This window comes from Aegilops tauschii, chromosome 3, assembly GCF_002575655.3.
Source record: "Aegilops tauschii subsp. strangulata cultivar AL8/78 chromosome 3, Aet v6.0, whole genome shotgun sequence".
In the NCBI taxonomy this organism is placed as follows: domain Eukaryota; kingdom Viridiplantae; phylum Streptophyta; class Magnoliopsida; order Poales; family Poaceae; genus Aegilops; species Aegilops tauschii.
In genome coordinates this window covers 105,908,459-105,980,547 of record NC_053037.3, presented here as the reverse complement: position 1 = coordinate 105,980,547, position 72,089 = coordinate 105,908,459, and positions in this window count along the sequence as shown.

The following is a 72,089-nucleotide window of genomic DNA, read 5'->3' as shown; positions in this document are numbered from 1 at the left end:
GCTGATGGAAATTAAACTAATAGATACCCACACCCCTCTCCACATTTGATGACAAGTCCTTCCCTCGTTCATCCTTATCTCCAACAACCTCATTGTTGAGCAATTAAGAAAGGAAGCCTCTGGAACAAACTGGCCTGGTGGCCGCTGCCGGCGTCGTCAATCCCCATGCCTCTGCTCTGTCCGACGACCAATCACCACCACGCCCCACTCCTCTTCACCTTATCTCCTATTTCTCGAGATATAATTAGTTTTTACACATGTGATTACTCCCGCATGGGTCAATCACAACGAGTGTTTTTATAAAAAAATACATCTTGATGTTTCGTGTAATGCACAGATCTTGCTAGTACTCCTACAGAAGACTAAGTTGGTGATGATGGTGTGTCTGCCATCCGTCATTTGTGACCATTAGATCTACATCTAACGACTGTGAGGTAAGTTGTTGCCTTTTCTCACCAACATCCCACTTGTCTACCAATTTGCAGAAAAACCCTTAATTAGTATCTTAAAACCAACCACATCCCTCCCTGACCTCACCAAAACAGCCCAAGGAATATATTCTAATTGAAACATAATATATCTCTAGTGATATATGTATATCAAAATTAGAGTGTTTTGTATCAAGTTTGTGAATAAGTATTATTCAAATTGTGATTCGTTGCAACACACATGAACATTGCTAGTATTTCCAACCATGCAATTTTTTCCCTAGTATTCCATAGTTTCGAGTTTTCCATCAAGATATTAGTCACTCATGGTTGATATTTACTTTCAATCATGTACACATATGCACTATGTAACTAGCCTTGCTTATTGGGTTCCAAAGCTTAACTTTCACTCCTACTTACAATATGTAGAGTATTTAACAAAAAACTACCACTTTCAACCAGCCCTAGGAAGAATCTATTGTACAAAAAATAGCAAAAACATACCCAAAATTTCTTAATCCACGCCAAAAACTACTACCTATCGATTAGGTTAGTTTAAACCCATTTATGACAGGGTTGGCCCACACCTCCGTGCTGACGAGGCAGCTTAAACCAACACATATTGTTTGACCGTTGACACGAGGGACCCACATCTGACCTTCTATCCTGTTATTCCCCCTCAAATCATTATTTTTCCTGAACATTACTTCAAACAGTACTGATGCATGTTCGTCGGTGGCGCCGGTGATGAGCGAGTCGGCCGCCGCTCCGCCGGACGGGCCGGACGCAGCGCTAGCCTCCGCATGGTGTCGTGGAATTGTCACGGCAGATGTCCTAGCGAAAGGACTTAGTCGTGGAGCCATCGCAACGGGTTAGCTTAAAGGGGTTAAACCGGACAAGGGACACGAGAGTTTTATACTAGTTCGGCCCCTTACGATGAAGGTAAAAGCCTACGTCTAGTTGTGATGGAATTGCTGGGGTTTCGATGATCAGGGAGCAAATATGCTTTGCCTGAGTCTCGAGTTGTTATCTGTTTTCCCTGAACCGCCGCCGGGTCGTGCCTTTATATACACAGGTCGACGCCCGCCGGCTTACAGAGTCCTGATGCCGGTTTACACACATACCGGCTCGGTCTCTACTTTGTCATATCTTACAATACAAGCTAGGTACTATATGGCGGTTTATAACTACAGGCCTTAATCTACCTTTGGGCCTCGAGCCTTCGAGTCTCTGTAGTAAGCCGCTTTATTCCCTGTCTTCATGGGCTTTTAAGTATAAACAATCCATTATGGGGATAACCCGGCTTCCTTTGCCGGTTTACACCTAGTAGTAATATCCGCAACATTAGGCCCCAGATTGATTTGAACTGGTTCATGTCAATCTCCGAAACCTGGAGAAAATCTCTTCCATATCCTCACATAAATCTTGTAAACCGCCATGACGTCATCATCCAGAATCATCATAAACCGCCATGACGTCATTTGCCATCTTAAATGGTATATTCCTCACCTTCATTAATGAGCCTCCGGCAATCGAGGCAACAAATCTGTCACATATCCATTTGTTAGGCTCCTCAATTCTTGCTTGACCCTTATCCTTTCGTCTTTATAAATACGGCCGAGGGTCCTTCACATTTTCTCCCCTTCTCTTCGTCTCCTTCTTCTTCCTCGCGACGTCTCAAAACCCGAGCTCTGCCGCCGCCGTCGACCTTCGCGTCTACACCAACCCAGGCCGCTGCATCAACCTGTTTTGACCAGAGAACTGTGACGCACCTCCGCTGTTCAGCAACACCAGTAAGTATTCCTCTCCTCGAACGTCAGATCTGCATTACGGTTTCCACTGTCACGGCTTTAGGTTAGATTTATTTCCTCTTTTTAGAACTGTGGCTGATCTAGATTTATATCACCGATCTGTGAAATCTGTTTGCACCATACTTAGAAATTTTTGCAAATGTGTAGCCTCTTTACCATTGTGGGTGGTTTAGCCTTGAACCTGTGATAACTCATCATATACCATTACCCCTCTATTAAACCGCCAACCTGTTTTAAACCGGATACTGTACTTCCATCATTGCACCGGTTTATAAGTTATAACCATGAACTTTAAACCGGATATTGTGCTTTTTTCCAGCTTGTCACCAAAAATGTCCAAACAATTATTTTCCTGTAATTGGGTTCCTTCCCGGTTTACGGAAACGCAGCTGGCTGGTTGTGTTGCAACGGGCGCTTTAGCAAGTAAGAACACTATCCATTGGCGAGTCCCCGGCCTAGAATCTCCTCCTGAACCCCAAGACGGAGAAGTTATCGTATTTGTTGATCACCTAAGCCGAGGCTTCACTCCTCCCGGATCAAAATTCTTCCGTGACGTGCTTGCCGCCTTTCAAATCCATCCCCAAGATATCGGCCCAAACTCCATATCCAATATTTGTGACTGGCAAGTATTCTGTGAAGCATACCTACAAGAGGAACCTACTGTTGATCTGTTCTGGGATTTCTTTTATCTAAACCGCCGTACTGAGTTTACGGACGGCCCCAATACTGAACTAGGCGGGGTTTCAATTCAGAAGAGGAGAGATGTTGATTTCCCTCATGCCACGGTCCATAGTCATCCTAAGGACTGGAATCAGACTTGGTTCTACTGCCGCAACACAGCTCCAGTCAATGAAAATCCTTTGCCGGGTTACCGTCCACACCGGCTTACCCAAACTCATCCCTTTCCTCAATGGTTGACGGCCCAAGAGCGAGCAAAATATGCCCCTCAACTAGCCAAGCTCAGAGCGTTTATTGCAAATGGGCTGACAGGCGTGGATTTTGTTCGATGCTCAGTTTCATGGAGCATTTTACCTTTAAGCCGGCGGCCCTGTTTAATGTGTGAATACACAGGGGATTTGAAAGACCCGCAACGCCATATTGACATCCAGCTGACTGATGATGAAGTCACTGAAGCTATTAAAAAGATGCTTAATGAACCAATAGATGCACGCAGCAAAACCGGGATCAGTCCATTCTATGCTGCCAAGAAACCGCCAAAGGTATAATCTTCCGTATTTCTGCCTTTAACCATCCTTTGTTAAAATTTTCCTTTGATGACTTATTATTAGTCTATATAGGCCGATGATCCATTCTGGAAGAGAAAATCACAAGATAAACCGATAAAGAATCCTCGGATTAAGATCAAGGCTTCAAAAAAGCCTGCAAAAAGAAGGAACGTTGAACCGTCCGAGCCTATTATTGATGATGATCCGGATTCAGAGGTATAACTTGACTCTCTCAGTTCACTTTTTATACACCTTATTGACAATGGTCATTCTCAGGATGAAGCGGAAGCCAGCCATGCTGATGAGGTAACTATTCTTTCTTCTGATTCTGATCCTGTGCCAGTACCAAGAATCCGTCGAGCCATTCGGAAAGTAAAATTTTCATGCCCTCTTTCTTATGTGGACCCGCACTTTCTTTTAAAGACACAGCAGCATGAAGCTTGCCGCACAACTCGACATAGCGGCCAAGTGGTGTCCTCCTCCGGTTTACCAAATTTGTCGGTTTGCAAACGCCGCCAAGAGGTTGCTTATACTCCTGACACCCTTTACCCTAAGGCGGGTTACATCCGATATCCTCTTAATCCGTCTGACTCAAATTACCAGGGAACTTCCCATACATCATCCGGCGAGTCGTCAGCGACACAACTTCCTCCTCTGAAAACCGTCCCTGGGTAAGCATAACATACTTTTAACTTTTTGGTCTTGCATCATATTGTCATATCGATCTCCGTGTCTGCTCTTTTTCAGTGCTAAAGCCAGACCAAGCAAGAAGGCTAAATTGAACAAGCCAACCGACCATGAACCGGCTACCGAGCCGGAGAAAACCCCAGCGGCTATTGACCCGGAGGCTGACACTGTGACTAATAATCCGGAACCTCAAGCAACCGACACGCTTGTTGAACCGGTGGATAATAATCTGACAAGCCAGTCAGCTGATCCATTAATTCCAATTGTTGATCCGCCGAGTCCGGCTAAAGCATCCGATAAACTGCCAAGCCCTACCAAAACTACGGACGACGATGTTGTCATAACTGGCCTTGGTTTCAGCTCCCCTGGTCGTCCTGTCGCGTTATCAAAGCATAGCGCCAAAGAAGACATTTCTGCTATGAATAAGGAGAAATGGAAGTCCGAGTTATCCAATTATACCAACCTCAGCGCTGAGGACCTTCAATCTGGTTTTTTAAACCGCCTGCATACAAGCCGCGACTTTGAAGCCGGTTTAGTAGGCCTGATGAAGGAGCGGTGTGAGGTAAATGTCACTTTCCCTTTGCATAAATATTCCAAAAGTCCCTTTGTTAGAACTGGTCTAACGTATCAACTCTAGCAGCCCCCAAGGGCCGGTGCATAACATTGGTTTGAACCGAGTCTTGAATCGATATTTGCATTTTGCTGGTGTAGCCCCCATGAACCGGCTTATATCCTTTTAGAATGAACCGGTACATCCTACTAATCTCACCACTTAGAATAATGACAACCCATCTGAATCTGAATGTATACGCATTAGCCCCCAAGTGTCAAGCAGATGACTTGTTATGTGTGTGAGACTTTAAAGTAATAGCTGATAAGAAGCAATCCGCATTAGCCCCCAAGTGTCAAGTAGATAACTTATTATGTGGTTGAGACTTCAATGTTGTAATGCTAACTTATTATCTGTATGCTTGCAAGCTGAGTTGTCCAAAAAACACTCCCAAATCACTGATCTCCAAGGAGGCATCAAGTCTCAGGTGGACGAAACTTGCAAAGTTAAGAGCGAGCTGACCACCGCTTTAACAACCATGGAGCAACTAAAGGAATTCTTCAAAGGTGAACGGGCAGATTGGGCAACTGAAAAGACCACCTTATTAAAGCGGGCAGAAGATGCGGAGAACGACCTTAAACCGGCCACAGAAGAGCTGAGCAGCCTGAAGCGGCAAATTGATGCTATGACCTCTGCCATCTTTGGTAACAACCTCTTCACCAATCTGTAACAACACCAGCTTTAAAAACTTCTGGTTTAATAAAAATTGGATCCTTTTGCAGGTAGCCGTGTTACTCATCTTGGCACAGATATGCGCAAAAGATTGAAGGCCGTCTATACTTTGGTAGAGAAGCTTTATACCGGCGCGCAACGGGCCATCTGCACAGCTTCCAAGAACCATCCGCCACCGTCGCTAATCAAGGAAACACTGGAAAAATTGTCTATGATGCCTGCCCGGATTGTGGAATTGAAGAAATCCGCTGCTAGGTCCGGTGCCCTTACTACACTGACACGCGCCAAGGCCTGGATCTCTGACCTTGATCCGGTAGACATTGGTAACGGTTACCCGAGTCAAAAAGAGGACGGTTCAGAATTCAGCAATGATGATCTCCGGGCTATCACGAGAGAGATGCGACCACTGGCGAGTAAATTGGCTAAAGATACTAACTTGTCAATTTATCAGAATGTATATGATGCCAGCGACAAGCGAATAAGTGCTCCAACTTATGATGTGGAAAATTTGATCCCGCCGATCCGTATGTACACGTACGCTCCTGATGTTGAACCGTCTGATCTGATACACGACAAAGCTGTCTTTCAAGCCTTAACAGGGATTGATTGGACAACTATTAACTTCCAGCCATTGGGTGGAGAGAAGGAGGATGAACCGGCGCAGGAAGATCCGCAACCTTCACATCAACCTGAAGCAGAATCATAATCCGGAACCCGGTTTAACTTGTTCCTTTTGTTATCCTTGAAAAACAATCATTCTTTTGGGCAGTCGAAACGCCTTGTAATAGGCTAGCTTGAACAGCTGATCTGATATGCCATCGTGCATACTTGTTGCACACAATATTATTAATCCATCATGCTATATTTGCTTATGATCTTTATCGGTTTTATACAGCCTTGTTTCTGCATAAAACAAAGTGAAAACTGTCCTGGCGGTTTACCGCTGGACGGGTCATAATGCCCAATATATAGCCAAGGTTGATAACCGTAGCTTTAAATAATGAAACATGAAACATATCATACCTGTGATATTGAATCACCTTGTTGCTTTACCAACATTTTTGTAATAAGGGTGATAACCCAAATATTGAGTATTGATAACTCAAACCATGTTATGCTGGTAAAAAACAAGCAATGCCGGGTTACGATAAACACCGGATGATCATCCTTGCAACTTATAGTTAACTCCAGGCCGGGTTAAATAACACCGGTTTATACAGATGACTTACAATCAGGCCGGGCCATTGGACGCCGGTTTAGCTCAAAACTTTAACAAGGGAGAAAAACAAAATTGACCAATAAAAAACCAGAGAATAAAAAAAACTTGTAGTCGAGGCTTTTCAAGGGCTGCCAGGCCACTGAGTTAAACCGTTTTACTTTTAAGATGGTCCTCAGTCTTTAACCAATCGTCGATCTATCATTGACAAGTTCAGGGTCATATGCGATTGACTTGTCAAGTTGGCGGGTCATACCAGGCTTACCTGGGCGGAGTGACTTACTTAATGAAGGCAGGTTAACCCGCGGTTTTAGGTATATATACCAGGCTTCCAAGCCACGGCTTGATAGCCTATTGCAAGTGTAGATTTCTTTGTTCATTGCGATAGCAAAGAATCCCCAAGCAACATTTTGAGCTGTGCTCAACGGGTGCCTATGTTTGAGTTGTTCTTGACAACACTCTTTGGCGCCTAAGTAATGGCATTGCGCCAGCCAAAAGGTGTAGCTATGGTTGAACACAACCAAGCCCCCAAGTGACTTAATGTCGTGGCTTTTGAGCCAGCCAAGAGGTGTAGCTATGGTTCGAATACGACCAAGCCCCCAAGTGACTTACTGTCGTGGCCTTTGAGCCAGCCAAGAGGTGTAGCTATGGTTTGAATACGACCAAGCCCCCAAGTGACTTACCGTCGTGGCTTTTGAGCAAGCCAAGAGGTGTAGCTATGGTTCGAATATGACCAAGCCCCCAAGTGACTTATATTGAATAGATAGCTGTAAAGCTGAATCAAAGGGAAAACCGGATGTCGCTTCACAAACACAATCCTCCGTGTAACCACTCATGATATGAGAAAAACAACAGATACCCCGCTTTAGCTGGGGCTCCGGATTATTGCATTGATCATAATATATACATCGTCAAAATATGTACATGATAGGAGCCTATGGCTCAGGTGTAGTACGGCCGTAGATGAGCTATGTTCCACGGCCGGATCGTCTCCTCCTCTGACTTGCGTGAGTCTTTATGCTCTCGAACATCAATGAGGTAATATGATCCGTTGTTCAGATTCTTGCTGACCACAAAGGGCCCTTCCCAAGGCGGGGATAACTGGTGCATATCGGTCTGATCTTGGATAAGTCGGAGCACTAGATCGCCTTCTTGAAAAGTTCTGGTTTTAACCGGGCGACTGTGATAACGCCGCAGGTCTTGCTGATAAATCGCCGAGCGAGCCACCGCTACGTCCCGTTTCTCATCCAACAGGTCCAACACATCCTGGCGTGCTCTTTCATTATCTGCTTCAACATAAGCTGCCACTCGAGGTGAGTCATGACGAATACCACTTCGAAGGACAGCTTCTGCTCCATAAACCATGAAGAAGGGTGTATAACCCATAGATCTATTGGGGGGGTGTTAATGCTCCATAAAACGGAAGGCAGCTCCTCAACCCAACAATCCGGTGTCCTCTGCAAAGGAACCATAAGCCGGGGCTTGATCCCCTTCAATATTTCCTAATTAGCTCTCTCCGCTTGACCATTAGACTGGGGGTGGGCCACTGAAGACATATCAAGACGGATGTGCTCTCTTTGTCAGAACTCCTCCATAGCACCCTTGGAAAGATTCGTGCCATTGTCTGTTATAATGCTGTGTGGATAACCAAAACGGAATATCACCTTCTTCATAAATTGAACCGATGTGGCTGCATCACATTTGCTAACTGGCTCTGCCTCCACCCACTTGGTAAATTTATCAACCGCCACCAAGAGGTGGGTCTTCTTATCCTTAGATCTCTTAAAGGGTCCAACCATATCAAGCCCCCAGGTTGCAAACGGCCAGGTAATTGGAATCATCCTCAGCTCCTGAGCCGGAACATGAGCCCAGCGTGCAAACTTCTGACAACCATCGCACCTTTTGACCAAGTCCTTAGCATCAACATGAGCCATCAGCCAATAGAAACCATGACGAAAAGCCTTAGCCACCAAGGACTTTGAACCGGCATGATGACCACAATCACCTTCATGAATCTCGCTTAAAATTTCACGACCTTCTTCAGGAGAAACACAACATTGGAAAGCCCCCGAGATACTGCAATGATGTAGCTCGCCGTTGACAATAGTCATGGACTTGGAACGTCGGTTTATCTGTCTGGCCAGGACATCATCCTCTGGTAATTCACCCCGGTTCATATATGCCAAATATGGGATCGTCCAATCCGGGGTGACATGAAGCGCCGCCACCAACTGAGCCTCCGGATCAGGAACAGCTAAGTCTTCCTCTGTGGTAGCTTGACCGATGGGTTATGAAAAACATCAAGAAAAACATTGGGCGGCACCGGTTTACGCTGGGAGCCCAACCGGCTTAAAGCGTCCGCCGCTTCATTCTTTCGCCGGTCTACATGATCAACCTGATAACCCTTGAAATGACCTACAACAATATCCACCTCTCGACGATATGCTGCCATGAGGGGGTCCTTGGAATCCCAAGTACCAGAAACTTGTTGAGCCACTAGGTCCGAGTCACCAAAACATTTAACCCGGCTCAGATTCATCTCCTTAGCCATCCGAAGACCATGGAGTAGGGCCTCGTACTCAGCTGCATTATTAGTACAAGGAAACATCAAGCGGAGAACATAACAAAATTTGTCACCTCGAGGGGAAGTAAGAACCACTCCAGCCCCTGAGCCCTCCAATTGCCTAGATCCGTCGAAATGAATTGTCCAGTATGTGTTATCCGGTCTATCCTCCGGCACCTGCAACTTTGTCCAGTCATTGATGAAGTCCACGAGTGCTTGAGACTTGACGGCCATGCGAGGCATATATTTTAATCCGTGAGGCCCAAGCTCAATAGCCCACTTAACAACCCGGCCGGTCGCTTCTCTGTTCTGGATGATATCTCCCAAAGGAGCAGAACTGACCACAGTAATGGGATGGCCCTGAAAGTATTGCTTCAGCTTCCGGCTCGCCATAAAAACCCCATATACAAGCTTCTGCCAATGTGGATATCTCTGTTTTGACTCAATGAGCACCTCACTGATATAATAAACCGGCCGTTGAACCGGATACTCCTTTCCTGCCTCCTTGCGCTCCACAACAATAGCCATGCCGACAGCTCAAGCATTAGCAGCCACATATAACAGCAATGGTTCCTTGTCCATGGGAGCAGCAAGAATAGGTGGTTCGGCAAGCTGCCGCTTCAGAGCCTCAAACGCTTCACTAGCCGCATCACTCCAGACAAAGTTGTCCGTTTTCTTCAGCATTTGATATAAAGGGATGGCCTTCTCCCCGAGACGACTTATAAACCGGCTCAATGCTGCAATCTGGCCTGCAAGTCACTGAACATCGTTGATGCACTTCGGTTTAGTCAGTGAAGTAATAGCCTTGATCTTCTCCGGATTAGCTTCAATGCCCCTGTTAGATACCAGAAAACCCAAAAGCTTGCCTGCTGGCACCAAAAACACAATTGGCCGGGTTGAGCATCATCTTATAAACCCGGAGGTTATCAAAGGCCTCCTTTAAATCATCTATTAATGTTTCCTCCTTCCTGGACTTCACCACAATATCATCCACATAAGCATGGACGTTGCGCCCAATCTGGTTATGAAGACAATTCTGAACACAGCGCTGATAATTAAGTTGCCTGGGCACTCTTGATCCCAAAGGGCATAGACACATAGCAGAAGGCTCCAAAGGGAGTTATAAAAGTTGTCTTCCCTTGGTCCTTAACTGCCATCTTAATCTGATGATAACCTGAATAAGCATCCAGAAAACTCAAACGCTCACAACCCGCCGTAGCATCAATGATTTGATTGATACGGGGGAGGGCAAAAGGATCCGTCGGACATGCTTTGTTCAAATCCGTGTAATCTACACACATACGCCAGGTGCCATTCTTCTTAAGCACCAGCACCGGATTAGCCAACCACTCCGGATGAAAAACTTCACCAATGAACCCTGCCGCCAAGAGCCGGGCTACCTCCTCACCAATAGCCTTGCGCCTCTCTTCATTGAACCGACGAAGGAATTGTCGGACCGGTTTAAACTTGGGATCAATATTAAGGGTGTGCTCAGCGAGTTCCCTCGGTACACCTGGCCTGTCAGAAGGCTTCCATGCAAAGATATCCCGATTCTCACGGATGAACTCGATGAGCGCGCTTTCCTATTTCGGATCCAGATTTGCACTGATGATGAACTGTTTGGATGAATCGCCGGGCACAAAATCAACCATCTTAGTCTCATCAGCCGATTTAAACTTCAAGGCCGGATCATGCTCCGTGGTTGGTTTCTTCAAGGAAGTCATGTCCGCCGGATCAACGTTGTCCTTATAGAACTTCAACTCCTCTGCTGCACAAACCGACTCAGCATAGGCCGCATCACCTTCCTCACACTCCAAAGTGATCTTGCGGCTTCCATGTATTGTGATAGTCCCTTTATGACCCGGCATCTTGAGTTGCAGATAAACATAACAGGGTCGTGCCATGAACTTAGCATAAGCCGGCTGCCCAAACAGGGCATGATACGGGCTTTGCATTTTCACCACTTCGAAAGTCAATGTCTCTGATCTTGAGTCATACTCATCTCCAAAAGCGACCTCCAGAGCTATTTTACCACCGGATAGGCTGATTTGCCGGGCACCACACCATGGAAAATAGTGTTCGATGGTTTAAGATTCTTATCTGTCAACCCCATACGACAGAAGGTGTCATAATATAAGATGTTGAAACTGCTGCCTCCGTCCATGAGCACCTTAGTGAACATATAACCTCCAACCGGAGGCGCCACCACCAACGCCAAATGACCCGGATTGTTAACCCGGGGCGGGTGATCCTCTCGGCTCCAGACGATAGGCTGCTCAGACCATCGTAAATAATGAGGCACTGCCGGTTCAACCGAGTTCGCCGCTCGTTTATGAAGCTTCTGATCGCGTTTGCATAAGATGGTGGTGAAAACGTGGTACTGTCCACCATTCAACTGCTTTGGGTGACTTTGGTACCCTGACTGTTGCTGCTGTGGTCCTTGTTGGCTATAACCACCCTGGTTGCTCTGATTGCCATGTCCACCATGATTGCCTTGGAATCCTGAACCGGGATTGCCTCTTCCAAAACCCGGCCCATAGGACCCGGGTCCTGAACCGCCGGATGGTCCATGATCATTCCGGAAGAGGTCTGAATTTTTGAATTCTCGCATGATATAACAATCTTTCCAGAGGTGCGTGGCCGGTTTATCCTGCGTTCCAGGATGCTTCGGGCAGGGCTGGTTCAACAGGTAATTCAGGCGCTCCGGATTAGGACTAGGCTCTGCCCTTCTCGGGGGAAGCTTTCCTTTACGACGCTGACCATTACCCTGTGTATTGGTGTTAGCCACAAAATCTGAATTATGATCTGCTTTCCGCTTACCATTATTATTGTGGCCCGTCGGGTTATGCTGCTGCCCCTTGGCGTTGCCGCTCTTCTTTCCCTTCCCCGGCTTGTCATCGTCAGACTCGGGGTCCTTGGTACTATCAAAATCAACATACTTAACCAGAGCAGCCATAAGTGTTCCTATATCATTGCAGTGACGCTTGAGCCGTCCCAACTTCAACTTTAAAGGCTGAAACCAACAATTTCCCTCCAATGTTATAATCGCCGAGTCGGCTTTGATGCGATCCGAAGAATGTAAGATCTCTGAAAACCGACGCACCCAATGGGTTGTTGACTCGCCTTCTCCCTGGACGCAGGCGGCTAAGTCCACAATTGACATAGGTTGCTTGCACGTGTCTTTGAAGTTTGCTATAAACCGGGCTTTCAACTCCGCCCATGTCTCGATGGAATTAACTGGTAAGCCTTTCAACCACGTGCGAGCTGTTCCATCCAACATCATAACGAAATATTTCACGCAGGCCGCTTCATCCACATCTAACATCTCCATAGCCATCTCATAACTCTCGATCGATGACTCGGGAGGCAAATCAGCAGTGTAATTAGGCACCTTACGGGGGCCCTTGGAATCCTTGGGCAGCCGTACATTGCGCAAAGCCGGGACGAGGCAGGGCACCCCCCAAGAGCTGAAAGTAAGGCCTTGCTCTACGGAAACCACCGGACGAACCGGAGTGAGCTGACGGTCCTGTGCAGCTAACTCGGCTTCACCCATGTGCTCCGTTGTTCCCCACATCCTGAGCATGTGCCCCACCACGCGCCGGATTAGGCCCTCGAGGAGCGTCTCGGTTCCGCGCGCTGCTTGACACAGCCGGTTCATCAATGTGCCTGCTATAACTCCGGCTCGGGCGTGGGGTTGAATGAATTCTGTCTCGGCTGTATGAATAAGCCTGCTGCTGCATCATAGCTGTCTGAAGAAGATCCCTAGCACGCCGCGTCTCAACTGCCGCTGGGGATTCACCCTCCATTGGGATAGCGGCTAATCATGATGCGGCCGCGATCATATTATCCAAAGGGGTGGAGAAGTGACCCGGCGGTGCCGGTACAATCTGCAGCGGGTTATGGGTCCGTCGAGGGGGATCCATCATCCGTGGCTGATCCGGTGCTCCGGTCCTCGGCGCCTCAATCCGGTTCACCGCTGGCGGATTACTGGTTCCTGCTCCTGGCGTTCCAAAGAGATTCATTGCCTCATAAACCGGTGGTAGTCGTGACCGATGCCTTCTCCTTAACACGTTGTTTGAAGCGTTCTGATCCAACAGGAGTCGATAATTTTCCGCCTGAATCCGCTGTGCTTGTGCCTCTAAAGCGACCCGCTCCTGAGCCATCCTGGTTTCTTCAGCCGCTAAGTCCTCCTTAGCTTGAGTTATCTGATCCTACAGCTACGCCACCTCCGCATTATGCTGATCTTGCGTATCGGCGGTAACTTGTGTGGTCAGTAAGGCCGTCCAGGTGTCCAATAAATCGGACAAGATTTGGGCCGGCCGGCCCGTGGGGCCTCCCGCCCCAGCTGCCGATCCAGAAATTATTGTTGCCGCGGTTGAAGATTGCAATGTGGGCTGAGTTCCAGCCATGAATATCGCAACCCGGTTTGCCGGTTCAAAGGGGTCCGGAATACTGTCGCCATTGGAATAGCCCCCAAACTGGCCATCTTGCAGCTGGTACAGTGACTCGGTCTCCCTGGTGGACGACTCATCATCTGAGTGGACGACGGTCTCGCCATCGGACGCCGGTTCAAGTTCCACACCATTGATGAAGCCTACGAACGAACGCTTCATGCCAGGCTAAACCCGGGTAGGGCTTGCAGGCTGAGCCGTCTCGACGAGGTCGGTGCAGATGTACGGCTCAGGGCCCGGTTCACCGATCTTGCCGATGAAGACGTGAATTCCTCCAAAGGGGGCCCGGTACCCGTACTCGATTGAACCGGCCTCGGGGCCCCTGCCTGCATCGTCGATGTAGAGCTTGCCGCGACGACTCTTGGTCATCCGGCCCATGGGGTATCCCTTGAGCCCTTCGAAATTGCCCTTCAAGAACTCGAAACCATCGCGCGATAGCCCCACGGTGGGCGCCAACTGTCGCGGAATTGTCACAGCAGATGTCCTAGTGAAAGGACTTAGTCGTGGAGCCATCGCAATGGGTTAGCTTAAAGGGGTTAAACCGGACAAGGGCACGAGAGTTTTATACTAGTTCGGCCCCTTACGATGAAGGTAAAAGCCTACGTCTAGTTGTGATGGAATTGCTGGGGTTTCGATGATCAAGGAGCAAATATGCTTTGCCTGAGTCTCGAGTTGTTATCTGTTGTCCCTGAACCGCTGCTGGGTCGTGCCTTTATATACACCGGTCAATGCCCGCCGGCTTATAGAGTCCCGATGCCGGTTTACACACATACCGGCTCGGTCTCTACTTTGTCATATCTTACAATACAAGCGAGGTACTATATGGCGGTTTATAACTACAGGCCTTAATCTACCTTTGGGCCTCGGGCCTTCGAGTCTCTATATTAAGCCGCTTTATTCCCTGTCTTCATGGGCTTTTAAGTATAAACAATCCATTATGGGGATAACCCGGCTTCCTTGTCCGGTTTACACCTAGTAGTAATATCCCAAACACACGGGTTGGCAGGCTGGCACGAGCGTGACTCACCAGCGAGCAAGCCGCCGCGCTGGCCTTCGTTCGAGCAAGATGGCCGGCCTTAGCGCGGCGCGCGCGAGCAAGCCTCCACGCCACCGTGCCAATCTAGCTAGCAAACCTTGCAGACAAGCAGCTGGACAGAGCTATGTTGGCTAGCTAGCGGCCGCGAGCGCCGGACGGAGCTGGCATCCGGGCTGGCGCAAGATGGGCTCCGCACCGCCGGCAGTTTTTACCTTGCCTTCTACCGGCGGTGGTAGCTGCGTCCCATGGCCGAGGATGATTAGGTGGACGGGCCGGTGGTAGGAGGTCACTCGGGGATTTTTGTGCAGACTGACATGTAGGTCCCACAAGTCATAACGCCCGGTCGAATAGAAGGCGTTGACTTAATGGGCGACATGGGCCCTGTTTGGATACTCTAAGTCAGAGGTTAGATTCTAACCCTGAACTAACTCTAACCAAAGTGGTGTGTGGATGGCAGGGTTAGATTGACAACAAATGTGTCCAAACAGGGCCATGGGTTGAAACGTGCCTATAACGGCACTTTGTAGAGTAGTCGTTTCTTGGTAGGGCTGGTTGGTAAGAGCATGTATAATGGTTGATAAGGTAGTCTTATATTAAGTCTGCCACATATGCAAGCGGTAGTAGTTTCTTGGCATTATTAGTGGTTTCTTGCATTATTAGGGGTTTCTTGTAAGGAACAATGTACTACTAGCGACAAAAGGCGATTCTAGGTTGCGTTGTACTCGAACGAGTACTACTAGTGGTCGCGGGAGTGTATACCTCGTTTTGTGGGTTCGATCCCGGCCGAACGCATGGCGACCTTTTTTTTAAATAGTAACTTCACTGCGAGCCAATATTTTAAATAGTAACTTCACGGCGACCTTTTTGCACGCATGGACTTCACTCCATTATCGGCTCTACTATAAAAGAAATTCCTCTTGACGTGTTTTTTTAAAACGGAGGCAAAAGCTTTGCTTCATCTCATTCATAAAGAAGGAACTACTAACAAATGGAAGCGAAAAGCCTAGTCTCGCTGTATCAAATAACTCAAATGTTCTGCCCTCGCAGTAACCGTCGCTGATAAACAGGCTGCTAGTGTGTGCGTGAGAGGAGCGGCTGAGTAGGCCAGCTACACGAGAGGAGTGGCTGAATAGAGCACTGAGAGTACCCAGTAGGCCACTACGCAGGTGTACTTTCCCTGCATTGATAGTACAACGATGGTTCTAGAGAACAGTAGTACCCTCCACTTCCAACTATACCTCCTTGGCCCTGAGATTCAAGAGTTCAAAACTGGTGCACTATACTAGAAGTACAGTACATCGCACTATTAGTTGAGAAAGTAGTACTAGTACTGCTACAGTACGAGTACGTACTCCTCCATCACATAATGTAAGATGTTTTTTGACACTAGTTGGCGTGTACAAAAAATAGCACAAACATACCCAAAATTTCTTAATCCACTCAAAAACTACTAGCTAGTGCCAAAAATTTCTTACTAGTTCTATTATTTACAGTATAATGCAATCCCATAACGTCCCATAATGCTAGTACTAGTAGTAAATAATAGCCTCACCCCTTCGCTAGGGAAGGATCTACAGTTGGAAGGGACGAGGCCCTGCGGTTACTACGCTCTTATCTCCTCCTCGCCAGTTGCCCTCCCCCCGAAGAGAAGGCAGCTCGTCGCTGCTCCCATGGATTCGCCAGGCGGTTCTCCTCCTCGTCGGGGCTGGGAGAGCTTGGACGACGATCCTCTAGGAGGAATCGCACGCTGCTCCGACGTCCTCACCGCCGCAAGACTCGGTGCTTCCTGCACCAACTTTTTCAAGATGGTGCTTAAAAAGGCTTGGGAAAAGGCCATGCTTGTTGGTCTTCCATGCGTCCTCGAGGAGATGGTTCTTCTATGGGACAATCCTTCGAACAGTCCACCACTCCCTGGCCATGGTTGCACGTTGACTCCGCTAGAGTTGCCGACGTTGAGAGGTAGTCGGATTTTGTCCGATGAGCAGGTCAGTAATGGAGTTTGATCATGTAGTACTTAGTTATTCCATTTCCATCCCGTAATTTCTCCGCTGCCCACCATCTTATATATAGGTCTGGGTCGGTGCCAACAAAGATTGGCTTGCATACCTCCGGCCGGATACCACCATCAGTTTGCACAACATCCACAGCAGTGCAGCCGTTCCGGTAGACCCCTTCTCCACCATTGAGATCGGCCTTCTGGACTGGCTGGGCTTGAATACGTATGATGATGCCTACATGAGATTGAAGAAGATAGCAATTGCGGACCCGCCGACAAAGCGACGCGGCTACGACGATTAGTATCTCATCGCGGTGTTTGACATAAGGATTGCCATCAATGCAAGAGGTAGTAATGGCAGAGGCTGGCACATGTCGGCGGCGGTAGATTTGTACCCCTACAAGTTTGAAGACACCGTGCGCCATCTAGGCCACATCTTTGCGGTGACAAGCCAGGGGACTTGTTTCATCTGGTTGCCATCCTACGGTACGGGAGATTACAAACGGAATGCACAAACCATCATTTGCATCCCTAACAGTACTCCATTATTTTGCAGGGACCAGTCATCCCGCGATCAAAATAAGATCGCCGATCCTGGATGTGCATTTGCATCCGCGATTCGTTCTAACCTGGAACCTTGTAGCTGACTTTGGCATATTGGGCTCAACTATCTTAACAGTCGTTACCCATGGTACCACTGATGTGCAACATGGTCACACAATCTACCACGATCGAACCGTCAGCATCTACCCAGGTATTCCATTTTTTAACCCTCTCGCCTTCTCTTTCATTGTTGTACTAGTACTCTACTTACGTACTAGTAGGAGTACTTTTTACCTTGGAGGACGCGTATAGCTAGCTAGGCCCTTGAAGACTTGAACCCACTAGTTGCCACCATTTTTGTTTTTCCATGTCTTACTATCTCATCCATGTAGCCAAGAGTGGCTATATATAGTAAGCCGGTTATTTTACTTCCTCTATAACGGAGTAGTACTATTTGCTGCACAGTATTACTGACCGCCATATTTGAGCACAACATTATTATGCATGGACCTTGACTATGTACGTCACCATGTGTCCAGATCTGAGATGTCGCGTGTACCAGATGAACGGCGCCGAGTTCAACTCCCATGATGCTACGTGGGTGCCGAGGAACACTCTTGGAGAGTACTCGCTTTTCATTGGGGACAGCTACCCCATTGTGAAGCGGATGCCACCTTCCGTGCACGACACGGAAGGCTTGACGTTCATGAAGCATGGTTGTGTCTTCAGTGCGCATTGCCGGATGAACGACATGCTGGGACACGCTATCCCTGATTTATTCTGCTTCAGCTTGGATGAGTCTCCATCGTGTGGAACCGGACTAGAAAGCTGCGACAATGATTCCCGTTGCCCACTGCTATGGATTGTGCCATCCATGAAGAACACCTAGGACTGAAACCTGGAGGAGGACATGTAGCCCATCTATAACTTGTAAGTGGAGTACGGTAAATTGTGAACGGTAGCGCTGTGAATATATGTAGACTAGTCGTGCACAAATTTATCACATGAATTGGAGATGAACTTGTGTGGCATACAGGCATTTGTCCTTTAGAATTTATTACTAGTAAATGTGTTATGTGTACGTGCAACTTGTGTGGTTGTTGCACGGGCTCCAACATGCTCTTTGAGAAGAAAAAAAGGTGGCATGACTTTGGATATATGTGACGTGGCGGCATCATATAGTAGCATCATTCGCTATAGTTGTACTCCCTCCGTTTCTTTTTAGTCCGCATATAAGGTTTGGTCAAAGTCAAGCTTTGTAGAGTTTGACTAACTTTATATTAAAAAATATAAACATTCACATTATGAAATCAATATTATCAGATGCACCATGAAACGTATGTTCATACTATATAGTTTTAGTATTGTAGATGTTCATATTTTTTAATATAAATTTGGTCAAACTTTGTGCAGTTTGACTTTGACCAAATCTTATATGCGAAGTAAAAAAGAAACGGAGGGAGTAGTAGCCATTCTTAGGAAACTTCGTACATCTGTTACGTTGGCCGGTGGTTTCCAGCCAAGTACAGCCTTGACTTTTTCCGGGTCCACGGCAATGCCTTCTTGGGTCAATACATGGCCTAGGAAACCAACCTGTCTTAACCAAAATTCACATTTGCTGAATTTGGCGTATAATTTATGTTTCCTTAATTCTCCCAGTACAACTTGGAGATGTTCAGCATGTTCTTCTAGTGTCTTAGAGTATACCAGAATATCATCAATGAACACCACAAAAAATTTGTCCATAAATTTCATAAACACTTTGTTCATGAGGTGGACAAAATATGCGGGGGCGTTCGTCAGTCCAAACGGCATTACTGTGAACTCATATAATCCGTATCTGGAGGTGAATGATGTCTTAGGGATATCTTCTGTTCGTACCTTTAATTGATGATACCCCGATCTTAAATCAATTTTTGAGAAAACCTTGGCTTGTGCGAGCTGGTCAAATAAATCATTTATCCGTGGCATCGGATATTTGTTTTTGATGGTGACCATGTTGAGTGCTCGATAGTCAATACATAATCTCAGTGTCCCATCCTTTTTCTTTGCAAATAATACTGGCGAACCACAAGGTGAGGAGCTGGCTCGTATAAATCCTTTGTCCAATAATTCTTTTATTTGCTCCTTTAATTCTACCAACTTGGAGGGTGCCATTCTATAAGGTTTCTTGTAAATGGGGGTGGTTCCAGGTGCTAGTTCAATGCTGAATTCTATTTCCCGGTCTGGCGGCATGCCTGGTAGTTCTTCGGGGAATACGTCAGGGAACTCACACACCACCGGAACTTTTCTTAACTCTGAAATGTCCATCTTGTTCAACTTTGGTTGTCGTGACCTTGGTCTTTCTTGTGCTGCCACTTTTATTGTGTTGCCATGATGATGAGTGAGAATTACAGTCCGATAGAAACAGTCGATAAATCCCTTGTTGGTGGTTAACCAGTCCATTCCTAGGATAACATCCAGTCCTTTATTTTCCAACACGATGAGATTCGCCTAAAACTTTAGTCTTTCAAACTCAATAATCACACCTTGGCAGTAACTCTGAGCGATTTGCTTAGTCCCGGGGGACTTGATGATCATGGATTTTTCCAAAGGAAGTATCGGAAAATCATGTTACAAAACAAAACTCTTTGAAATGAACGAGTGAGAAGCTCCATAATCAAACAAAACCGTGGCAGGTATTATGTTGACAGGGAACGTACCGAGTACGATATCTGGGGCATTCAGTGCGTTCTCCTTGGTCACATGGTTCAGGTGACCCTTCTTGTGATTGTTATTGGGGTTGAAGTTGTTACGCTTGGGGGCTGGATTATTTCCACCGTTGTTCGGCTTGGGGGCCGAGTTCCTTGGTTTTGGGCATTGTTTGGCATAGTGTCCTTCCTCTCCACAAGCATAGCAAGTAACACCTGGGCGATACGTAAAGTCCTTGTCCCTTGCATGAAAATGTTTGGCTGGGCTTAGAACATTGGTCGTGGATTTGTTCGCTCCATTTTTTGAAAATCAGTCTTGTTCCGGTTGTTGCGAGCATGCGTAGTCTTATCCCTTTTGCGCTTGCGAATATCCTCCAAGCTGCGGCGCTCATTTTCCAATGTAATTGCCTTGTCCACAAGTGTTTTGAAATCTGGAAAGGTGTGTACGACCAGCTGGCATTTAAGTGCTGGCGCCAGACGGTCCAAAAATTTCTCCATCCTTTTATTTTCAGTCATATGCTCTTCGTTGGCATAACGAGATAATTGAGTAAACTGACTATTGTACTCAGTTACTGTCATGCTTCTCTGCGCCCCACGAAAACCTTCTTTAAATTCTTCCCAGGTGATGTTATTTTCATTGGGGTGCATGTGTAGAAAATTTTCCCACCATGATGCAGTTGCTCCAGTGCGGTAGTGAGGTGCATAAAGTACCTTTTCACGGTCCGAACATTGTGCAATAATTAACTTCCTTTCAATGTCTCGAAGCCAATCATCGGCCTCAAGTGGCTTATCAGTGTGAGCGAACGTTGGGGGACATGTCTTTTGTAGTTCAGACAATTTGGAATGCTGCCGGTATGGTTCACGGTGATTTCCTATATTGATAACATGGTTCATCATTTCTTGATGCTGCTGTTGGCTCTGCTCATAAAGGCGGCATACTTGAGAAAATGCTGCTTCACTGCCTTGCTGACTTGACTGCCCATGTGTGAAATTGTTGCCTGTCTGGGTACCATAATTTTCTTCCGGCGGACTTGGCATGGAACGAGTCCAGGGACGAGGCATTTTCCACTCTGGGGTATTTTTGCAAAACACATGAGAAAAAACCGCGTGGCACCAAAGAATAATTTTGCAAAGGCGAAATTTAAAAGACTCCAAGATTTTCCAAGAAAATACTTGATTGTGCACGGAGAAGGACCGCTCATTACATATCTTACACGCGAGTTGTAATTATACAGTACATCACTCAGGATGTGCGTACACATTCCTGACATGTTATTTAGGCTAGTGCACTTCTCCGAGTTCCTACATGATGCGCACACAAACTACTTCTCACCAAACCTATGTACATATAAACATATCATACAAGCTGGCACATCGCACGGCTGCTACGCGCACTCAGTCGGAGAGGGTGAAAATTTCCCTCGGCCTGCCGAGGGTAAGACCCAGTGGTGCAGGAGACTCAACCTCCTCCTCACTAATAGGCTCCAGGCGCGAAGTACTGCGTTGAGGAGTTGGTGCGGGTGCGGCCGGTGGTGCAGCTCTGATTGGAGTAGGAGCAATGACTTGGTCAAACTCCTCAGTGGTAGGCAGGCGGCGAGCGGTGGCTAAAACGGCAGGTGCATAGGATGCTGAGGATGAGTCGAAAGTCAGCGGCGGTGCCGTGTGGAGAAGCTCCCTCCTGTTGGCGGAACATCCCTGAACTGAGTCCATACGGGCAGCCACAAGGTCGTCCACGAGGTTGTCAAAAGCTGCCTCAAGAGCTTTGAGATATTCAACAAGCATCTCAATAGCCTCATCTCTCTCTCCCCTAGGGCAAGCGAATGCATAGTGACAAGTATATGGCACATGGCATGGGAGGTAGCGGTAGCGACGAGTCTTCATCGTAGGGAGAACATCCCGAAGACGAGCTATCGCCTCACGGGCAGCCATCTGCATGGCATGCCTCTCCGTAGGCATGGCCCTTCCCACAAAACGAAAGTGGCGAGACGCAGAACTTCCTCCCTTGAATTGCACCACGGCCTGGTGCATAGACACGTTGTCGCTGATCTTGTGCTGGTAGAGTGTGAACTCTGGACGAGTCGATGGCCCGATCGCGAGCTTGGTGATGGAGACGAGAAGCTTGATAAACCCCTCAGGTACATTGGCGAACACCTGAGATTCGCAGTCGTTGCCAGCCATCTACAAAAGTAGGCAAAAATTCCGAATAGTCAAATCATAAATTTATGATGACCAACAGAAAATCGCTACACTTGCGAAAAGTTGAAAAGCACTAAAAAACGCTAATAACCGATTAGCGATCGCACCTAGTGGCTTCCTACAGTCAGCCTGGCTCTGATACCAAGGTTGTCAGAACCGGTTTTCCAATAAAACATTTATTGAGAAACCGACCCTTTTATCAGACCAGCATAGAAGAATCCTTCTTACTGGTAGACAAATCCTTGATACAGGAATCCAGAAGTACTAAATATTATACAGGGTTGAGCTGAGGCCGCTCAACAATTTATTACAAGCACGCCGATATTATACATAAAGGCGGATATGACACAAAGGGGTATGGTGGCATAACTACTGAGTCGTAATAAAAGTGGTGGTGGATATGTCACAGTGAAGTGGGTGACATGACTCCTAAATCTTACAACTCATCTAGCGTTGGAGTGAGGCTCGAGGACATTTATTCTGGGTAGCGGAAGCGTATATAATACAAGTGACCAATTCCAGGATCGCACGAGACTGACTGGGACTCCTCTAGGCGTCGGACTCGCTATCGAACTCTTCATCCATAAGATCGCCTTCGTCAACATCTGGCCAAATCAACAAGCCAGGTGAGTACTTTGAAAGTACTCGCAAGACAGTTTGGACATAAGATATAAGAAATGCAAATATGATGCACATGAGCAGATTTGTAATGCGCACTCAGATAATAAAATTGCACTGCATGATAAATAAAAGGAAGTCAGGCGGTAGTCCTCCCGAAATCCCAATGAAATAACTGAAGACCAATCGAGTGTCTGAAGCGACGCCTCGAAAGGTAAAATAAATTAACAATGTTGCAGTCGGGCGTTAGGGCGACACAACATAAAGGGCTCATATTGGAATATAAACGACAGTGCGTGCCACAGTCGGACGTCTGAGTGACATCACATAAAGGGCTTATATCAAAAGTAAATAACAAGAGTGCCACAGTCGGACGTCTGAGCGACATCACATAAAGGGCTTATATCAAAAGTAAATAACAAGAGTGCCACAGTCGGACGTCTGAGCGACATCACATAAAGGGCTTATATCGAAAGTAAATAACAAGAGTGCCACAGTCGGACGTCTAAGCGACATCACATAAAGGGCTTATATCAAAAGTAAATAACAAGAGTGCCACAGTCGGACGTCTGAGCGACATCACGTAAAGGGCTTATATCGAAAGTAAATAACAAGAGTGCCACAGTCGGACGTTTGAGCGACATCACATAAAGGGCTTATATCAAAAGTAAATAACAAGAGTGCCACAGTCGGACGTCTGAGCGACATCACGTAAAGGGCTTATATCGAAAGTAAATAACAAGAGTGCCACAGTCGGACGTCTGAGCGACATCACATAAAGGGCTTATATTTCATTATTCGAAATTCAAGCAGCTCAAGCATTTAAATCATCTCAAGGAAATACTTAGGTACGTAATAATAAAATGGTTAGTCCATCGACAGGAATAACATTCAACCTGGTTTACCACTCATGTTTGTTCACTGGGGATTTTCACTGAGACTGACACAGAGACTGACGCTGAGACGGACGTTGAGACTGATATTGATACTGATACGGATATGTTGACCAAGATCTTTGACCACGGACACGGTTACTCGGATGGGTTTTGACTCTGCAGAGCTTGTACTTTTTAACCACAGCCAACGGATTTCAGTAGTCACAAAGGACTAGTTCCGTTTACGGTATTTTAGGAGAAACACATCTAACCAGTACACACCCATTCCACATTCCGCTACCAGGAATCACCCTAGGCAACGTTCAAGAAAAACTTTAAGACGGGGAGGCTACAACCTCGCGTAGCATGGGATCAAATTTATATCGCGCGCTCTAAGGGGTGCCCCCCTCTCGGTCCCAACCGGAAACACCCATGCCCCCTGACCGGATGACTGGCTTTAATCCAGGGCCATGGAACCCTCATCACGGCCCCTCTATTTGGTGTGTACAAGGAAATAGGTTTGCAACTTACTAAACCGTATTCTTTGCAGAAAATATGTGGCAGCACGAAAAGCGGACGGACGGTAACGTGGCTTGATCCACATTAACACGGGATCTTGATGGTTGACATAAGACTGGCATGCTTCAACAATACCAGCTTAACACCTTTCATGTCACCACATGATTATGTTGTCACCCATCACATAATCACATCAAGTTTCGAAACATACTGGTAGTTGCCTTGCATGCAATATAACACTCACTGATGCTCATATAAACATGCCATGCACTAACTATTCAAGCAAACATGCAAAACATTCATCATATCAAAGGTTCAAACATGCTTGCCTGGTTTGGAGTAGTCGGAGTCCAGCTCGGCGAAGTTCCCGGCTCCGTCACCTCCTCCGGTATCTACGGTATAGAGAGAACGCGTACTAACGTGAATACCAAGTGGGCATAAAAGTTGTTCCAAATATTTTTCAAATAAATACTATAAAAAACTAGACAAAAATATAAGACTGACAGAAAAAAGAATCGACTAAAAAGCATCTTTTGTTTATAAGATATAAAGGTTTTAGTCCAAGGACTAATCTGTGATGAAACAGAAAAGACCCAGGGGCTAGTTTGAAAAGGCAGAAAACGTTTCGGTTGGAAATACGCCAGCCCAGAGGGAAAGCGTACTTTCCCCGAAGGTGTCTTCAGAAAACGATTCAAAACAGAAGAGGAGAGGCTGGCGGGGGGTCCCACCCGTCAGGTTCAAACTTTCAAACAGAGCTCGCCGGCGCCGAGGCTCGCGGTGGTCACCGGCGTTGATCCACGGCGAGGCAGGGGGATCGGAGGGTACCTACGGGTTCACGGTGTCCTTCCGCGTCGGTGGGTGGTGGACTTGTTCGTCGGTGAGCACCACGTCGACGGTGGCCTCAACTCCGGCGGACGGTGGTTCGGGCAAGGATGATACTCTCCGACGGGAGCTGCAACCTTCAAATTAGGGCGCGGGTTAGAGAAGTGGTTGCACTAGGAGGCTACTGGCATGGTTTGAGAGGCGGAGGTGCACGCACTTGAGCAAATCTTGCCAGATCCCGAAGCGGGTCGGGGCGGCCGGAGTCGGGGAAGAAGGCCTCCCCGAGGTCTCCCCAGTGGTTGGGCATGGTTCTGGTGAGGTGGAGTGATGGTACTTGGTCGAGATCGAGCTCGGGGCCTCCTTTTATAGTCGATCCGAGGCGGTTGCCGTGAACGGGATAACACCGGCGGGCAATTACGCCGAGGCAGTGGTCGGGCCGGAGGTTTAGGGGATTGGGCATCATCGTGATGGTCCACTGGTTCCGTTCAAGGGCTAAATTTGGTATGGCTTGGGTGATACTCCAAGTTCTCGACGGAACGGCCTCACGGGCACGTCGGCGACAGTAGGCGTGCTCTGCGCCACTCAGGCCATGGCGACGGTGCGGCAGCGCGTCCAGAGGAGAGGACGGCCACGCGGAGGCTGCTGGTGGTGTGGGAGGTGCTGGACGGCGCCGTCCCTCGCTGCGCCTCTCTGGCAGCCGCAGCGAGTGCTGCCGCCGCCGCCCACGGGGCGATGCTCCTCTGCCAGCTCATCGCCGACGCCCACAACTGTCCAGGCGACCGTGCGGCGTGGTGGATAAGAAGGTGGAACAGGGAGCAAGGCGCCACTGCAGCTACTGGCGAGATCGACGTGAGGCTCTGAAGAAAACGACACTGACGACTGAAACTGATCACTGAAACTTTGAACTTGACAGGAACAGTGCACGCCAGGTGTTCGACGATATGTTTCAAGCACGTGGAAAACTTTTCTGGAGTTGATCTTTGTTGGAGAGGTCTCTTGATGCATCTGGAGGCCTCATGATTTTTCTCAGAATTTTTGGAGAAGAAAAATAATGAATTTCACCAAAAATGACAAATCTGGTCCAAACTTGCAGCAAGCAAATTTTGAAAATTTTGAACTGTGGACCAGTGGATCTTCATGGATCTTGGTTGAGGGTTCTAAGGACTAGCCAGGGAAACTTGTTTGGAATCAAAACTCAAAGGAATCCTAGTGGTTCCTTTGTAAAACTCTAAGGGCCAAAATAGAAGACAGAAAAGATTTTTGATTTTAAATAAATGGAAATAAATTCAAGGGGAAGTTTAACTTGCTGGATTTGAAGCTTGACTTGACACAAAGTGGAAAGATGGCTTCTGGGAGGGAGATTTCAACTTAGGTCATGGCAAGAAATAATTTTTGAAAGGGGGAGAATAAACCCAAAAATTTAAATAGCCTCCTTCCAAGAAAAAGAAATCAGTAAAACCAAATAAAATTTTTGGGGTGTCACACTACCACGGGTTTTTCCGTCATGGACGGCCCAAAGAATGTCATGCAGCTGCGTCTCCGGCCCGCCCAGGACGAAAAGCCCATTTTCTGTCATGATTTTTTGTCATAGAAGTAGGAGCCCACCACATCTATGATGATACCGGGTTTTGTCACAATTATCGTCATAGAAGTGTCATAAGTATGACACAAAAAAATTTCGTTCGGCCCAAATTGTCACGGATGTGTCTTTTTTTGTAGTGATGCCCGGTGTTTTGAGGAAGGTGACCTTATCCTTAGGCGCGTTCAGTCCGCCAAGGGTACAAACAAGCTGTCACCAAAGTGGGAAGGCCCTTACCGGGTGGTACGAGTCACCAGACCTGGCGCAGTCCGTCTGGAGACCCGAGATGGCACACTGTTGCAAAACTCATGGAATATTGATCATCTCCGTAAGTACTACCGTAAGGCGCGAGGCTGCCGGGGACCGCCCGGCAGCCACCCTTTTGTACAGGCCTTGCCTCAGTTGCATGTAACCCCTTGTACAAAGCCGGGGCGATGACCCCGTGCAAGAGAAAATAAAGAACCGCTGTAGGGGGGGCCCAACTAAGATTGCATGCATGCACGAGCACACCCAGATCACTGCATAAGCATTTCATGAGCATTTGCATAAGCTTATAGATAGGATTGCATCCTGCATTCATTCTCATCTACATGGAGTTTCAGGTCCCTGTCGTGAACTTGACTTCGACAAAGGACAAGAAGATTGCACAACACAGCAATCCCCGGCATAGCCAAAATAGATAAGTTTACCTCTTCTCCATTAAGTGTTCTGTAAAGATATAACTTTGCATGAGAAAACCTTGCTCCTCTTTTGAAACTTAGGTGCTCCCATCTATGACGCGAACGTTGCTTCGATCAGGATGGTCGCAGTAGCCTTTGATGAAAATGAGTTAGCGGGGGGCTGGCCCCTCTGTCTGTTCCCCGGTAGACAGAGCTCTCCGGCAGACAAAGAGGGTGCCGGCAGGATATCCTGCTGGGAAAACTCGTTTATTTACATTAAAGAGGCACTCCACCTCTGCATGGACATATACATGCACGGACTCCCGGCAAGGTTCATCTTTTTCATTCATATACTAATACAAGTACAAGCATTACAGAACACAAAGATGGACTCGAGAGATTACATTATTTGAATTAAAATTTGGCGATTTCCTGCAAGTTTAAGATAAAAAAGATAAGTGCTCCATAAACTCCTCTCCTTGTCCCTCTTATCCCAGGTATTGCGGTGGGAAGAGAAGGGGATGGGCGCCGCACCGGCACAACGCCACCCGATCCTTGTCAGGAGCTGGCAACCGTAGCCTGACAAGGTCGGGAGTGGCGTGGCTGCGAAGGAGGAAGACATGCGGAGCGCCTCGGCGATCCCCTGGTCACCACCTCCAGGGCTGAGCAGGGGGCTCTAGCACAGGCACCGGTAGAGGAAGACGCCGACCCCCAGCCAGAAGACCCCTCGGGGAAGGCGGAAGCACCAGGGGAACGAGCCTTTCCCCGGCAACCGAGAAAACGGTGATGACGGTGCCGGGGAAAGAGTTGGAGAGCCAGGCAGACGGGCAGCAGGTCGCCAGTACGAGATGAACGCATTGATGCAGTCGTACTCCTACTGGACGGCCTGCCTCCCATCTTCTCCTTCTCCCTGGTTTCGTCTTCAGCAACACCGTCACTGAGGAAGGCCAAGACTTTAGTCCACACCCCCCTCGGGAAGATGGCAAATGACCAAGATGGCCAGAGGCTGGAAGCATGCCGCGTCCCACCTTGGAGGGCAGGAAGGCACGCCTCTCATTGACAACAACCCCAAGGCCTCCGGGAGGGGCGATACTGGGACTACCAATGATTTCCAGCCCCGCCACCCAGCCAGGCCTTGAAGAAACCAAGAGATTCACCACGCCAAGGACCAGGCTCACTCCCGGAGTGTCAGCACCAGCATAGGGCAACGATTGCCCCAAGCGGGAGCCCGGGGGCTGGCCCCAGACTCTTCTCTCCGGCATCACCAGTGGAAGAAGAAAACAAGAGAAGAAGGAGAATGCAGAGATGGATGACTTCGCCCGCCTCCGCCCCTCCTTTTATAGGTCGGGCGGGGAGGGGCAGCTGCTCCATCAACGGGTGACCACCTCCCTCCTCCGCCAATTCAAGGCGGGCGGACCTACCCCAAGATGCTCTCCCGCGCCACGTGCCTCCGTTAGCTACCCCGCGTGATGCATGCAGCATACGTGGCTAAGGATAAGGGCACGCTATGGGAAGAGTAAATTGACAGTTTCTACCCCGTGCGTTAAAGTCATTCACGGGCCATCACTGGAGCAGCCCCACCATTATTGGCTTTATGCAATGCGCAGGGAAATCGGAAACTGGCCCGAAATCAAGACTAATGAAGCAGCAAGGAGAGCTCAAGGGGCCAACCCCTTCAGCAATCCTACCTATGCACTTATTAGGCCCTACCCCGACGACGCTCAGTAGCGCGTTCAGGGCATGCCCGGGGGCTTCTGTCGGTGCAACAAACCTTGGGTCTGTTGCCCAACTATGCACATGCACAAGATCAAGGTTGAAGCACCAGCTTAAGTCAGGGATTGAAGACCCAAGAGATTTGAAGAACCAACATGCAGCTCAGAGGGACCAAGATCGAACCAGAGGAGCAAGATAGCAGCAAGAGAAGGGCCTCCCTTGCCGGGCAGGCGAGCCCGGCAAGGGGCGAGGCCACCACCAGAAGCAAACAACCAAGACTCCCCGGCAGAGCCTGCCGGGGCTCACGGGGGTTGAACCACACCACCAATCACTCAAGCACGATTCACGTCGTCTATCGATGCGGTGTCAAGACGCAAGGTGATTAAGTGGAAGCCATTCGCCACACGACAGCCATTTCCTACAGAAGAAACCCACAGATGACACCCGTCCCGTTACGTGTCAGGGGAACAGGCGCGGAGCTAGCAAGATAGCCCGGCAGGCCTTGCCAGGCAACTAAGGATGTAACACTAAGCGGTGCATTTAATGCACCCTGTCAGCCTGCAGAGTTAGGTATGATACCACTGTTTTCTATCATATCAGTGGATAATGACCACTTTTCCAATGTGGTGACCCCTTAATCTATAAAAGGAGGCCCATGGCACTCGTAGGAGGGGTTAGGAGATTAGAAAGTTGACAACCCCAAGCCATGATACGCGCGTAGACGTTGCGGCCCTGAGGCAAACCTTGCCGGCCAAGTGTACTACGCATTACCACATTCATTCCACCATCAATCCACCAAAGCGGGAGTAGGTTTTTAGGCCTCGCGGCGGCCCTAACCTGGGTAAATTGCTTGTGTGTTTTCTGCCGTGCTGCCGCACGCTGTTATGCTCTTTGTGCAATGCGACGTCCCCCCACCGAACTAGCAAGGGACCAGCCAGTCCCATAGGTGGCCGCGGATATCCCATGACAGATTGGAATTAAGTGAGCTACCTTTGTCAGCATGTCCACCACAACCCATACTGCAACATTGCCTTGGTGAGTCCTTGGTAGACCGGTGACAAAATCCATGCAGACATCGTCCCACTTCCATTGCGGGGCGGGTAGAGGTTGAAGAAGCCCCGCGGGTTTCTAATGTTTCGCCTTTAATTTGTTACATATATCGCAACAAGCAACAAAATAGGCGATGTCCTTCTTCATTCCATCCCACCAAAATGCCTAGCGAAAATCCTTATACATCTTGGTACCTCCTGGATGGATCAAGTACAAAGATTCGTGCGCTTCTGTCAAGATCTTCTTTCTCAGGTCTACTTGCTCAGGTACGCAAATCCGTCCTCGAAACCTTAGAGTACCTCGCTCATTCTTAGAGAAATCCTGGGTCTTGCCTTCTTGCATACGCTTGACATGGTGTTGCAAGACTAAGTCGTCTTGCTGGGCCATGCGGGATCTCTTCTTCGAGGATAGGAGTAACTTCCAATATATTGGCAAGGCCAGCCTCAACAATAACCAAATTAAGCTGAGTGATTTCTTCTTGGAGTTCGGGAGGCAAGGACTCCATTAAGGCGTTCAGGTTGGCAGGCTTGTGACTAAGGGCATCGGCAACCACGTTGGCCTTCCGGAATTGATTCCAAGATCATAATCCTTGACCAATTCGAGCCATCTTCGCTGTCAGAGATTTAAGTCCAATTGGGTGAATATATACTTGAGGCTCTTGTGGTCGGTAAATATCTGACATCTTTTGCCAATGAGGTAGTGCCTCCAAATTTTAATGCATGCTCAACTACGGCTAATTCCAAATCATGTGTTGGGTAGTTCCCTTCGTGAGGCCGTAGCTGTCGAGATGCGTATGCTACAACCTTGCCATCTTGCATGAATACACATCCAATACCTCTCCTGGATGTGTTACAGTATACATCAATGCTGTGGTAGATGTCTGGGAGGGTCAACGCGGGTGATGTCATCAATCTGGTCTTTAACTCTTTGAAGCCTTTCTCACAGTCCTCAGTCCATACAAATTGATTATCTTTCTTGAGGAGTTCTGTCATTGGCTTGGCAATCTTGGAGAAACCTTTGATGAATCGACGGTAGTATCTGGCTAATCCAAGAAAACTCCGGATCTCAGTTACAGTCATGGGTGCAGTCCAATCAAGCACGTCCTTCACTTTGCTTGGGTCCACGGCTATGCCTTCTGCTGAGTGAACATGCACAAAAATTCCGACTTCCTTGAGCCGAAATTCACATTTGCTGAATTTCGCGTATACTTTAGTATAGCGAGGTGCTATACAAACGGTTTTTAACCCCTTTGCACGCTGGTATTTGGAACCGTTGCCTAGTTAGTGTGGGCGATAGGGGGGTCCTTCCCACACGACCCGGAACCCGTCGGGGATATGCCCTCCTGGCACACACGCTCGGCAAAATGAGGTCATGTGCGACCGGCGAGCGACCAAATACGATGATACATATAGTAGTGCTCAAAAAATACAAATATACAGGCGAAATCATTTCCGGCCGTAAGTACATCCCACACAACCAGTCCACGCTAAATGTTTCCATTTGTATATACATCCCACACAGTCGCTCCAAGGACGTTTCTATTCGCAGGTACATCAGACACAATTTTCCTCGTTAAATCGTTTGTGATAGCGTTTCCATTGCACACGGTATTAACAATTTTATCGTTTGCGTTATTGAATGCATCACACACGGTGCATAGAAGAAATAGTGTGGCAAAGGCTCTCCATCACACACAGTTTTTATGTGGTAAACGTTTGCGCCAGGTGGCCTAACGCTAAAAGTTTTCAAGAGGATGACGTGGGCGATTGTTCATTAATATAACATGGTTTATTCCTAGAATCTATGTGCGTTGCCTGAGGTCATCGCCCACGGTGTTTTCTCAATAACCGTTTGCAATAGAAAACCCCAATTAGCAGGCTAATTATCCTATTATTAATAATCCATTTATTAATCTAATTGACATTTCATATTAAGGACACAATATATTTCATTTTCATAATTGAAATACATCAGAGTACAACATCATATAGCTTCAGCACTCAGCTACCCCATTACACAACTGCACCAACACCAAGTTTCACATGCAACATCTATAATCTTCCGAAATTAGCATCATAGACCGTACATAGACAGGTGTATCTCATCTGGAAAACTGCTGAAGCAGAAGGCGAATATTGAGCCTTCATTGATGTTGAAGGTCTTTGCAACTTTAGGGTAGTGCCTGTGGATGATTGACCATCCATCCTTCGTCCTCTTCAGGAACACTTCAATATTGAACCGTGGGTGTTGTATGAATACCTTCCTCGCCTCTTGACCATACAGGTGGTTTGGGAGGTAATCATTAGTGAACTTCTTTGGAAAGGCATGAAAGCAAGGATGTGCATAAATATCTTCTCTATATTGGAAATGGGGCAAAGAAATAAAAAAGGCAAGGTAAAATAGTTAGTACCATCGTGTAGTGAACTGATGTCTTCTTCATTGTGCAGACAAAGATCTTGTTGTTTTTTGTCGCTCATTTCTTTATCCTAACAATCTTTCTGAGTTTCTTGACTTGACTGATATTCATGGACAACTCATTTCCCTTTATGAAAAAAGGGGTGAACAGTGGGTCAAAACCTCTGACAGCGGGACCTACATGTGCAAGAAAAAATTGTTAAAAACCTAAATATTAGAATGGTTCCTGCAATTGCACAATAATGCACTACTGCAGGATGCTGCTAACATGACACTACGATCAGAGACCCGTCGATGAAACTGTGTGCGATGCAATAATCACAAACGGTGGTGTAAAATAACCGTCAAAAAAGGTGCAAACCGTTTGCGATGGCGGTCACATCAAACAAGGTTCAGATTTTAGTTGCGTGTGCGATGTTGAGAATACGGTTCATCCATACGAACTGTTTGCGATTAGACAGAACAGCAGAAACGGGCAGCCATATCAATATGTGTGCGATATACGACATACAGTTCACTCCGATGAACTGTTTGCGATGATCGAGGTGAACACAAACGATTCGGCGTAACAAGATGTGTGTGATACCCGACAAACAGGTCGGTAATCAGAATTGTGTGCGATCATTATAGACAACCCATACGGTCTTTATTTGTGAATTCTATGCTCGTCAGGGAACACAGTTCAACAAACCAAACATGTGGGTGATAATGTAGAAGATCTCTGTCGAATACTTATTTCTAACCGTCTGCGATGAGATTGACAGGATAAACACAGATAACAAATTAATATGAGCGAACGGAAATAGAGATATGTACAGTTTGCTTAATTTAGTCCTTCTTCTTGTTGTTGTTGTATGGCCCCGCGACATCGTCTTGGCGAGGACACTTCTTGCCGCTGACGGTTGGCTTTTCATCGATGCCGCCATCATCATCGTCGTTGCTGTCGTCGTCCTCCTCCTCCTTGTTTGACCAATCCTCCTCCTCATCATCGTCGTCCTCTTCTCCGTCCTCCGACGGCTCCTCGTCCGTCTGGTTGTCATCTGACGACTCTGGAGGCGGCGTCCCTTCCGTGATCTGGATATAATCGAGGTCTGAGCTCGACGCCTGACTCATGGAAGACGAGCGGGATGATTCCGATGTTGACCTATCATCGAGCGCCAGACTGCTGGTCGAATTGTCGTCCTCGCTGTCGCTCGACATGGCTGCAGAGTGTCTGCCAGTGTGTAGCATGGCCTGCCGAGGACGATGAAGATGGTGGACACTTAAGCGGGGTATGAAGAAAAGAGGAACTGCGCGCCAATTGAAGCGGGGGTTGATGTATTATCTAACCGCTGATATAATCAACCGCAATTATTAGTACCCAATCGCTCCTAATTCCCGGGGTTGCGCAGGACTCCTATTGGCTGGTTTATTTTTTCAGGACAGAACGAGGGAACGAGTTTTGGGATTATGCACCGGTACCGGTATGAACGGAGTAGGACAGTTGGCAAGCAATACATTGAGCTCTTCATATTGATAAAACTAGTAATAATCAAACTATAAAGGAAAAGAAAAAAAGAGAAAGGAAAATATCTGCACGAATCTTCGCGTAACATCAATGGCATAGGACCTGGATGTGCTTCACTTAGAGAAAATCTAGATGTGCTTTAGCAATACTGTCAAACAAAACCCCTAATCATCATTGCAAACAGCGCATAGGACATGGCTAATGCTACAACCAGAACTACACATGCTAGTTCCTTCTTGTCTCTTGCTTTCATCTGTTGCCTGTGATTGATTCGTTCATGCTTCATCGTACTGATTGTACATTCTAGATCAGCCAGTTTCTTCTTCAGCTTTACGTTATCTTCTGCGAGCTTGGTGATAACACTCCGAGCCCTGCCATGCCATTCTTCATCCAGCCACTTAACAAAGGCACAAGCCTCATATCCCTGTCAATGTTAAATTGTATTCAGGATGAGTGGTGGCATTAACTGAAGTAAAATGATGAACTTAGCACTAACCTCTAAGGGGAAACTAGGAAACCGCCTGCCAATGTCGAATCCCTCCATGCATACACGTCGGGCGGGAGTGTGCCCGTGCACACAACTCAGATTTTGGTACTTCTCGGTGGCGCAAAACTCAGAGTCGAACTCGTCTTGCGGGAGTCTGGAGCCATGCTCCGGATCCGGCGGCAGATCGCTTTCCTGGGGGAGGGGGTTTCATTCAGGACGAATTCAACAAGGAGCTATACTTTGGACATGCTAAAAAAGATCGGGAGAGATTGGAACCTGACAGGATTATTCGGATCCGTAGTACACCTGCCTTCTGATGACCTTAGGCAAGTGCTCGACGGTGACCGCCGTTGTGGCGGCGATACGAGCAGGAGCAGCCGCACGGAAACCATCAGCACCACTCGTCCACATTCCCCCAATGTCAGTGCCACGTGAGGGAATTTGGAGGCTATGTAGAGATTTGGAGGAAATGGGGAAACTGTAGGGATAAGCTAACGATCGAGAACTACTTATGGCACTATATGTTGTATACGGCACACTGTTTATACATGTCGTTTGTGTTAGGTATTACAACGTCACACACGATTTTCGCACCAAACCGTGTGAGAAGACAACGTAGGTTAGACATGGTTGCCGTTACATAACCTATGTACTACCCTGTCCATATAACTGAGTTACAGTGATATCGTGTAAGCAGCCGCTCTGCGGATATCCGTAAAAAAACATCCGCTCTGCATATAGAGATGGCGGTGGTGGCCTAGGCAGCGGCTACCGGAGAAGAGGTCAATCCTCGGTCGGTGGGCGGTGGCGGCGTCATAGGAGGTCAATCCACGGTCTGCGGCAGGAGATCGGAGGAGCTCAACCATCGAGGTCGGCGGTGGCGTGATTCGAGCACATCCATCGTGGTTGATGGCGGGATAGTGGAGGTCGAACTTCAGGAGGCAGCCGCACTAAGCTTTGCTACTCGACATGCTGTCTCGGCGTGCCACCGCATCGCGCTTCTCTGTCTGCTGGGTGGAGGTCGCCGCGCGGCTAATTAATTAAGGTATTCTTTTCGTGAATGGCTTAATTAAGGTATTTAATTCCTAAGGGTAATGTTGTACTAGTACTCTGCGTGTAAATTGACTGGCCATTAATTTTTGTCATTGCACGTCTGGATAACAACATGGAGCGCCCTTAGTAATTATGAAAATAAAACCTTGTGATTTATGCACGCTTCTTTGGGCAGCAGTTAATCTGTGTATTAATGTTGTTGTTTTGTTTTTAATTACCATTCGTGTGCTGCAGATGGAACGATCTCAATGGATGAAGAATTGGAAAGTCGCATATTTTATCAATGGCGTGACAGAGTTCATGAATTTGGCTGAAAGTACAAAGAGAAGAATTGGTGATGCGGATTACATCCTGTGTCCATGTACTGATTGTGCCAATACAGAGTGACATGAAGTTGCAGATGTATAGTTGCACTTAGTCTCTAGGGATTCATGGATGGATATACATGTTGGACCAGGCACGGTGAAGAGGAGGTCATGGATGAAGATACCCAGGGGAGCGAGATGCCAAACCCCGATCAGTGTCACATGGATGTTGAATCTAACATCGGGGCAGAGGCGTCAAGCTACCAATGGAACACCGGAAAGCCGAAACGCCCACTGGAAAACCAAGACGTCGATTGACGCAGATGATGAAGATCTTGATATGCCAGATTTTGCTGCTATGACTACAGATTTCAAGGGCCCAAAAAAGGATATGATAGGGTAGAAGGATATGCCAACCATTGATGTGGACTCCAAGAAAGAATTGTATCCAGGTTGCAAAAAGAAATATTCCAAGTTGAGTGCCACCCTGGTGCTTCTCAGATTTAAGGCAGCAAATGGTCTACCAAACAAGGGCTTCACAGAGATGTTAGGTCTTTTCAAAGAAATTCTTCCGGAAGATAATGTGCTCCCCAGAAGCACGAGTGAAGTGAAGAATTTTTTTTGCCCATTGGAACTTGAAATATAGAAGATACACGGTTGTGTGAATGATTGTATATTGTACTCGGTGAGTACAAATATTTGCGTGCATGTCCCACATGCAAGCATGAACGATACAAGCACAGGAGAGCAAAGGACAAGTACAAATTGGACAACAAGTTCAAGACATGAATCCTGTTCAAGGTTGTTTGGTACTTGCCTTTAATTCCAATGTTGAGGCATTTGTTTGCAAACCCTAGAGAGGCAAAGAGGTTGCGGTGGCATCATGATGGGCGAATTGCCAATTAGTTTATGAGGCACCTGAAAGATGGGGCTCAGTGGGGATTAATCGACAACAAGTATGTAGACTTTGACAAGGATCCTAGAAGTATAAGGCTCGGGGAGTGTACTGATGGGATGAATCCTTTTGGCGATATGAGCACCAATCACATCACATGGCCTGTGCTTCTATGCATATATAACCTAGCTCCTTGGTTGTGTATGAACAAATAATACATTATGATGTCAATGATTATCCAAGGCCCGAAGCAACCTGGAAATGACATCGACATTTACTTTCAGCTACTTGTAGAAGAACTGCTGACAGTGTGGATAGATGCGCCTGCTATAAAATGTTATGATGCTTATAGAAAGGACATTTTCATTCTACATGCGATGCTGGTGCACAACATTCAAGATATGCCGCCATTAGGCAACACATTTGGGCAGAAAAAAAAGGGAGATGTAGGGTGTGTCAAATGCATGGATAGGACAGCTAGTAGAAGACTTCCCAACTCGCACAAAACCGTGTATTTGTGTCATCGTAGGTTCTTACGGAAATCTCACCCATACTGAAAGATGAAAGCTGAATTTGATGGTTCGGCAGAGGCAGGTGTGGGCCCAAGACCCTATGAAGGGGAGGTGGTCCACAACATGGCTCAAAAATTAATGTTGTGCTTGGCAAGAATCACCATTTGACGGTGAAACAAACACCCAAGGGTCAAGTGTTTAAGAAGAAATCGGTGTTCTGGAAATTACCTTACTGGTTGATTCTACGTGTGCGTCACTGCATCGATGTCATGCACGTAGATAAGAACGTATGTGAAAGCCTCCTTGGCACTCTGCTCAAGATTAAAGGTAAAATAAAGGATGGTGACGGTTCACGGCTCGATATGCTTGCTGATCAATCAAAACGCAAGAGTGAAGCAGAAGATGATGACAAATTCATCAAAGCTCGCCAGAGTTACAATTTCAGTACAAAACAAGCAACACGGTTCTTCACCTATTTGCTGTCAGTTAAGACACCCTTTTCCTACTGCGCAAACATCAGAAGTCTCGTGGATGTGAGCTCAGGTAAAATGAAGTTGGGACACATGGAGTCACATGATTGCCAAGTAATGTTGACACAAATCCTCCCGGTGGCCATCAGGAATCTGATGGACAAAGATATAAGAAACACACTCATTGACCTCTGCGTTTTCTTCAACCAACTATGGCAGAAAGTTGTAGATCCTGAAGAGTTGGATCATATGCAAGATGATATTGCAAGAATATTGTCCAACCTAGAGATGTTTTTCCCACCGTCATTCTTTGATGTCATGGTCCATCTCACTGTGCACCTTATCGACAAGATAAAGTATTGTGGTCCAATGTTTCTTCGCAACATGTATCCCTTCGAGCGGTTCATGGGAATATTGAAGCGCTTTTGTCGGAACTGAAACTATCTAGAGGCAAGCATCCAACAAGGTTATACCGCGGAGGAGGTGGTTGAGTTTTGCACCGAATACATGAAACATAAACATATAGGTTTGCCCGTCTCTCGCCATGAGGGAAGGCTGAAAGGTAAGCCAGTCCTTGCTGGCATGCAAATGGCTGCACCCGGAGAATTGGCATAGAAAGGCCATTTGATGGTACTACTTAACAACCCAGTTCTCAGTGCTTATGCCGAAGAACACTTGGCGGAGATACGCCAAAGCTTCTCACCAATGGTGCCTTCATCAGATGTGGAGATGAAGGAGCACACTAAGAACTACACCGAATGGCTGAAGAATCATTTGGCACAAGGATCTATCGATGACATTGCTATGTGGTTGGCACAAAAGCCATCACCTACGGTGTTGACGTACCAAGCATTTGACATAAATGGATACACGTTCTACATTGAGGAATGTGATCAGAAGACATCATATCAGAACAGCTCTGTTTGAATAGAAAGCATGACTGTAAATGAAGCTAATAAAAGGGTATACTATGGAACCATCAAAGAGATTTGGGAGCTTGACTATGTGGAAGTTAAGGTGGCATTATTCAGGTGCGCATGGATCCCTCTTGGTCAGGTAAGGATTGATGAGTACAGGAAGACCTGTGTTAACAGGACAACGATGTCATATCACGCGGACTCATTCATTCTTGCCAGTGATGCTACCCAGATTTTCTTTGTGGAAGACCCCTTGCATAAGAACTGCCATGTAGTGATGCATGGGAAGAGAAGGGTACTGGCTGTCGACGATGTTGCCGATGAGGATGAGTACGATGAATTTGATGAGTTGCCAGCCAAGGGATCACGCACCGGTGTAACAGAGAAGCGTAAAATCATCAGAAAACCCAAGTTCATTCGGGGTCAACGTAATGTGTTGGGGATCGTAGCAGAATTTTAAAATTTTCCTACGCTCACCAAGATCCATCTATGGTGTATACTAGCAACGAGGGGAAAGGAGTGCATCTACATACCCTTGTAGATCGCGAGCGGAAGCGTTCCAATGAACGAGGTTGACAGAGTCGTACTCGCCGTGATTCAAATCACCGATGACCTAGTGCCGAACGGACGGCACCTCCGCGTTCAACACACGTACGGTGCAGCGACGTCTCCTCCTTCTTGATCCAGCAAGGGGGGAGGAGAGGTTGATGGAGATCCAGCAGCACGACGGCGTGGTGGTGGATGTAGCGGGTCTCGGCAGGGCTTCGCCGAGCTTCTGCGAGACGGAGAGGTGTAGCAGGGGAGGAGGGAGGCGCCCAAGGCTGTTGTGCTGCTGCCCTCCCCCCTTTATATAGGCCCCCTGGGAGGGGGGGGCGCCGGCCAGGACCCCATCTGGATGGGGGGCGGCGGCCAGGGGGGTAACTTACCCCCCAAGTCAAGTGGGGCGCCCCCCACCCTATGGGCTGGTTCCCTTCCCACTTCAGCCCATGGGGCCCTTCGGGACAGGTGGCCCCACCCGGTGGACCCCCGGGACCCTTCCGGTGGTCCCGGTACAATACCGATAACCCCCGAAACTTTCCCGGTGGCCGAAACTGGACTTCCTATATATAATTCTTCACCTCCGGACCATTCCGGAACTCCTCGTGACGTTCGGGATCTCATCCGGGACTCCGAACAACTTTCGGGTTTCCGCATATTCATATCTCTACAACCCTAGCGTCACCGAACCATAAGTGTGTAGACCCTACGGGTTCGGGAGACATGCAGACATGACCGAGACGCCTCTCCGGTCAATAACCAACAGCGGGATCTGGATACCCATGTTGGCTCCCACATGTTCCACGATGATCTCATCGGATGAACCACGATGTCGAGGATTCAATCAATCCCGTATACAATTCCCTTTGTCAATCGGTATGTTACTTGCCCGAGATTCGATCGTCGGTATCCCAATACCTTGTTCAATCTCGTTACCGGCAAGTCTCTTTACTCGTACCGCAATGCATGATCCCGTGACTAACGCCTTAGTCACATTGAGCTCATTATGATGATGCATTACCGAGTGGGCCCAGAGATACCTCTCCGTCACACGGAGTGACAAATCCCAGTCTCGATCCGTGCCAACCCAACAGACACTTTCGGAGATACCCGCAGTGTACCTTTATAGTCACCCAGTTACGTTGTGACGTTTGGCACACCCAAAGCACTCCTACGGTATCCGGGAGTTGCACGATCTCATGGTCTAAGGAATAGATACCTGACATTGGATAAGCTCTAGCAAACGAAACTACACGATCTTTTATGCTATGCTTAGGATTGGGTCTTGTCCATCACATCATTCTCCTAATGATGTGATCCCGTTATCAATGACATCCAATGTCCATAGTCAGGAAACCGTGACTATCTGTTGATCAACGAGCTAGTCAACTAGAGGTTTACTAGGGACACGTTGTGGTCTATGTATTCACACATGTATTACGATTTCCGGATAATACAATGATAGCATGAACAGTAGACAATTATCATGAACAAAGAAATATAATAATAACCATTTATTATTGCCTCTAGGGCATATTTCCAACAGTCTCCCACTTGCACTAGAGTCAATAATCTAGTTACATTGTGATGAATCGAACACCCATTGCGTCCTGGTGTTGATCATGTTTTTCTCTAGGGAGAGCTTTAGTCAACGGATCTGCTACATTCAGGTCCGTATGTACTTTACAAATATCTATGTCTCCATTTTGAACACTTTCACGAATGGAGTTGAAGCGACGCTTGATATGCCTGGTCTTCCTGTGAAACCTGGGCTCCTTCGCAAGGGCAATAGCTCCAGTGTTGTCACAGAAGAGAGTCATCGGGCCCGACGCATTGGGAATCACCCCTAGGTCGGTAATGAACTCCTTCATCCAGACTGCTTCCTGTGCTGCCTCCGAGGCTGCCATGTACTCCGCTTCACATGTAGATCCCGCCACGACGCTTTGCTTGCAACTGCACCAGCTTACTGCTCCTCCATTCAAAATATACACGTATCCGGTTTGTGACTTCGAGTCATCCAGATCTGTGTCGAAGCTAGCGTCGACGTAACCCTTTACGACGAGCTCTTCGTCACCTCCATAAACGAGAAACATATCCTTAGTCCTCTTCAGGTACTTCAGGATATTCTTGACCGCTGTCCAGTGTTCCATGCCGGGATTACTTTGGTACCTTCCTACCAAACTTATGGCAAGGTTTACATCAGGTCTGGTACACAGCATGGCATACATAATAGACCCTATGGCCGAGGCATAGGGGATGACACTCATCTTTTCTCTATCTTCTGCCGTGGTCGGGCATTGAGCCGTGCTCAACTGCACACCTTGCAATACAGGCAAGAACCCCTTCTTGGACTGATCTATATTGAACTTCTTCAATATCTTGTCAAGGTATGTACTCTGTGAAAGACCAATGAGGCGTCTTGATCTATCTCTATAGATCTTGATGCCTAATATATAAGCAGCTTCTCCAAGGTCCTTCATTGAAAAACACTTATTCAAATAGGCCTTTATACTTTCCAAGAATTCTATATCATTTCCCATCAATAGTATGTCATCCACATATAATATGAGAAATGCTACAGAGCTCCCACTCACTTTCTTGTAAACACAGGCTTCTCCGTAAGTCTGTGTAAACCCAAACGCTTTGGTCATCTCATCAAAGCGAATGTTCCAACTCCGAGATGCTTGCACCAGCCCATAGATTGAGCGCTGGAGCTTGCATACTTTGTTAGCATTCTTAGGATCAACAAAACCTTCCGGCTGCATCATATACAACTCTTCCTTAAGGAAGCCGTTAAGGAATGCCGTTTTGACGTCCATCTGCCATATCTCATAATCATAGTATGCGGCAATTGCTAACATGATTCGGACGGACTTCAGCTTCGCTACGGGTGAGAAAGTCTCATCGTAGTCAACCCCTTGAACTTGTCGATAACCCTTAGCGACAAGTCGAGCTTTGTAGATGGTCACATTACCATCCGCGTCCGTCTTCTTCTTAAAGATCCATTTGTTTTCCATGGCTCACCGATCATCGGGCAAGTCAGTCAACGTCCATACTTCGTTTTCATACATGGATCCTATCTCGGATTTCATGGCTTCTAGCCATTTGTCGGAATCCGGGCCCGCCATCGCTTCTTCATAGTTCGAAGGTTCACCGTTGTCTAACAACATGATTTCCAGGACAGGGTTGCCGTACCACTCTGGTGCGGAACGTGTCCTTGTGGACCTACGAAGTTCAGTAGTAACTTGATCTGAAGCTTCATGATCATCATCATTAACTTCCTCCCCAGTCGGTGTAGGCACCACAGGAACATCTTCCCGTACTGCGCTACTTTCCGGTTCGGAAGGGGTGACTATCACCTCATCAAGTTCCACTTTCCTCCCACTCAATTCTTTCGAGAGAAACTCCTTCTCCAGAAAGGACCCGTTCTTGGCAACGAAGATCTTGCCTTCGGATCTGAGGTAGAAGGTATACCCAATAGTTTCCTTAGGGTATCCTATGAAGACGCATTTCTCCGACTTGGGTTCGAGCTTTTCAGGTTGAAGTTTCTTGACATAAGCATCGCATCCCCAAACTTTTAGAAATGACAGCTTAGGTTTCTTCCCAAACCATAATTCATACGGTGTCATCTCAAAGGATTTCGACGGAGCCCTATTTAAAGTGAATGCGGCAGTCTCTAAAGCATAGCCCCAAAATGAGAGCGGTAAATCGGTAAGAGACATCATAGATCGCACCATATCCAATAGAGTGTGATTACGACGTTCGGACACACCGTTTCGCTGAGGTGTTCCAGGCGGCGTGAGTTGTGAAACGATTCCACATTTCCTTAAGTGTGTACCAAACTCGTGACTTAACTATTCTCCACCACGATCTGATCGTAAGAATTTTATTTTCCTGTCACGTTGATTCTCAACCTCACTCTGAAATTCCTTGAACTTTTCAAAGGTTTCAGACTTGTGTTTCATTAGGTAGACATACCCATATCTACTTAAGTCATCAGTGAGAGTGAGAACATAACGATATCCTCCGCGAGCCTCAACACTCATTGGACCGCACACATCGGTATGTATGATTTCCAATAAGTTGGTTGCTCGCTCCATTGTTAAGGAGAACGGAGTCTTGGTCATCTTACCCATGAGGCATGGTTCGCACGTGTCAAATGATTCGTAATCAAGAGACTCCAAAAGTTCATCTGCATGGAGCTTCTTCATGCGCTTGACACCAATGTGACCAAGGCGGCAGTGCCACAAGTATGTGGGACTATCGTTATCAACTTTACATCTTTTGGTATTCACACTATGAATATGTGTAACATCACGTTCGAGATTCATCAAGAATAAACCATTGACCAGCGGGGCATGACCATAAAACATATCTCTCATATAAATAGCACAACCATTATTCTCAGATTTAAATGAGTAGCCATCTCGAATTAAACGAGATCCAGATACAATGTTCATGCTCAAAGCTGGCACTAAATAACAATTATTGAGGTTTAAAACTAATCCCCTAGGTAGATGCAGAGGTAGCGTGCCGACGGCGATCACATCGACCTTGGAACCATTCCCGACGCGCATCGTCACCTCGTCCTTTGCCAGTCTCCGTTTATTCCGCAGTTCCTGTTTTGAGTTACAAATATGAGCAACCGCACCGGTATCAAATACCCAGGAGCTACTACGAGTACTGGTAAGGTACACATCAATTACATGTATATCACATATACCTTTGGTGTTGCCGGCCTTCTTGTCCGCTAAGTATTTGGGGCAGTTCCGCTTCCAGTGACCACTTCCCTTGCAATAAAAGCACTCAGTCTCAGGCTTGGGTCCATTCTTCGACTTCTTCCCAGTAACTGGCTTACCGGGCGCGGCAACTCCCTTGCCGTCCTTCTTGAAGTTCTTTTTACCCTTGCCCTTCTTGAACTTAGTGGTTTTATTCACCATCAACACTTGATGTTCTTTTCTGATCTCCACCTTCGCTGATTTCAGCATTGAATATACCTCGGGAATGGTCTTTTCCATCCCCTGCATATTGAAGTTCATCACAAAGCTCTTGTAGCTTGGTGGAAGCGACTGGAGGATTCTGTCAATGACCGCGTCATCCGGGAGATTGACTCCCAGCTGAGACAAGCGGTTATACAACCCAGACATTCTGAGTATGTGCTCACTAACAGAACTATTCTCCTCCATTTTACAGCTGAAGAACTTGTCGGAGACTTCATATCTCTCGACCCGGGCATGAGCTTCAAAAACCATTTTCAGCTCCTCGAACATCTCATATGCTCCATGTTTCTCAAAACGCTTTTGGAGACCCGGTTCTAAGCTGTAAAGCATGCCACACTGAACGAGGGAGTAATCATCGGCACGCTGCTGCCAAGCATTCATAACATCTTGGTTCTCTGGGATTGGTGCTTCACCTAGCGGTGCTTCTAGGACATAATCTTTCTTGGCTGCTATGAGGATGATCCTCAGGTTCCGGACCCAGTCCGTATAGTTGCTGCCATCATCTTTCAGCTTGGTTTTCTCTAGGAACGCGTTGAAATTGAGGACAACGTGGGCCATTTGATCTACAAGACATAGTGTAAAGATTTTAGACTAAGTTCATGATAATTAAGTTCATCTAATGAAATTACTCAATGAACTCCCACTCAGATAGACATCCCTCTAGTCATCTAAGTGAAACATGATCCGAGTTAACTAGGCCGTGTCCGATCATCACGTGAGACGGACTAGTCAAGATTGGTGATCATCTCCATGTTGATCGTATCTTCTATACGACTCATGCTCGACCTTTCGGTCCTCCGTGTTCCAAGGCCATGTCTGTACATGCTAGGCTCGTCAAGTCAAACTAAGTGTATTGCGTGTGTTCCGAGGCCATGTCTGTACATGCTAGGCTCGTCAACACCCGTTGTATTAGAACGTTAGAATCTATCACACCCGATCATCACGTGGTGCTTCGAAACAACGAACCTTCGCAACGGTGCACAGTTAGGGGGAACACTTTTTCTTGAAATTATTATAAGGGATCATCTTACTTACTACCGTCGTTCTAAGCAAATAAGATGCAAAACATGATAAACATCACACGCAATCAAATAGTGACATGATATGGCCAATATCATTATGCTCCTTTGATCTCCATCTTCGGGGCACCATGATCTCCATCATCATGATCTCCATCATTGTGTCTTCATGAAGTTGTCACGCCAACGATTACTTCCACTTCTATGGCTAACGCGTTTAGCAACAAAGTAAAGTAATTTACATGGCGTTATTCAATGACACGCACGTCATACAAAATAATAAAGACAACTCCTATGGCTCCTGCCGGTTGTCATACTCATCGACATGCAAGTCGTGATTCCTATTACAAGAATATGATCAATCTCATACATCACATATATCATTCATCACATCTTCTGGCCATATAACATCACATAGCACTTGCTGCAAAAACAAGTTAGTCGTCCTCTAATTGTTGTTGCAAGTTTTTTTTAGTGGCTTGTATAGGTTTCTAGCAAGAACGTTTCTTACCTACGTAAAACCACAACATGATTTGCCAATTTCTATTTTCCCTTCATAAGGACCCTTTTCATCGAATCCATTCCGACTAAAGTAGGAGAGACAGACACCCGCTAGCCACCTTATGCAACTAGTGCATGTCAGTCGGTGGAACCTGTCTCACGTAAGCGTACGTGTAAGGTCGGTCCGGGCCGCTTCATCCCACAATACCGCCGAAACAAGATACGACTAGTAGCGGCAAGAAGAATTGGCAACATCAACGCCCACAACTGCTTTGTGTTCTACTCGTGCATAGTAACTACGCATAGGCCTGGCTCATGATGCCACTGTTGGGGATCGTAGCAGAATTTTAAAATTTTCCTACGCTCACCAAGATCCATCTATGGTGTATACTAGCAACGAGGGGAAAGGAGTGCATCTACATACCCTTGTAGATCGCGAGCGGAAGCGTTCCAATGAACGAGGTTGACGGAGTCGTACTCGCCGTGATTCGAATCACCGATGACCGAGTGCCGAACGGACGGCACCTCCGTGTTCAACACACGTACGGTGCAGCGACGTCTCCTCCTTCTTGATCCAGCAAGGGGGAAGGAGAGGTTGATGGAGATCCAGCAGCACGACGGCGTGGTGGTGGATGTAGCGGGTCTCGGCAGGGCTTCGCCGAGCTTCTGCGAGAGGAAGAGGTGTAGCAGGGGAGGAGGGAGGCGCCCAAGGCTGTTGTGCTGCTGCCCTCCCCCCCTTTATGTAGGCCCCCTGGGAGGGGGGGCACCGGCCGGGAACCCATCTGGATGGGGGGCGGCGGCCAGGGGGGTAACTTACCCCCCAAGTCAAGTGGGGCGCCCCCCCACCCTAGGGTTTCCAACCCTAGGCGCAGGGGGGAGGGCCATGGGGGGCACCCCAGCCCACTATGGGCTGGTTCCCTTCCCACTTCAGCCCATGGGGCCCTCTGGGACAGGTGGCCCCACCCGGTGGACCCCCGGGACCCTTCCGGTGGTCCCGGTACAATACTGATAACCCCCGAAACTTTCCCGGTGGCCGAAACTGGACTTCCTATATATAATTCTTCACCTCCGGACCATTCCGGAACTCCTTGTGACGTCCGGGATCTCATCCGGGACTCCGAACAACTTTCGGGTTTCCGCATACTCATATCTCTACAACCCTAGCGTCACCGAACCTTAAGTGTGTAGACCCTACGGGTTCGGGAGACATGCAGACATGACCGAGACGCCTCTCCGGTCAATAACCAACAGCGGGATCTGGATACCCATTTTGGCTCCCACATGTTCCACGATGATCTCATCGGATGAACCACGATGTCGAGGATTCAATCAATCCCGTATACAATTCCCTTTGTCAATCGGTATGTTACTTCCCCGAGATTCGATCGTCGGTATCCCAATACCTTGTTCAATCTCGTTACCGGCAAGTCTCTTTACTCGTACCGCAATGCATGATCCCGTGACTAACGCCTTAGTCACATTGAGCTCATTATGATGATGCATTACCGAGTGGGCCCAGAGATACCTCTCCGTCACACGGAGTGACAAATCCCAGTCTCGATCCGTGCCAACCCAACAGACACTTTTGGAGATACCCGCAGTGTACCTTTATAGTCACCCAGTTACGTTGTGACGTTTGGCACACCCAAAGCACTCCTACGGTATTCGGGAGTTGCACGATCTCATGGTCTAAGGAATAGATACCTGAGATTGGAAAAGCTCTAGCAAACGAAACTACACGATCTTTTATGCTATGCTTAGGATTGGGTCTTGTCCATCACATCATTCTCCTAATGATGTGATCCCATTATCAATGACAACCAATGTCCATAGTCAGGAAACCGTCACTATCTGTTGATCAACGAGCTAGTCAACTAGAAGCTTACTAGGGACACGTTGTGGTCTATGTATTCACACATGTATTACGATTTCCGGATAATACAATTATAGCATGAACAATAGACAATTATCATGAACAAAGAAATATAATAATAACCATTTATTATTGCCTCTAGGGCATATTTCCAACATAATAATCCCAGTTCCCCCATGTACATTGGAATTAAGCCGTAAGACTAGTCTTTATGCCTACTGTCGGTGTCAAAACCGGCGGATCTCGGTTAGGGGGTCCCGAACTGTGCGTCTAAGGTCGATGGTAACAGGAGACGGGGGACACAATGTTTACCCAGGTTCGGGCCCTCTCTATGGAGGTAATACCCTACTTCCTGCTTGATTGATCTTGATGAATATGAGTATTACAAGAGTTGATCTACCACGAGATCGTAATGGCTAAAACCCTAAAAGACTAGCCTGTATGACTATCTCCCCTTTCCGGACTAAGACCTCCGGTTTATATAGACACCGGAGGGGGCTAGGGTTGTACAAAGTCGGATACAGAGAAAGGAATCCTCATATTCAGTCACCAAGCTTTCCTTCCACGCCAAGGAGAGTCCCATCCGGATATGGGTGGAGTCTTTGATCTTCGTATCTTCACAGCCCATCAGTCCGGCCCATGTCCAATAGGCCGGACGCCCGAGGACCCCTTAGTCCAGGACTCCCTTAGTAGCCCCCGAACCAGGCTTTCAATGATGAGGTGTCCGGCGTGCAGATGGTCTTCGGCATTGCAAGGCGGGTTCTCCTTCCCGAACACTCCAAGATAGTCTTCGAATGCAATGAACGTGTCCGGATCCGTAACACAAGTACCGCACACACAGCCTTAGAGAGTATAATATTTCACGAGTCCCATCTGCTGACAACTTTTGGCAAGATGACATCACGCCTGCCTGGTCAATATTTCAAACCGTTTTCTTCTGCCGTTCCGCGTTTCGAGATGTGGTTTCTATTGGCACGTCTTGTCAAAGCAGAGATCATGTCCCCTTATTGCGGGATTCTCATCAATATGGGTGTGGGTAATCCAACCGTGCCGTTTACACAGCCCTTGGGAACCGGCGAGTTTAGAGGCGAGTGGGGAGGCGTTTCGATATTCACTGCCTTTATATGGGGATAAGGATTCCATCTCTTTGCCCACGCCTTCTCTCATCCTCTGCCCTTCCATTCTCGAGCTCCAGCACTCAAGTTCTAGTTTCTTCCACCCCGAGCAAGCTTTCAACCATGTCCGGCTCTGGAGGACAAGGCAAGTGGATGGCCTCCTCTGTCACGGCGAAGGACATCGCCGAGCCGCGGGAGGCCGGGTATCTAGCGAAGGAGATCGCCCATCGGCTCCCGACCGAGGGACAAGTTGTCCCCACACCAAAACCCAACGAGAGGGTGGTGTTCCTCCCTCATTTCGTCCACGGACTGGGATTTCCCCTCCACCCTTTCCTCCGCGGACTTATGTTCTATTACGGGCTAGATTTCCATGATCCAGCCCCGAAGTCCTTCCTCGACATCTCGGCATTCATTGTCGTGTGCGAGGCTTTTGTTCGCGTCCAACCCCACTTCTGTCTGTGGCTTAAGGTCTTCAATGTGAAGCCGAAGGTGGTGGACGGCCAACACGCGGAGTGTGGAGGGGCCATGGTAAGCAAGATGCCCAACGTCACATGGCCCAAAGGTACATTTGTGGAGACTGTCAAGGAGTGGCAGAAGCTGTGGTTCTATATCACAGAGCTCCGCGATGCCACCTAGGCCACAGCCCCCGATTTCAAGTCCGGAGCTCCAATGCGGCTGACCTCCTGGATGAAGAAGGGCCCAAACTGGTCTTCGTCGGACGAGCTGATGGCGCTGCAAACGCGCATCCAAAGCATGGTGGACAAAAACATCAAGCTCGTCGATGTGATCTAGGTTATGCTGGTTCGCCAGATCCTCCCGTACCAAAGCCGAACTTCCACTCTGTGGGAGTTCGATCCGGAGAAGCACCAGACCTTGGTGAAGCTCTTCGGCACCACTCACAAAGACACCTGGAAGCTGCTCTTCAAGGGCAACGAGAAGCCGCCGACCATAGACTCGGATCGTGGGCACAATCTTGCCCACCCCGCCAGTGTCGTAAGTGCTTCACATTTCAAGGTGTACTCTCTATCTGTTTGTCCAAGGAGGGTAACTAAACTTTGCCAATTTATCCTTTCAGGAATGGACGGAGAAAGCGGAGCAAATCCACAGTTCAGCTCCGCTGCCTGAAGAACCAGTCATCCCGCTTCTGGCGAAGATGCTGGTTCCGGCGCCCTATAAGCCGCCGGAGAAGAAGGCCACGAAGAAGGCCAAGGGGGCCCGTGGTGGCCCCCGCCGCAAGGGTACTTCGGACGTGATGTCCGAAGACAAGACTCACTCCTACATCGCCGAAGACGATGATGAAGAGGAGGAGGAAAGCAACCCTCCCCCTGATGGGGGGAGGAAGAAGAGGGCGGCCTCCACAAGTCTGGAGGAGGCGCCTAAGAAGGGGAAAGGCTCCCTCGCAGATAAATCCGTGTGGGACGTCGATAGCAGTCCGGAGCGACGCCCTCGGAGCAAGCCCCTGGCCACATCGTAAGTGCTGACTGGCCCGTACTTGCCCGTGTATTTGGCCTTTCTTCCTCATTGTATTAACTTGATTAATTGTGTAATTGTAGTCCGGCCCATGACAGCTCCTAGTGATCCTCATCAAGAGGTCCGTTGGACTCGAGGGCGATGGCCAGCGCGTCGCCGCCGCCCGCTTACTCTCCCACGGCCAAGTGTGACGGAGAAGTGCTGTCACGAAGGACTTTCCCCGACCAGGGAGAGTCTCAGGAGGCGTCAAGGTGGCGCCAGAAGGCGAGACCTCGGTAGCCGGACACATGGGGGATCAGTACCCCATGGAGACGGGCGACGGGGGCCGAACTTCGTTCGGCCACCGTCCGGATACGGTTCCGGAGACCTACACAGCTCCGGAGTCCGGCGTGCAGCCTCCTTTGAAAGACGGAGGTGTGCCTATCCCACCGGCGACCTCTGTCCATCCAGGCGCACCGGACAATCTACTAGAAGCGCCGCGAGACGCTTCCATTGTGGAAGAACACCGTACCCTTATGAGTACGGTGATTGAGAGGGTTCAGTCCGTTAAGAGCGGACTGACCGAAGCCTGCAGCGGCCTGCTGACAGGTTTTGAGGTAAGCGACACAAAAGAGAAAATCCCCATATAGACAGTAGTCCCTGAGACACTGTCCGATATTCGGTAAGCGAAAGTGGACAGAGGATCAATTCATCTTTGCAGGGAACTAACTAAATGTGTCTTATATGAATGAGCAGGCGTCGCTGCTGGCTGCGACCTCTGATGCTGCCAAAGTCTCTGGACTGAACCAGAGACTGGAGCAGGCCGAGGAGGAACTCGGCCTAGCAAGGAAGCAGCTGGCAGACCAGCAAGGTATGTAATGGCTCGCTGTGTATTCGGAAATAATAAAAGGTGTGTATTTAACCATGGTGTTATGATATGTGCAGGAGCGACGACCGAGGTCGAGGCCCTTACGAAGGCCCTGGCAGGTACCCAGCAGTTACTTCGGCCTCGTGAAACTTCGTCGGTTGGGGATATGACGGTAATCTCGCATCTCGCCAATATTTGCCTAGAGTGATTTCGGGCGAGGATAGGGTGTTTTGGCGCCCACGGTGTATGAACGGGGCTGACAGGTAGACTGGTTGTGTCATGTCTGAGTGGCTATGGCTCGCCGAAGCTATACCCAGCAGTTACTTCGGCCTCGTGAAGCGGCTGGTGGATGCCTATCCTCGGCTGGATGTCGTCAAGCGATCGGTCTGCATTGAGGGAGCGCGGATGGCCTTCTCACGAGTCAAGGCGTGGTGGGCGAAGATGGACGCCAAGCTTGTGACCGAGGGGCCGCCCGAGGGCAAGGAGCACCGCACACCCGAGCGGTATTTTGGAGACGTCCTGGAGGGGTCCCGCCTTGTACTGGCGAAGTGTTCACAAGACATTATCCTTGAATGAATATATTCAAGTTGTCCATGCCTTGTAAGATGAAACAAAGCTGTTACGTAATATAATTTTTGTTTTTATAAAAAAAAATTACCTCCTGTGCGGCCGTGTGTTATAAAATCTGAGGGTTGGCCAGTCGTCAGCTTCTGTCCCCACGTAGGTAGTACGGGGGTGTTCGGGATGGAATCTAAACAGTCTTGATCCAATTGTTTGGTCCTTGAAGGAGGTGTTTAGCACAACGAACCAGGCAATCAGACTATACGACTTGAACACCCTCACTTAGCCATAGGAGTTTGACAATAAAAATATAGGCGTAGCCCCTAGTATCCGAGCTATGATGCTGTAGACACCTGATCGGGCAAGTACCGACCCCTCGTGTAATGCGGAAAAAATCTCCACTGATTTGAGACCTCCGAAGAGCTGACCGGCTCTCGCCGCATCATGACAGTCAGTTTTCGGCTTTCTCTACTGAGGTGCTCCATTGGGTAAACCAGGGCACAATCGCAGTAGTTCTCCCTTTACCACCTTAGCCGATGTAGCAGAACGTAAGGTAGCAAGCACAGGAGCCGGGCAACCCAACTATTGACCAAAGACATTATTCGGAGCCAATGTATATAATGCTAAATTCGGGGTGCCGAACTGTATTGTAAAAAGTGTTCGGACTTTTGTTGCCATTGGGCGGGGCGCTATGAGGCCCCTGGCAATTGAAACGTACCGCGATGTGCGGGTGCGGGTGCTATCTGATATGTTTATTAAAAGAAAGGGGAAACAAAAAAGTGGTAAATGCAATAGGCAGGGGCCCTGAAAGTTGGGCCGCAAACTGTTTCTGTTATAATTTGATTAATACTGTCGGGGGTTTGGTGCGACATATGCCAAAGGATGGCTTATCATGATGGGGGCTAGTAAGACGTCCCCGGTGCCAGGAAGTGGGATGAGGCGAAGACATGCACGCCGGTGAATCTTACCTAGGTTCAGGGCTCTCCGTGGAGATAACACCCCTAGTCCTACTCTGCGGGGTCTCCGCATGATCACTCAAGCAACAATGGTCGCTACAAGCTTGCTCCTTGAGCTGTTGCTCTAGGGGAGGAAGGAGAGCAAGTCTAGTGGGTGAACAAGAGGCTGAACCCTTTGCACGGGTGCCCTAGGAGTTTATATAGGCCTACCCCCCAGGGGTACAATGGTAATCCGGCCGGGTGTAGGCCCGAGCCGTCAGTGTCTCTGGTCGCCGGATTCTCCACTGGCCGGTGGGGCCCGCCGCTTGGTGGGTCCCGCCGTCTATCTGGTACTTGGCTGAGAGGCCATACCCGCCGTCTGCGGGTCCTGCCGGCTGCTTGACACTATAGCGATGCGGCTAATGATGCGTGCTTTGTCGGGGGAGGCGTGGCTACAGTGTCGCCGCCTGGCGGGCGTTTACTGTAGCCATCCCCCATCTCATCTGATTAATGGCGCACCGGTCCCCAAAAGGGGGAGGGCCGCCTGGTCATCTGCCGGCTTCTACTGAGCCGACTGGCCAGGGACGGTCGCCTTCTGGTCCTCTCGTTGTCAAGTGGGGCCCGCCACCTGTGGGCCGTACCGACAGCCCGTCGTGGGGTGACATCAGGGTCCGCATGGCAATAGTGCTGCGCCGAATGGAGGAGCCCCACTTGGTACGGCGTACTGTGGCGTCGCTATGCCCTAGGCTAGGGGGTGGCGGGGCGCGCTGTAGCCACGCCCCGTCTCGTCGTATTTATGAGGGTGCAGACTTTGAGGGTGCTTGGGGCCACCTACTGGGAGCTGGCCTCTCCAGAGGCCGCCTGCCAGGAGTCGGCCCATCTTGAGGCCGCTGTCTGGGCCATGCAGCCTTCTAGCAGCCGGCCGCCTGGACCAGCCGGCGGCGAGAAGGCGGCGCTTTGGTCTTGGATACTTGAGGGGCGCAGCCGGCCCCGATGTCTTAAAACGCCATGGGGAGCTGATGAGGCTACCCATGGCTAATTACTCTGATAGTAGTCCCCGAAGATGGTGGGGCGCCGCGGCTGAAAGTGACGTGGGGCCTCAGCAGCTTCCTACTATAAGCATTCCACTGATCTTCATCCGTCTTCCGGAACGCCGACTGCCAGAAGTCGGACACGACCATGCGGCCACCTGGTGATTTTTGAAACGCCGACACAGGAACGAAGCGGCGCGCTAGCCTAGCCCTAGGCCAGCCGCCGGCTATTCGCGCGCCATGTGGCGCCCGCAGGCCAGGGGTCCTGCCAGCCCATGCGCGCGATGGGACGTGGCCGCAGGCCAGGGCCCGCCACTACCGGGCCTCGGCCCGCGTGCGGATCCGCTGTGGCCGAGGCGGACGGTTGAGCTTCTGGAGCGCATTTACCCCGCGCTCTTCACGGCGCGGTTAGTGCGGGGACGTGGGGTGGTGGGCGCAGTTAATCCCACGAACCCCACGCTCCGCCCCTCGGCTTCGCAGCCCGGGGCTACAAATAGGGGGAGGAGGGGGGTGGCATTAGCATGCGCACCCACCTCCTCCTTCTCCTTGCTCCTCTTCTTCTTGCTCTCCGCCGCCACCGCACCCCCGCAGCCTCGCCGGAGTGTCGTCGCGGCTTCCCGTGGCCAAGCCCTTCTCTCCCATGGCGCTACTGTTCCGCCGCGTATCCGCTCCTCCTCCACCGCGTCGCGCCCCCATCGAGCCTCAAACACCCATGGCGCGCGACAAGGTGAACTCCGGCACCTGGGACGGTTCCAACGTCAAGTAGGAACACCTCGACTTCTTGCGTGACACGAGGCGTCTTCCCGGCGTGGGCTATGTTGAGGTGCGTGTCCCACCGGTGAAAGAAATCACGCCGGCGCCGAGGGACGGCAAGCGCGTCGTGTTGTGGACGCATTTCCTCCGTGGCTTCGGCTTGCCGGTCAGCAATTTTCTTCGCTCCTTCCTCGAGTTCTACAGCCTCCAGCCGCACCACCTCACGCCCAACTCGGTGGTGCTGCTGTCGTCCTTCGTCACGATGTGCGAAGGCTACCTCGGCATTCTCCCCACACTCGGGCTGTGGGGGGAGTGTTTCTACACCAAGCTTGGCATCGCCGCCAAGGACGAGCCGGCCGAGGGCGGCGCCTTCGTCGCCGTGCGGTGCCCAAGAGCCGGCAATCGCTTTCCCCCATCACTCTGATCTAGTCTATCAAGCTCTGGCAGAAATTGTACTTCTACGCGAAGAACGTCGACCCGGCGGTGGACTTCCTCAACTTGCCGCCCTATGAAGCCGGCCCGCCAGCTGAACCGCGCTCCAGCTGGACGTACAAGCCGAAGCACATGTCGGCCGCCGGCGCAGCCGCTGTCGCCAGGCTCGAGGAGATGACGGACCTGGAAGGCCTCCAAGCGGCCGACTTGCTGACGGCTTTTGTGACGCGCCGGGTTCTCCCCCTTCGGGGCCAGCCTCACATGATTTGTTAGATGAGTGGTCACCGGGACCCATGCCGGCTGTCCACGCATGAGATGCCGGTCGCAGAGGTGGCCCACATGGTGAATGAGATCACGAACCTCAAGATCGCGGCTGGCTGGTGGTTCAGCAAGCCGCGATACTCCCGCGCCAACCCTCCTCCTGCCGTAAGTCCCCGATTCTTCTCTCTTTTTTGGTCCTTATTTGTTCCGCTGAGTTCTAGCTTGCCGACTGATCAGTCGGACGTGTCGCAGCTCCTCACAACCCAGCCGGTAGCTGACGCCATGGCGCAAGGCCAGGAGTACCTGCCGGACCGAGCGGTGAGCGACGAGGACGACCCCGACTTGGGGGCGGCCGCCTTGGAAGACGACACCACGGGTGGTGGCGATGGGGCAGGCGGCTCCGGCGGAGGAGGCTGCATCGAGGCGTGGTCGGACGACGACACAGAAGAGGTTGGGCGGCGCCGCCAGCCGGCCGGCAACAGGGCGAGGGAGAGCTCCTCAGCGGCGCCATCTGCACCAGGCGGCGCATCAAAGCGCCCAGCCGGCACGCAACTGCATGGTGCCTAGCCGAAGAAGCCCAAGGGCTCGGTTGGGGCGACCCGAAGGCCGTCCGGTTCCAGAGGGCCACGAAGCAGCTGCCAGTGGTGCATGCGTGAGTGCTTACTCCTCTTCATGCTTTTTCTTATTTTTTGTAAACTTCTGCTAAATTTTCTTCAACTCACGCGAATCAGGGCACCGCTCTCTCTTGATCGGTCGACCTCCGCCTCCATCGTTGGAGGGCCGGAGGGCTCTACCAACACCCGTCGCGTGGACCCACGCGCCGAGCTCCAGGCGGCGATGGAGCGGAACGCGCGGGAAGCGCGCGAGGAGGAGAGGGCGGACCAGGCGAAGTCGGACGCTGCCAGGGCAACGCAGGACGAGGCGGACGCGGCGGCCAAGGCCCTGGCCGATGCCTCAGTGAAGGCCCAGGTGGAGAAGGCGGCCAAGACCCAGGCGGACGCGGCCGTCGGGGCGCAGGTGGGGGCGGCCACAGATGGGCAGGTCCCACTGCTAATCATTCCTCTGCGCTCCATGCCGCCCGCGATGGAGGTCTTGGTGCCGACTGGAGGGGCCGGCATCAACCAGCCGGCCATGGAGAGGGAGGGGGAAGATGCCATCGTCCCGAGGCCGCAGACGCCCCAGCAGACACCGGCTGCCGAGGCCCAAGGCAGACTACCCAACGCGCCGCCAGCGCCTCAAGTCGGTGGCGAGCTGGTGGTAGGGGCGACTTCCGCCGTTGGGACCCCTACACACCGGCGCGTGGCAAAGGCGGCCTCGGCTCCACGGCCCCAAGATATTGGAGCCTCGAGCTCGTCGGTTCCTGACACCGAAGCCACCATCAGGGCCGACGGAGTGGTTGCACGGGGGCAGGACGGGGACCCTGATCAAGGTGGCGCAGGACGTCCAGGCCGACTTCAAGGCCAAAGCCACCGCCCTTCACTAATGTATGAAGCCGTTCATGAAGACGCGAGCCACCGTTCGGGTATATAACTTGCTTCTTGCTTTCGATTTTTGGGATCTTCGGCGGGGGCGCGCCAGCGCACCCGCTGGGTGTAGCCCCCGAGTTCTGGTTCGACTGCTAAGCAGTCGGGCGGAAACTTCTTAGTGGGCTCTGAGCTCTGACTCCCCTTTCTTTCTGTTGCTTCGTTGTAGGACTACCACAACGTCCGTGCAGCCACCTTCAACGCCCAGATCAAGGAGCTGGACAAGCGGACCGCGGACCTGGTTGAGAGTCGGAGTAAGCACTCCATCCTCTTGCTTCTTGCGGGGGCGCGGTAGCGCACCCACTTGGTGTAGTCCCCGAGATTTGGGCCGACTGCTGGGCAGTCGGGTCAGATCTTCCAGCAACCATCTTTTCTTGCTTCTCTGCTGAATTGTTCAATCCATCGCGGGGCCGCGTCAGTGCACCCGCGGGGTGTAGTTCCCGAGATTCGGGTCGACTACTGAGCAGTCGGGCCGGATCTCTCCGGCGTTTGCTTTGTCTTTTTTGATCATTGATTGTTTTTTCTTCTTTGCCTTCGTAGGCGCCAATGCCACCTTGCAGCAGCAGCTCGACGAGGCTCAAACCATGCTACGTGCCAAGGAGGCCGCGTGCCTTGAGGCGGAGCCGGAGCGTGACCGCCTGGCCAAGCAGCTGGCTGACCAGGCGGACACCTATTAGGCGGAGCTGCAGAAGCTCAAGGATGCGGAGGAGGCTCTCCAGGCCGAATTCGAGAGTCAGCGCTCGAACTGGGTTGACAAGCAGAAAGCCCTGGAGGCCAGCTATGTCGAGATCGAGGATCTGCTCGACGGTACGTTGCTCTTTCCTTGTTCTTCCTGCCGACTTGTCCTGCATGCCTGCCTCCGCCTTCTCATTTCTTTCTTCTTTTCCTGAGCAGAGTACTTCCCCGGCAACTCCGTCGCTGCCAACCAGGCCATCGAGGCCCACCGCGATGAACGGAGGCAGGCCGGCGTGACATTTGTGCCCAATGCCCCTCGAACTCTTGCCGAGGAGATGGTCGCCGTCGAGGCTCGGTTCCAGCCGGTGCATCGGGCTCTTCGCCGTCTTCAGCGTGCTGGAGCTCAAGTGGTCTCCGCCCTTTGGCCGGGCACTCCTATTCTGCGCACCGCCAGCCGGACCTCCGACTGGTTGGAGGTGGCCATCAGCCGCATCGAGGCGTGGAAGGGCTCCTCCGCTTGGGCGGGTGCGCGTCGAGCTTTGGAGTTTGTCAATGGGTGGTACCCTGGGCTGAACTTGGACCAGCTCACCACCTTCGAGCCGAAGCCGGCGCGGAGCTGGAGGCGGTGGCGCCACAACTTCATCATCACGCCGCGGCGATCGCTGAGTATACGGACACCAGCGTCTTTCTCCCTGAGTTGGACGAAGCGGGCGCCGAAGTGCCGCCCAACTGGTTTGGGCTGAATCCAGAAGGCGGCGAAGATTTTGTGGAGGAGATCGCATCCAGCGATGAAGGAGAAGAGGAGGAGGAGGAGGACGAGGGCGGCGAAGGCGACGCGCCGGGTGGTGAAGATGACGGCCGGCCTCAGCCTGACCAGATCTTGACCAATGGGCGAGACGTCGCCGAGCCGATTGCTGCCGGTGATGACCAGACCGAGACCCACCAGGTGGCCACTCCACCACCTGAAGCCTCTACCTCCGCCGGCCTCTCCGATCCGGCTCCTGCTCCTTTGGCCTAGGTGGCCAAGTTATCTTTCTTTTCCCTGTTTTGTAATTCTCGAACAAAATTTGTTAAGTTCACGCAATTCCACCCACTGGGGGTGTATTCAAACTCCATTGAATGCTGGCCAAGGGCCTTTTGCTGTAAAAAGTAATCTTTTGTCGATTTCTCACTTGTCTTGCACTTCTACTTCTTTAGCTTTTTTCCTTTGCCGTCTTCCCATGGCTGCCGTCTTGCCAGTCGGACAGCCGCTCTGCGGTCTGTGATTGGATCAAGTGCTTGGCCGTTTGGGAAGAACAAGTACTTCAGCCGTTTAGTAAAATGTAGCAATTTAAGTTAGGAATCGACCGGCCGGCTGCTCAACAGCCGGTCGGCGAGGGAGGGGCCGACTCGGCCTATGCAAAATGTTTTAGTCCTTAGCCATTTTTTGTGTGGGCGCCGTTTCCTGCCTTCATCTGTTGCCGTCCGAACAGCCGCTCTGTGAGCTGCGGCTTGTGGCAAGAGAGGGCTTAGGTGCCAGCACACTACTTGTCCAACTGCAGGTAACATTGGCATAGTACAAGGCGGCAAGCCCCCGGGCCGACTGGTCGAACCCGATGCAAGGCAAAATAGTGAAATAACACATCCATGGGCGTAGAACTTATCATATAGATAAAGGGGGGTAGCCCTCGAGTGCTCCTCGAGGGCCCCGATGTCTTAGTGCTTTAATACAAAAGGCAGCGTGATATATACTGAATCAACTGTAAAATCTTCGGAGGAGGTTTGCATTCCACGGGTGCTCTGATTCCTTGCTCGACTCGTCTCTCTTGCGTGCTCTGGGCTTCTGTGCGTCGATGAGGTAGTAGGAGCCATTCCCAACGCCTTGCTGATGATAAAGGGGCCTTCCCATGGGGCTGAGAGCTTGTGCTGGCCGGCTGTTCGCTGGATCAGCCGGAGCACAATGTCTCCCTCCTGGAAGGATCTTGGCTTGACCTTCTGATTGTGGTAGCGGCGCAAACTCTACTGGTAGATGGCGGACTGGCTGAGTGCTAACAGCCGGCCCTCCTCCAGTAGATCGACAACGTCGTCTCGCGCTTCCGCCTCAGTGTACATGGTGACGCGAGGTGAGTCAAACTCAATGTCAGTTTGGATGACGGCCTCGGCACCGTACACGAGTAAGAATGGGGTGAAGCCGGTTGACTTGTTCGGAGTGGCGCGGAGGCTCCAAAGGACGGTCGACAGCTCATCGATCCAGCAGCCGGCCGACCGCTCCAAAGGCTCGACCAGTCGGGGCTTGATGCCGGAAAGGATGAGGCTGTTTGCTCCCTCAACTTGGTCGTATGACTGCGGATGGGCAACAGACGCTAGGTCCAATCAGATGCCCTGCGTCGCGCAGAAACGGGCCAAGGCTCCCTTGGCAAAATTTGTGCCATTATAGTGATGATGCTGTGCGGTACTCCGTACCGAGTGGTGATGTCTGCAATGAGAGTCACGGCAGTGGGCCCATTCAACTTATTGATTGGTTTTGCTTCAATCCACTTGGTGAACTTGCCCACGGCGACGAGCAGATGGGTCATGCAGGCGCATGCTGTCTTGAATGGTCCCACCATATCCAAGCCCCAGACGGCAAAGCGCCATGCTAGGGGAATGGTCTTGAGTGCAGAAGCCGGTAGATGTTGCTGCGAGCTGAACTTCTGACTGTCGGATCATGGGTTCGGGCAAAACCCTCAAGGTTTGAACATTGGGGTGCGCGCGAAGGTTTCCTCCATGTCGATCTGCATCCTAACTAACTAAGATCTCAAGAACGAACTCGACGAACTCACAACACAAGGGACGCAAGATTTATACTGGTTCGGGCCACCGTTGTGGTGTAATACCCTACTCCAGTGTGTTGGTGTTGGATTGCCTCTCGGGCTGATGATGAATGATACGTCTCCAATGTATCTATAATTTTTTATTGTTCCATGCTATTATATATTCTATTTTGGATGTTTAATGGGCTTATTTATACACTTTTATATTATTTTTGGGACTAACCTATTAACCGGAGGCCCAGCCCAAATTGCTGTTTTCTTGCCTATTTTAGTGTTTCGAAGAAAAGAAATATTAAACGGAGTCCAAACGGAATGAAACCTTCGGGAGAGTTATTTTTGGAACGGAAGCAACCCAGGAGACTTGGAGTAGACGTCAGGGATGCTTCGAGGTGGCCACGAGGCAGGGAGGCGCGCCAGCCCCCCTGGGCGCGCCCCCACCCTCGTGGGCCCCTCATGGCTCCCCTGACCGACTTCTTTCGCCTATATATAGCCATATACCCTAAAAACATCGGGGAGCAGAATAGATCGGGAGTTCCGCCGCCGCAAGGCTCTGTAGCCACCAAAAACCAATCGGGAGCCTGTTCCGGCACCCTGCCGGAGGGGGTATCCCTCACCGGTGGCCATCTTCATTATCCCGGCGCTCTTCATGACGAGGAGGGAGTAGTTCACCCTCGGGGCTGAGGGTATGTACCAGTAGCTATGTGTTTGATCTCTCTCTCTCTCTCGTGTTCTTGACATGGTACGATCTTGATGTATCGCGAGCTTTGATATTATAGTTGGATCTTATGATGTTTCGTCTCGCCCTCTACTCTCTTGTAATGGATTGAGTTTTCCCTTTGAAGTTATCTTATCGGATTGAGTCTTTAAGGATTTGAGAACACTTGATGTATGTCTTGCATGTGCTTATCTGTGGTGACAATGGGATATCACGTGATCTACTTGATGTATGTTTTGGTGATCAACTTGCGGGTTTCGTGACCTCGAGAACTTATGCATAGGGGTTGGCACACGTTTTCGTCTTGACTCTCCGGTAGAAACTTTGGGGCACTCTTTGAAGGTCTGTGTGTTGGTTGAATAGATAAATCTAAGATTGTTTGATGCATATCGTATAATCATACCCACGGATACTTGAGGTGACATTGGAGTATCTAGGTGACATTAGGGTTTTGGTTGATTTGTGTCTTAAGGTGTTATTCTAGTACGAACTCTATGATAGATCGATCCGAAAGAATAACTTTGAGGTGGTTTCATACCCTACCATAATCTCTTCATTTGTTCTCCGCTATTAGTGACTTTGGAGTGACTCTTTGTTGCAGGTTGAGGGATATTTATATGATCCAATTATGTTATTATTGTTGAGAGAAGTTGCACTAGTGAAAGTATGAACCCTAGGCCTTGTTTCCTAGCATTGCAATACCGTTTACGCTCACTTTTATCATTAGTTACCTTGCTGTTTTTATATTTTCAGATTACAAAAACCTATATCTACCATCCATATTGCACTTGTATCACCATCTCTTCACCGAACTAGTGCACCTATACAATTTACCATTGTATTGGGTGTGTTGGGGACACAAGAGACTCTTTGTTATTTGGTTGCAGGGTTGTTTGAGAGAGACCATCTTCATCCTATGCCTTCCACAGATTGATAAACCTTAGGTCATCCACTTGAGGGAAATTTATTACTGTCCTGCAAACCTCTGCACTTGGAGGCCCAACAACGTCTACAAGAAGAAGGTTGCGTAGTAGACATCAAGCAGTTTCTGGCGCCGTTGCCGGGGAGGTTAATGCTTGAAGGTATATCTTTCGATCTTGCAATCGAATCTTTTAGTTTCTTGTTTTATCACTAGTTTGGTCTATGAAAGAAAACTAAAAAAATGGAATTGAGTTTGCCTCATACGCTTCATCTTTTTAATATCTTTCGTGAGAATGATGGAAAGGAAAATTGTGCTCAAGTGCTAGAAGAAGAAGTCTATAGAATGTTTGGCACTAAATCTTTGCATGATGAGCATGATTGCAATGTTATTAGTATGAACTCTTTGAATATCCATAGTACTAATGATGATTGCACTAGTCATGATGAAAATATCTCTTATAAGCATGTCGATTTTTGTGGAGTGCATAGAGTTTGCAAGTACATACCAAACAGGGAAGATAGATTTTGCAAGAGGCATAAGTATATGGAAACTAAATGGTTGCAAGAAAGGCTAGATGTTTGTGCTGAAAATTTAAACTTTGTTAGCCGTACTTGTGAACTTTGCAATGAACGGGATCATTTCAGTACCGAATGCAAATTGTTTCATGATCGTATCGTGTCTAAAAATTGTGATGACTTGATTTCCCTTGCACATCATAATGAACTTAGTTTGCTCTTGGGATATGAAGAAATGAAACGTATAACTAAGGTTATTCCAGAATTTGCCCTTTATAGAGTTCTTAATTTTGATCTAGAGGAAATTTATATGTATTGTGCGGTGAATTGCATTGAAAATCCTTATATTGCCAATTACATAAAGAAAAGAAAACAAATAGAAGATGAAGAGAATACTAACGAAAGGGAAGAGACTTCCCAATATTCTCCTATTATTACTTATGATGAATCAGGTAACGAGGAGGAGCTTTCTATTCAACCAATCTCATTAATAAGGAGCTCCAAAAAGAGGATTGAACCCACACGTGATGTGAAGAAGAAAAAGAAAATACGGAGAAGCAAATGTAGAAAGGTATCTCTCCAAAATGATGTTGCTCCTATTACTCATCGTGATGATGATAATTGCGATACTATTGGTGCTATCCATAATATTAATGATGAGAGTGATTATGCCTATGATATGAAAAGGCCCAAGCTTGGGGATGCTATGTTTGATGAAGATGATGTTTTTGAGAATATATTTGCTGCAATTAATGTTTGTCCCAAGCTTGGGGATGCTACGTTTAATGAAGATGATATTTTTAGCCTCTCAAGTTTTGATGAGCAAATTTGTTATGATGATAGCACGCCTCCTACTTATGATTATTATATTTATGAAAGTGGGTTTGGAGAGGTCATGACTTTATTTAGTAATGATTCCACTATCTTGGAAGAGGTTTCAATTGATTATGATGAGAACAAAGTTGCTACTTATGATGATTATTGTGATGAAACTTATGCTATAAAAAGTAGTGATGATTATCTTTATAAAACTTGTCATGATTATGATTACCCTTTTTCTGAATATTACTCTTTTAATGTGGAAACAATTTATAGTATTCGAGTTTCTTATGATACTCCCACTATTCCGAATGAGAAGAATTTTGCTTATGTGGAGAGTAGTAAAAATTCTATACTTGTAGATCATGAAAAGAATGCTTTAGGTTCTGGTTATATTGTTGAATTCATTCATGATTCTACTGAAAATTATTATGAGGGAGGAACATATGCTTGTAGGAATTGCAATAATATCAAGTTTCCTCTCTATGTGCTTAAAGTTTTGAAGTTATGCTTGTTTTGCCTTCCTATGCTAGTTGATTATTGTTCCCATAAGTTGTTTGCTCACAAAATCCCGATGCATAGGAAGTGGGTTAGACTTAAATGTGCTAGTCATATTCTTCATGATGCTCTCTTTATGTTTCAATTCTTATGTCTTATGTGAGCATCATTGAAATCATCATGCCTAGCTAGGGGCGTTAAACGTTAGCGCTTGTTGGGAGGCAACCCAATTTTATTTCAGTTCTTTGCTTTTTGGGTCTGTATAAGAATAAATAATCCATCCAGCTTCTGGTTAGATGTGGTTTTATGTTTTAATTAGTGTTTGTGCCAAGTTAAACCTATAGGATCTTCTTGGATGATAGTTATCTGATCTTGCTGAAAATTCCAGAAACTTTCTGTTCACGAAAACAATTGTTAAAAGTTACCAGAACGTGATATAATATTGATTCCAATTGCAGCATATCAATAAACAAAATAGTTAGGTCTTCCTATTTTGGCAGAATTCTTAGAGTTCCAGAAGTTTGCGTTAGTTACAGATTACTACCGACTGTTCTGTTTTTGACAGATTCTGTTTTTAGTGTGTTGTTTGCTTATTTTCATGAATCTATGGCTAGTAAAAGAGTTTATAAAACATAGAGAAGTTGGAATACAGTAAGTTTAACACCAATATAAATAAAGAATGAGTTCATTACGGTACCTTGAAGTGGTGTTTTGTTTTCTTTCGCTAACGGAGCTCATGAGATTTTCTGTTAAGTTTTGTGTCGTGAAGTTTTCTAGTTTTGGGTAAAGATTCGATGGACTATGGAATAAGGAGTGGCAAGAGCCTAAGCTTGGGGATGCCCAAGGCACCCCAAGGTAGATCCAAGGACACCAAAAAGCCAAAGCTTGGGGATGCCCCGGAAGGCATCCCCTCTTTCGTCCTCATCCATCGGTAAAATTACTTGGAGCTATATTTTTATTCACCACATGATATGTGTCTTGCTTGGAGCGTCATGTCATTATATTTTGTTTTGCTTGCTGTTTGAATAATATCCCAAGATCTGAAACTCTTAAATGTTAGAGAGTCTTCACACAGTTAAATAATTATTCGGCTAGTCATTGATCTTCACTTATATCTTTCGGAGTAGTTTGTAGTTTGCTCTAATGCTTCACTTATATTATTTTGAGAGTCTTTAGAATAGCATGGTAATTTGCTTTGGTTATGAATTTAGTCCTAATATGATGGGCATCCAAGAGGGATATAATAAAAACTTTCATATAAAGTGCATTGAATACTATGAGAAGTTTGATTCTTTATGATTGTTTAGAGATATGAAGATGGTGATATTAGAGTCATGCTAGTTGAGTAGTTGTGAATTTGAGAAATACTTGTTCTAAAGTTTGTGATTCCCGTAGCATGCACGTATGGTGAACCGTTATGTGATGAAGTCAGAGCATGATTTATTTATCGATTGTCCTCCTTATGAGTGGCGGTCGGGGACGAGCGATGGTCTTTTCCTACCAATCTATCCTCATAGGACCATGCGCGTAGTACTTCGTTTCGATAACTAATAGATTCTTTATGACTAATGTTGAGTCCATGGATTATACGCACTCTCACCCTTCCACCATTGCTAGCCGCTCTAATACCGCGCACCTTTCGCCGGTATCATACACCCACCATATACCTTCCTCAAAACAGCCACCATACCTACCTATTATAGCATTTCCATAGCCATTCCGAGATATATTGCCATGCAACTTTCCACCGTACCGTTTATTATGACACGCCCCATCATTGTCATATTTCTTTGCATGATCATGAAGTTGACATCGTATTTGTGGCAAAGCCACTGTTCATAATTCTTTCATACATGTCACTCTTGATTCATTACATATCCCGGTACACCGCCGGAGGCATTCATATAGAGTCATATTTGTTCTAAGTATCGAGTTGTAATTCTTGATTTGTAAGTAAATAAAAGTGTGATGATCATCATTATTAGAGCATTGTCCCAGTGAGGAAAGGATGATGGAGACTATGATTCCCCAACAAGTCGGGATGAGACTCCGGACGAAAAAAAAGTGGCCAAAGAAGCCCAAATAAAAAAAAGAGGCCATAAAAAAGGAGAAAGGCCCAAATAAAAAAATAAAAAAATAAAAAAAATGAGAGAAAAAGAGAGAAGGGACAATGCTACTATCCTTTTACCACACTTGTGCTTCAAAGTAGCACCATGATATTCATGATAGAGAGTCTCCTATGTTGTCACTTTCATATACTAGTGGGAATTTTACATTATAGAACTTGGCTTGTATATTCCAATGATGGGCTTCCTCAAAATGCCCTAGGTCTTCGTGAGCAAGCGAGTTGGATGCACACCTACTTAGTTTCTTTTGTTGAGCTTTCATACACTTATATTACTAGTGCATCCGTTGCATGGCAATCCCTACTCACTCACATTGATATCTATTGATGGGCATCTCCATAGCCCGTTGATACGCCTAGTTGATGTGAGACTATCTTCTCCTTTTTGTCTTCTCCACAACCACCATTGTATTCCACCTATAGTGCTATGTCCATGGCTCACGCTCATGTATTGCGTGAAGATTGAAAAAGTTTGAGAACATGAAAAGTATGAAACAATTGCTTGGCTTGTCATCGGGGTTGTGCATGATTTAAATATTTTGTGTGATGAAGATAGAGCATAGCTAGACTATATGATTTTGTAGGGATAGCTTGCTTTGGCCATGTTATTTTGAGAATACACGATTGCTTTGTTAGTATGCTTGAAGTATATTATTGTTTTCATCTCAATATTAAACTTTTGTTTTGAATCTTATGGATCTGAAATTTTTTGCCACAATAAAGAAGATTACATTGATAAATATGTTAGGTAGCATTCCACATCAAAAATTCTGTTTTTATCATTTACCTACTCGAGGATGAGCAGGAATTAAGCTTGGGGATGCTGATACGTCTCCAACGTATCTATAATTTTTTATTGTTCCATGCTATTATATATATTCTGTTTTGGATGTTTAATGGGCTTATTTATACACTTTTATATTATTTTTGGGACTAACCTATTAACCGGAGGCCTAGCCCAAATTGTTGTTTTCTTGCCTATTTCAGTGTTTCGACGAAAAGGAATATCAAACGGAATGAAACCTTCGGGAGAGTCATTTTTGGAACGGAAGCAATCCAGGAGACATGGAGTAGATGTCAGGGAAGCTTCAAGGTGGCCACGAGGCAGGAAGGCGTGCCTGCCCCCTGTGCGCGCCCCCACCCTCGTGGGCCCCTCGTGGCTCCCCTGACCGACTTCGTTCGCCTATATATATCCATATACCCTAAAAACATCGGGGAGCAGAATAGATCGGGAGTTCCGCCGCCACAAGCCTCTGTAGCCACCAAAAACCAATCGGGACCCTGTTCTGGCACTCTGCCGGAGGGGGGTTCCCTCACCGGTGGCCATCTTCATCATCCCGGCGGTCTCCATGACGAGGAGGGAGTAGTTCACCCTCGGGGCTGAGGGTATGTACCAGTAGCTATGTGTTTGATATCTCTCTCTCTCTCTTGTGTTCTTGAGATGATACGATCTTGATGTATCGCGAGCATCGCTATTATAGTTGGATCTTATGATGGATTGAGTTTTCCGTTTGAAGTTATCTTATCGGATTGAGTCTTTAAGGATTTGAGAACACTTGATGTATGTCTTGCATGTGCTTATCTATGGTGACAATGGGATATCACATGATCTACTTGACGTATGTTTTGGTGATCAACTTACGGGTTCCGTGACGTCGAGAACTTATGCATAGGGTTTGGCACACGTTTTCGTCTTGACTCTCCGGTAGAAACTTTGGGGCACCCTTTGAAGTTCTATGTGTTGGTTGAATAGATGAATCTAAGATTGTTTGATGCATATCGTGTAATCATACCCACGGATACTTGAGGTGACATTGGAGTATCTAGGTGACATTAGGGTTTTGGTTGATTTGTGTCTTAAGGTGTTATTCTAGTACGAACTCTATGATAGATCGATCCGAAAGAATAACTTTGAGGTGGTTTCGTACCCTACCATAATCTCTTCGTTTGTTCTCCGCTATTAGTGACTTTGGAGTGACTCTTTGTAGCATGTTGAGGGATATTTATATGATCCAATTATCTTATTATTTTTGAGAGAACTTGCACTAGTGAAAGTATGAACCCTAGGCCTTGTTTCCTAGCATTGCAATACCGTTTACGCTCACTTTTATCATTAGTTACCTTGCTGTTATTATATTTTCAGATTACAAACCCCTATATCTACCATCCATATTGCACTTGTATCACCATCTCTTCGCCGAACTAGTGCACCTATACAATTTACCATTGTATTGGGTGTGTTGGGGACACAAGAGACACTTTGTTATTTGGGTGCAGGGTTTTTTTAGAGAGACCAGCTTCATCCTACGCCTCCCACAAATTGATAAACCTTAGGTGATCCACTTGAGGGAAATTTGCTACTGTCCTACAAACCTATGCACTTGGAGGCCCAACAACGTCTACAAGAAGGTTGCGTAGTAGACATCAATGAATAGTACAGGGGGAAGAACAGCCTCCTGAGGTTGAGGTGGTCTTGTGCTTGGTGTGTGGCTAAGGATTAGGTGAGATACCTCCGAATCGGTTCTTTCCTACGGTGGTGGCTAGTTCTACTTATATAGGCCCTGGTCCTCTCCCCAAATATTGAGCGGGAAGGGAGCCAACAATGGCCAATTTGAAAGGGGACAACTAGTACAACTTATCTTGAAAAAAAGCGGTCTTCGCCTGCAAAAAGCTTTGGTGGTGACGCCGCCTTGCGCTCCATGGTGACCTCCGTCTTGCCGTCCTGCTGGTCTTGGTCTCGTTGCACCGATATGGAAACCTTTGCTAGATGCCTCGGTACTCCGCGCCAGCGCTTGCCTCCTTACCACCAAAGATGAAACAAGGACGCTGCGCGCGCTGGCACCCGCTTGGCGCCCGCCTGGTCTCGATCGTCATGGCTCACGTCACGAGAACCTCGCGAGGCTTTCCTTGCCTTGATCTCTCCGCCCCTCGTGAGCTTGCCTGGTTAGGCCGCTCCTGAGGAGGTCTTGCGCCGTCCGCCTCGCGAGGCTTGGCTCCTCGCGAGGGTCTTGAATGCGTTGTTGATGAAGATGGGCCGCACAGGCCTGCTAGCACAGCCACGCCATGGGCCGCAGGCAGGCAAGTCTGGGGACCCCCGTTCCCAGAACGCCGACAGTAGCCCCCGGGCCCAAGGCGCGCTCGGGCTTGGCTTCCAGGCAAAGCCAAAGGTCAAGTGCGGAGCGCCGTGGGCCCCAATAGCCTGCGGGCTCGGTCGACGCATGGCGGTTGATTGGACGTGGGCGTCTCCGCATCCTCACGTTGCCTCGGCAACTACCCGATTTGACAAGTCCCTGCGACATGCAAGGAAAACCATCATTACCTGTTATCGTGGGGGCGCTGGTTTGCCTTCTCCTACTATAAATGAGGGAGGGGGCGGAGCCCCCGTTGCCCATTTCTCCCCATCCTGCTTGCTTCTTCCCCCTTGACCCTCTGCTAGTAGTAATGTCGCCCATCCGAAGCTTTCTGCTGCAGAAAAGGGGAAGACTCCCCTCGACGAGCCGGCGCCGCTTCCGCCGAAGAAGAGGTTGGTTCACCGCTGCGATGCAGCAGCGATGCAGGAGGTGACGAGGCCTTGGTGCGAGTGGCCTCCTCCTGGGTATCCACTGCCCTTGTACGCCCAAGCCGGGGGCTAAGGAGGAAGGATAGACGAGAGCTGGCGCGCGCGCCGCGGCCAAGGTCGACACGTCTCAGCGACGAGCGTCGTCGCTCCTGGAGTCCACGCCGCGGACTCCTCACGCGAGCTTGTGCTGTGGGCTGTGATGCCCCCAATCTCCTGGATCTGTTTCCCGTGCTTCTTCTCCGACGTGATGCCGCCGAGGGGACCCCTCGAGCTCTGGTTGCAGCATGCTGACTGTGATGCTCCGGCGACCGGGGCAGAGGTTGAAGCGGTGTCCCGAGGCAAGATCTTCATGACCCGCGGCTGGGGCGCGGTCACACGGGTTTGCCGTGCGGAGGGCGCCCTCGCGAGCGGCCACCTCCTGGGTATCCGCTGCCCTTGTATGCCCAATCCGGGGGCTCAGGAGTAAGGATACACGACCGCCGGCGCGCGCGCCGCGGCCAAGGTCGACGTACCACGGCGACAAGCGCCGTCGCTCCTGAAGTCCACGCCGCGGACTCCTCACGTGAGCTTGTGCTATGGGCTGCGATTCCCCCAACCTCCTGGATCCGTTTTGCGCGCTTCTTCTCCGACGTGATGCCACCGAGGGGACCCCTCGAGCTCTAGTTGCAGCATCCTGACTGCGATGCTCCGGCGACCGGGGCAGAGGTTGAAGCGGTCTCCCTAGGCAAGATCTTCATGACCCGCGGCTGGGGCGAGGTCGCGCGGGTTTGCCGTGCGGAGGGCGCCCTCGTGATCCATTTCGAGTATGACGGCACCTCCACGCTGTTCTTCAAGGTCTTTGACGCGGAGGGACGTCGCTTGTAGTGTTGCCTTGGAGGGGAGCGCCAGGATGAGGCGCGCCCCGCTCGTGTCTACTCCAGCAACAGCGACTCTTGGGAGTCCAGTGGTTCTCCCGAGCTCTACGAGACCCTGGAGACGAGCGACGACAGCTACGTGCCCCCGAGCTCTCGCTGCGCCCGGAGTAGGGCCGCAATGTCCGGCCGCCGCCGTCGCTGATCTAGATGGGGTTGGCGCCGGCCTCCCGTGGCCCACTGTTGATGATGGCGTCGGCCACGGGAGAGTGTAGATAGGATTCTCCTGAGTTCTCGTCTTTTGTTCCCTGCGAGGAATCAAGAAGTACCCCGTGGGGGCGTGTAAAGGGTCTGTAATGTCTTTTATTGATATTATCCTGATTATGGAAACCTGTGAATGCAAGTCCTGTTTAGGCTCGGTCTCCCCTTTCCAACCTCGCAACGGCTTGTTGATCTACGCTGACAGGTCCCGGTCCCCAGGCAAGCTGCAGTCGTCGTTGGTATGCCAGGTCGCGTGCCGTGGTCAAGGCTAGGAGGTGAGCGGCCCGAGGTGCAGTAAGAGCTCCTGAGACGCGATGCTCAGGGGGTCCCCCTTAGCGCTCAAGCAGCCATCGTAAGGTAAGAAAGGGAGGCGGCGTTGCCGTAACAGGATTGCGACGAGCATGACTCTCAGGCTCCAACGATTAGCTAGTCTGAGTGCGGGACTTATCTTGTCGATTCTGGGTTGATTCCGGGTTTGTGCGTTGGCATCCGCAGCGTAGCTAGGTCGGGCCCATTCAAGTCTCCCCTTCTCCTGCGCTCTCCTTCGTGCTCTACGTCCTCAGGTCCTGGCCCTCAAGCGAGCTCAGCCGCCGCTGGTATGCCAGGTCGCGTGCCATGGTCAAGGCCAAGGGGTGAGGGCTGGAGAGCCAGTGAGAGCTCCTGAGTCACGATGCTTAGGAGCCACCCTTTCAACGCGCAAGCGGATTACATGGAAGAGTGGGGGCTCGTGGTGCCGTCTGCTGTCATCCACATGAGATTCCTTCAAGCCAGCACAAGGAGGAACACAATTTGCCATTATGGTTGCCAGCCTGTCGCTGGTTGCTCCGCGAGGAAATGAAGGCACTGAGGGCCTGGTGAGGTGATGTGCGCAGGGCGTGCCGTGAGCTAGAGCTCGACCACTCAGGATTGCCGGTGTGGCAGGGACAGACCCGTGCGCCAGCGCCATGCTGGCATGAGGAACCCTCGTGGGAGGCGACGACCGAGCAGGTAGTAGTTATAGGTAGATTAGGCATGGAAAGCATACTGGCTTAAGTAATTGCAAGAGATATACATGCCACTGGGTCAGGTCCGAGCAGCTTGGGGATGATGCAACCCGAGGGGCGCCCCCAACAAGGTAAGCTAAAGACATAAAAAGGGATACATGCCACAGGGACGGACCCACGCGGCCTGGGAACCCGAGGGGCGCTCCCAGCTAAATGAACTTTGAAAATGTCACCTGGTTTTGTTGATGAAGGAGAGTTGGGGCAGCTGAAGGTGCGTGGCGAAAAGGTCGCTCCTCATGAGCCAACGGGGCTCTGACCCTCGGGAGGCTCTGGGGGCCCAGGAGGTTCCTGAGGACCGTCTCCATCGCTGCCAACACTGTGTGGTGCCTGGCCTCCTGAGCCGCCAGGATACTCCGCAGGTTGCGCTGATAGGCGGTCGCCACGCTCGGCAGGCTAAAAGGCATGCGAACATAGCTGTGAGGTGGGCCCTTGCAGCGTCCCACGCGCGAAGGCCAGAAAAGCTCCTGAGAAGCGGCCATGTTGAGCCCTGGGACGTCGATGCAGACGCGTAGCCCGGCATCCTCGCCTGGATGGGGAGCTACGCCTGGTGAGCGGCGGTCACCGCGCATGGCCCTTGCGTCTTGCAGTTCCTGAGTGGCCTTGGTGATGAACTCCTGAGCGGTGGGTGCTCTTTGTCATGTGTCCTCCTGAGGGAAACATGCCGTGAAGCACGCCTCCAAGTGGTGCCCAAGCGCCTCCCTCATGATGTTGGCAAAGTCTGAGGCCCTCCTGAAGAGATCCCCCGAGCCCTGCCCGAGAGGGGCGCTGGGCGCGCTTTCCTATCTGATGGAGGGAGGCGCCCCAGGCGAGGGCGCTGATCCTGACGAGGTTCCAGCTGCAACGCCACCCTCCTGAGGTCCTGCACGGTGCAGCTTCTTCTTCTTCTCGAGGGCGACCTTAGGAGGGCGCTCGCCTTTGCTGTCGGGGTCGTTGAT